Genomic DNA, 72,089 nt, shown 5'->3' on the forward strand with positions numbered 1-72,089 from the left:
GGTTTAAAAAAAAGCCAACCAAATAAAAAAGATATTAAAGATAGCAGAATGACCATGAGCCAGCACTGTGCCCTTGTGGCCAAGAAGGCCAATGGAATCCTGGGGTGTATTAGAAGGGGGGTGGTTAGTAGGTCCAGAGAGGTTCTCCTCCCCCTCTACTCTGCCCTGGTGAGTCCGCATCTGGAATATTGTGTCCAGTTCTGGGCCTCGCAGTTCAAGAAGGACAGGGAACTGCTGCAGAGAGTCCAGTGCAGGGCAACAAAGACGATGGAGTGGAGCATCTGCCTTAGGAGGTAAGACTGAGGGAGCTGGGTCTCTTTAGCTTGGAGGAGACTGAGGGGTGACCTCATTAGTGTTTATAAGTATGTAAAGGGTGAGTGTCACAAGAATGGAGCCAGGCTCTTCTCGGTGACAACCAGTGATAGGACAAGGGGCAATGGGTGCAAACAGGAACACAGGAGGTTCCACTTAAGTATGAGAAGAAATTTCTTCACAGTGAGGGTAACGGAGCACTGGAACAGGCTGCCCAGGGGGGTTGTGGAGTCTCCTTCTCTGGAGACATTCAAAACCTGCCTGGACACATTCCTGTGTAACCTCATCTAGGTGTTCCTGCTCTGGCAGGGGGATTGGACTAGATGATCTTCTGAGGTCCCTTCCAATCCCTGACATTCTGTGATTCTGTGTGAAATTCATAAGCCTTATTCAAACTTAGTCACTTAACCTCACAAGCAGAGTCCCACTGACAAATTGCAAACAAGTCTTGATTTCTGTTTTGAGTTTGGCATCAGTAGCTATAAACCTAGAATGAAAACATTGACCAAGATTAATCCAGTGAATTCTTTGCTTGTGGGACAGTAAATGCCACTTTGAATCTAGAGGTTGTCATAGGCTCAGTTGTGCAGTTTTCACTTAAAGTTAGAATGGATGGATTGCAAAGGTGAGCTTTGCCTGACAGTTGGAGCTGGCATTGGTAAAAATCAGAAAGTTTAGAAAAGTGCTGTCAAAATAAGCAATTAAATGGAAGTGCTTCACTTTTTCTTTGGACTGTAGAACAGGCTTGAGAAGGAGTAGACATGGGGCTTTCATGTAATGTAGGAGAGTATTTGGATTTACAGCCAAGATTTACAAGTCAAGAGCAGACAACCTACACATCAGAACAAAAAAGGGTTTGGCAGTAGCACTTGTAACACTTCCCAAGAGAAATTAATTGTACCATAAAAACTGCCTGACATAACCATGTCTATATTGAGACTTGGTCAAGATTTGCTAAACCAGCACAATATAGATATTCTGGAAAAAAGGATTTGGTTGCAGATGCAACACATGCAAGCTTGTGCCACCTTTTCTGTTGTCCAGGGATGTGAGAACAGTTCCTTTGATAGAGAAGTTAAAAATAAGCTGTGTTCTGCTAGTTCGTAACATGGTAGCTAATGCATGGTAACTCATTGCTGTTCAAAATCTTGTTAGTGCCTTCTGGACACAAGTGTCAACACCTCTAGCTGTTTTGTTTTGAATGCTCAGGACTGTGTACATGTGATGAAGAGGATCAGCAGAAATCTCATTCCTCTGCTGTGACTGTGGGATATGAGGGATTGCTTCTGCACGCTGTCTGAGAAGGGGAAGACTTGAGGTCTTCGTGGGCTTGCAGGAGGGAGGACATTCTTAGTGATAGGGATGACAGTGAACATGCAGGCTCAGAATTTTGTACTGGAAAAATAACCTGAATTGGGAAATTTAATGTTGAGAGGAATGTGGTACTCATACGCAAAGCACTGAATGCTTAAGACAAGTGTTAAATTTCTTCCAAACATTTACTAGTATAAATCTGCTACAGGTAGAACCATGTTCTCTGAGCAGTCTCGTATATCGCCTTGAAAATAACAAGCAGTGAAATCTGATTTTCATAGCCCATCTCAATTGACAGGGAGGAGAAGTGGGTTTGTAAAGATCTGTGCTGCTTGTGGTTGCACCGAGTGGTGGGTTTTGTGAGAGTGGCGCTCCACACAGTTGTAGCAACCTACTTCATGGCTAATAAAGTGTCCAGGTGGGTTGGGAGCTCGAGCAACTACAGAGAATGAACTAACATCAGAATTTGCTCTGTTCAACCTCCACGGTTAGAAACAGTGGCTGTAATTGCTTATGTAGTTCTTTGTTGCAGTTGACACAGGTTTGATTCCCTTTGTCCCCTCCAAGTCCGCTTTCAAACATAAAAGAAAGGCACATAATGTAAACAGGCTGTGGTTAAGCAAGGGGCTGTTGGGTTCAATTCTCCCTATGTGAGCAAGTGCTTTGGTGCAGTTGGGGGAGATGAGTAGATGAGAACAGCTGGTACAGAGGCCTGTGTATGGCCACTATGTGCTGCCTGGGTTCTGCTTGGGATTTCCTTCAGTCCAGGCCCCTGGATGGAGTATTCTCAGCTCATGTTGCTTAAGTGCACCTGAAAAACCAGTCACCAGTCAAAGCTCTTTTTATTCTGCCCCTTCCCCTGCCAAAAGTTGGATTGCATTTAATCCACACAGAACTGAGGTTTTGGGTTAGTTTCCTCCAAAATGTGGCTAGTTAGTCTGTATCAAAACTACTCTGTGAATTGAACTAATGTGCAGTAAGTGGTGACACTTGCAAAATTTACTTGAAAATTTTGCACTAGGACTTTGAGGAAGATGAAGCTTCTTTAACCCTTCAGTTACAAGTGTTTACAACTGCTAGAGGCTGAGACACAGATATCTGTCATGGCAGGTACCGTATCTAATTGTACCAAGGCTTTGCAAGGCAGGAAGACCTGTCAGGGAGGAGGTTATGTTCAGAGGTTTCTCAGCACTGCTCTGAATAATGTCAGTCTATGCTGCCAAAGCACACTCCAGTCCCTGAATGGGATCTGAGCTTTGGAGAGGTGCCTTGCCCCTAAGCTGTGGGGCACAGAACAGTAGCAGGTGGCTCTGAAGTTAAGCTGAACCCTGGGTTAGAGCCTGAGGCTGCCTGATCTCATCCTCTGCATGCGCTGACAGGGACTGCGTCTCTGCCATTCCTGTTGAAGGGCCCAGTGTGGCAGACTGCTGCTTACAGAGTCTGATCAGAGCAGAGCTTGGAGTGCACCGAGGAAAAAGTCTGTAGCTGTCACAAAGCATGAGGGCTGCTCCAGCACAAGCTTTGCTAAACTTTGGGCCTGCTTTGAGTTTACTTTTTTTGAAAAGACAATGCACATTAGCAGGCAGGAGGCAAGGAAGAATGAAGGTATTGACTCACCTCAGCCTGTCATTTTTAGTGGCTGTGTTGAAATCATAGGCTTTGGCTCCCCTGCGGTTTCATATGTCTAGCTGTCACTGTAAATGCCTCGAGAAAGTTACAGCTATGAGTGGAGATGCAGGTGATGGTTGCTGCTAGTGTGTGAAACCTTACTCCTGAAGAGCACAGGCAGTGTCATGTGTTAAGTAGAGTGTAAGTTTAGGGATGGCCAGATGCGTCCTCTTTTTTGCTTGTGGTGAACTTTGCACAGAGATTCCTCTGACATCCACTGTGCTTTGTTCTGCAAGTCATCTGCAGTTTGTCTTGTGTGGTACAGCCTACCTTTTTTATTTATTTATTTCTTTTCTTGCTGACTCTTTGACACCCACCACCTCCCTGCCAACCTGGTGTGGCTGATCAAGCTGTTCAAACAACTGGAAGACATCAGAAGTTAAACACTCATTATTTTAATTTGATGCTAATCATGTGTTAATGAGACTAATCCTTGCAATGATTCAGGTAATTTGCTTAATGGCTGCCCAGAGTACAGATTACAGCAATCAGTCATGTCTGATAAGATATCTGTTGTGGAGGAGGTTGTCAGGTGAATGAGGTGGGAAAAGACTAAGGAGTAAGGGCTGTAAGTCAGTAGCCTTACTATTTGGAAGGGGTGGGAAAAATAAATCCCGCTGCACAACCTTGCATTTCTCAACAAGATGATTTACTTCTGGCAACCGGGGAACAGCAGTTCAAATGATGGTGCATAAGGCCTGTTCTGTCAGGGGTTTCTGATCCTTTCTTGCCTTGAGGAGTAATGTGTGAGGGCTCGCACTGGGATCTGATTTGGATACTTTTTCTTGACGTCGTTTGGGTCATGACATCTGTTCATGTGAATGATCTGTATAGTCCCAGTAAATGAACAATAGAGCTGTGTTCTGCAAGTGGACCCAGCTGTGTGTTTTGCTTGACTTAATTCCTAATATGATATGGCAGTAGAAACCTGGTCTGGATGCATTATATATTTATCTCTGGATTGCCTCATAGTATTGCTCCTCTTATTGTCTTTCAATTGCAAACCATTTGGAGTATTTCAGTGCAAGTTTTTAGTGCTACTCTTGAGGGATTGTAGGAGGGAACACTTTGGAATTTAAAAACCCACGTTTACTTTTTTATTATTGTTCCTTATTTCAGGAAAAAACAACAATAATCCAAGAAGTTTCTCAAAAAGGCAGTTGTGGAGCATTAGCCAGAGCACTTGACCTAATACTAGGAGATCTGCATTGCATTCCTGGCTGGCCTGCTCTCTGTTGTAGGGTGAGTCGCTTGCCTGTGGCTTTGTTCGTAGTCCTTTCCAGCTCTTAGTAGATGTTTTTCTATATTTGAGAAGCTTTTTAGTACAGCTATCTGTGTTTACACAACAACCTGTGAAAAAATAAATAAGGGCTTCTCTCTGCTAAAGGTGTACAAAGAAACCTGACCCACAATACATACCTGTTTACCTGGACAAGATGGGCAAAACAGGCAATGAGGCAAATCTTATCCTTTTTGCTACAGGTGAGGAAATGAGATATAGGCAGATTTGATCCCAAAGGGCAGATTGGGAATTGAACTTTAGTCATGTGCCATAATTATAAGGCTGCATCTTGATTATTGTCTTCGTGGTGCGTCACTTACACTGGAAATCTGTATTGCTGCTGTTAGCAATGAAACTTGAGATACCTCTTTGAAGCTTTTCACATCCATGTTGTATTCCAGCAGGATGAAGTGAGGGTCCTTTTTAATGTTCAACAGAAGTACTAATCCAGAATGAAAAAATACTTCTTATTTACAGTGAACTAAGCCTAGATTTAAAATAAGAGGGTACAGATATTCAGAAATTACCATAGGAAAGATGACAACATTTGGGTGCTTGTTGACACATCTGCTGTACCTGTCACTGTAGGCATGCATAGTAAACCTCCACATGCTGTGTATTCCAGAGTTTTGTTGGATATCTGTGCATTGATTATCCCTAAACCCACGTGGAGAGGACTTTTTTAATGTGGAGATGTATATACAACACCTAACTGCCTGTAAACTAGGGGTTGTGTTTTACCCTGTCACCCACAGGAGTAGGGTGTTGTTTCAGAGTACTCATTTGGAGAGTGTTGAAGCAACTGACATACTGGATGTAGGTATGTTTAGGGGAGGCAGGCCGCATCTTATTTTCCTCAAGGTATATGCAAACAAAAATGTTCTCTTAAAAATAAAGAACAATAAGCCTTATCTACAGAAGGGGATTCAAAGACGGGCTGCCTGGAGTCAATATGTAAATCCCCGAGGGAAGCGAATCATAACCAGTACCGTTCTCCTTTTAGCTTCATGTGTGTTAGTTTAGGTAGGTTCTGTTATCCAACTCCAGTTATGTGTCAGGAATTGAACATCCTTGTAGACCTAGAGCTTGAGCATATAATGAAGGGAAAAACATTTCAAGGGAGGAAGAAGAGGTTAAACAGTTCATGCCAGAGCTAGCAATGTCAAGCAACTAAATCCCAATCTTAAAGGAAAGGGAAAGCGCTGTTTTAATAGCCACATTAAAGCACCTGGTGACTTGTCAGCCCCCAAGGGCATCCTAACAACTGTTAAAAGTACAGTGAGCAAAGCTGCAAGGCACAGAGAACTGGACTTCCTTAGCACTGTAGGAATGCAGACAAGGGATGTTCAGCTTCAGTTTCCCAGTCTGGGATGTAGACATATGAACTGGTGTTCAGGATTCCTAAAACAAAAAATACAAGTGGCCTTCTTTAAACTGGATTAGAAGAAAGCCACTGAGTCACGTTCCTGTCTGCAAATTCGGGAATTTGAAAACATCTTCTCATTTTCTTTATGATGGTAGCAGAAGTTAAAATTTGTTCAGTGATATTTTGATTCCACCATTTGTGGCAAAATATGCTTGGATTTAATCAATATGCATCTCCACTTAAGGCTCAAATTGTTATAGGCTTTAGGGGGGATGACATTGTCCTAAAGCACTCATTTAATGATTTAGACTAAACAGATGGTTTTATTTTTTCCCATTAGAACCTTTCGGCTTTTCTAGTTAGATGAAGATAATAATTATTTCTCTCACTTTGATTAAAATGCACAGTATTAATGTCTTACTCTGTCTGGTTTCAATTGCATTATTTCTCTGTGGGTTTTATTAAGTATAGTGGAGTTAACATCATGTACAATAAGCTGTGCTACCCAAGCCTGTCTGTATCAGTTGACGTTGAATGTGAGACCATTGTTATCTTAACAGTGCTAGCAGTCTAAGTGCAGATTTGGTGGCATTCAAGAAGGCTGCTATGCTGTGCTTGCTTGAATAAGTGAACATTTTTCTTGTACAGCACCTGTTAGATTATATATGTCCAAGTATTAGACAACATACAGCAATAGCTGTTAGTTATTGTTATGTTCTTGACTAATTTGCTTTGAAAATTGCATTGAAATTTGGGAAAAAACACCCCTGCCTCTCAAGAATGTGGAGAATTACTTTTTGCATCCTAATAAGGATGTAGGGAAATTCAAGGATCAATTAGAGGAAAGTCAGTTCAGAGTTACCACAACAATAAGCACAAAAGAAGGTAATGAGAATTGATGTCTTCTGGATTCAGGCTGTAATCTTCTTTTCTGAAGATGTCTGTTCTTAGATGCTTTCTGTTACTCATCTGAGGAAGGATGCATCCACATCACTGCATTAATTGTTGACTTAGCCTGAAATGGATGAGGAATTGCTCTTAGCAACAGAGCAATGGGGAGGCAGCTGTAATTTCTACAGGAAGGTCAGTACCAAACAGCTGGAAAATGCTGTTGTCCTCAGCCAGAGCAACTGAGCTGGCTATCAGCTGATTGTCAGCTCTTCCAAACGGGATAGCAGGACAGCCAAGTGTCACCTGAAATTAGTGCCATAGAGGTAAGAGCTACATGTCCACAGGGAATCAGATGATATACCAGAGAGCCACTAACTTTGTGGTAGCTTTGGAAGGTGGTAAAATCCTGAGGTGGGATCGCTGATTTGACATAGTTGTCTGTAGTCTAGTCTGGAAGTTACAGGAGGCTACATCATTTGAAGCTCTCACGATAGGTGGTCATACAGAGGCTCCATGACAAAATGTTGAGCACATAGGAGCTGGAATTGGAATGAAGCAGGATCTTGTTGCAGCCATGATTTTAAATTTCTTTATAAAGTGATTACTGAACAAAAATGTTGATCCTGTATTAGAGTCAGTGGCTCGAGCTGAGGGTTGGCAATGCTTTTTAACAGATCAAAGGATCTGTTTTAAAAATGCTCTCTGGGGACATCAACATTGAAACTTTTAACCACCATGTGGTTTATTTGCAGATGATGATAAAATGAGTGGTAGTCCCAGTTTGTGTTTTATGCATTGTACTGGTTAGTTTTTATATGTTGGTGATCATGTTATCTGTCATTTTTGCAATTATTTGTGAACATTTTAGGTTTATCAATTACTTTTCCAAGCTGCAAGTTACCTATCTTGAGAGCATAATTTGTTTATAATACATGTTTTAATAGCATGATTTGTTCTGTGTTTGTAATTAATTTTGAGCTTTAAGTCTAGAATTGGCTGACAAATTATTATGGAGGGAGCTATTACCTTGAATATTGCTGCTAAAGACTCGTACTGTAACTTTGTCTCTTTTGTTCCCGAGTTCATTTTGGCAGTCCTGGAACTAGGATTTAGGGACAGTATTGACGGAAGAAACATAGGGTGCTGTGACATTGCTGCACTATGTATCCCTCTAAACAATTTGCTACAAGGCAAAGTGAACCTGAAGTAAAGCAAGGTATGTGAGAAGGGCTTTGGTCCAAACTGCAAAAAATGCAGGAGAGCGTTGGATGACCAGTGTAGGGGCTGGAGATGGAGAGACTCAGAACTCGATCTGTTTATTTTAATCTTCTGAGGCTGGGAGGCAGGGACGTGGCAGAGGGGTGACATGGTTTGGTAAGTATCTTTGCAGTGGAGAAATAAGTTCTAAGGGCCTGTTGTGCACAACAGAAGAGAAATTACAGCACAAGGGAGAAGATGGGAAATACAAACTCTGTTCAGGCTGAAATGCTTTGTATTTTACAAGGAAATGAATTAGATAATGTCAAGCTTCCTTCTGGTACTAAAATAAATTTTAAAAATACAGTCTTGGTCTCTTATGTAAGAGTGCTGTTAATTTTGTTGCCTATTGCAGAGCCAGGTACCTGGCATTTAGGGCTTGGTTTCAGACTGGGTTTTCACTGGTGCGTCCTCTGCTGACCCTCAATTCCTGAACAGAAATGAGAGGGACAAAATTATTTGCTCTTGAAAATTCAATTGAAGGGTATTCCTGTGAGTGTTAATGGTTCTTCTTCCTGAGAAGCATTTGAAAGTTTCCCAGTAACGTTTTAGCCATTGAGCTGCCTTTGGTAAGATCCCACAAAACATGTATGTTTCTCTTGACGTTTTTATGTAACTGTAGGGCTTTTCTGGTCTTCTGAAAACGGTTTGTTATGATGCAAACCAAAATCAGCTTAAGCAGGGATGGGAAATTTTATTGTGTTCCTCTGACCAGATAGTATACCTTAAGGTGAGGAGAGGAACTGATTCTAGGCTAACTTCCAGTTGCATGCTGTAGTCTATCTCAATGGAAAGGTTTCTCTCTAGGACTTCTCGTTTCCCAATGAAACTGTGCCATTTCATTGAAAGCTGGTTTTCGATCCAGAATTTTCATGTCCTGTTAGATAGAGAAGGCAACAGTTGTTCTCTGCCTTGAAAAAGTTGAAGTAAATGGACAATGAAATTTTCCAGTCTCTGTACAAAGCTCTGGTGTGTGTTTTATGGAAATTTTAAGTAGTCTTTAAGTATGTGCTAGCAGTAAGTGTATGCTATCTAGATTATATGCAGCTATCGGAAAAATGAATGAACAAATGTGTGAATGAAGGAGTAGCAACAACCGGAAGGACTTAATAAATTATGCTGTGTAACTTTTTTGACCCACTGAATCAAACTTATTTCAGAATAGCAAATGAGCTGCTCTTTATGAAGACTTTTTCTTATACTTTGTTCCTAGACAGTTGAGCAAAGCATCTCAAAACAATACAGAAAATCCAGAAATGGGAAATGACCATTTCTTCTGTTAAAAGCAAATATTATCTTTGTAATTTTTTTTTTTATTTTCAAAGAGCTAAGTTTGGAAAGAAATAACCTTTCCTGAAACAAGTGAAGGTTTCTTCTTCCTATAAAGATAAGATTTTAGTTTTGAAAGAAAACACAATACAATCAAACAAGGCAAAGGAGACATCGAAAACTCCAGTTTCAAACTTTTGTTGGACGTGCCCAGAAATGTGTCATTCTCAATCAAACTATTCTATGATGAGGGTGGTTTGAGGGAGACTCAGTTACTAATGGCTTTTGAAGGAGTTCTTTGAATATGGTGTAAGGTAGCATTTAAAAATATGACTGTATTTTCTATTTAAAAACCCAAAACATTTTTAGGTAGAAGTTGGATGGAAAGCTTAGCTTCATGTGACATTTTTATAAAGGTTTGCACAATAAGTGCCATTTCAGAATCAGAACATATGTTGTTAAAAATGCATTTCTACAGATACAAATTAGTATCTGTAAAAGTTTAAGATGCAGCTTAATTAAAAGAATTCAAAGGTATATGTTTTGTTCTTAACGTTCTAAACAGTACTGTAAGTAGGCATATGTGGCTTAAAGAGCCAGAGAATCTGGTGTTTTCTGCTTCTGTGCAATAAGATGTGTTTCTGCCTCTACTAAATTTAGCTACTTTTAACAGTAGAACTTCTATTCAAAAACGCTTAATTATTAACTTATCTTTGTGCTTGTGCAGTGTGTGATATGACTCCACTTTCCTGGCCATCAACTAACAGGCATTTCAAGTATATACTATTCAAACTCTTCAGGAGGAACTTGAAAAACTCTTGAGGAGGGTAGAAGCAGGCAGTAGAATTTACAGTTCTGACAGTAGCTTGGAAAAGTATACGGTTTAGTCTTAGTTGTTGTGTATATGTTTGCTTAAGAAACATGCAGCGAACAGTCAATGGTAAGAAGCCTCTTGTGTCTTTATCGGGGAAGTAGTATTTTAAGCAGATACCTGTTGTCATCCCAAAACTTTAGGCAAAACAGAAGTCCAACTTTTAAAGTAGCTTAATTTGCTGGTATGGTTTCTAAAGGCTGGTGGAAGTGCATGCAAATAGAAATCGCTAAAATTTTAGTTTGTCCTCTACTTCTAGGCAATTTTCCACTAACTTGTGTTTGGAAAAGCGCACATTTGGAACATTTTTATAATGTAGACTATTATCCTTCTAATTCCCTGTCCATCTGTAGGATAAACGTTTGGACTGTGTGTAAACTATACCAAGTCTATATCATACATAATGTATGACTGTATATGATAACGTGCCGTAAATGTCAAATTTTATTTTATTAAATATAAGCTGCTCTTCCATCTGCGTGTTGGAGACCCCGTATATTGTTTGCCAAAAAAAAGCACAATTTCCAAGCGTTACATAATCTCTCATGGAGCGATGTGGAATACCTCAGCTTTTTCTCTCCCTTAAATCACTATGAGTCCATTAGTGTTAATTCCTCATTCATGGTTTTTCCCTGCTGTGTAAGAGCAGCGTCAGACTCTGACAATTTCACAGCAATGCAACCTCAGCCGAGTTTGTCTGCCAAAAATACTGACGGCCAGGTTATTGACTGCTCTGACTCCACTGGCTTCAGAGGTGTAGCCACAGTTTATACCAGTGAAGCTCTGTCCTGTCCTTCCAGCCTTTTCCTGGAGCAGCCCAGCACTCCAGTGATGATGAGGCCTTCAAATGAGCAAAGAGATAAATGTTTGTCATAGCTTCTTAAGCTTTGGGTGACAAGCTGCTAGGACCTTTAGTTGGCACTTACGTCTGGTTCCAAAAAAAACAACCTTGCATGGCTGCCTGGTTTTTTGTGTGTTGTTGTTGTTTGTTTGTTTGTTTGGGGGGTTTTTGTTTTTGATGGGGGGTTTTTGTTTGTTTGTTTAGCTTGGTTTTTTGTTTTTTGTTTGTTTGTTTGTTCATAGATTTCGCATTTTGTGGCTGTGTGAGTCTGTATATCTGTGTGTCTCATGATACCCTGCAACAGAGATTGACAGGAACCAGAAGGCAGGTTCATCAGAGCCACAGATTTCTGATCCAGAATTACAGTGACTGATTTGTGCCAACACAGACCTAGACTGTCCAGATAGACTGAACAGGAGGAAAACGTAATGCCAAAAAGAAAGAAGCCGAAACTTAATTAATCAGAAACAAATAAGTCATCTTAATGGCAGCACAGAAGTGCTACCAATTTAATTTGAGAGTACCCTATGTTCTCTAAGGATGACATTGTGCAGTAATTCTACTGCCAGTTACTGCCATCAGAATTGCTGAATAGTAAAAATCAAATGAGTGACTGCCTCAGATGGTCTGTATTTTGCACATTTAAAGTTCCCTGGTACACAAAGTCCAAATTCTTTTTACGACTTTCCACCTCTCCCCTGGTGTATGTTTGCATCCACATCATGGTTTTCTTTTGTTTCTTATGGTGGTAGAGTAATTAAGCCTTGCAAATAGTACAAATTATGTTTAAGTTGGTAGAAGCCATCAGAATGGGGAATAACTGCTGGAGTTGTGTTGCATTAGATATTATTAGATAATTAAGATTAGAGATGAGAGACTAAGACTTGCTGATCTGTCACTGGGCATGACTAAATGGGATTCTTCTTTGTCTTACAAAAAGATTCTGTCCTGGGAGCAATGATGGACAAGTATGAAGACTAGACAGAGCTATGATGCCATGGTCCGTGTTTGAGTAAATAGAAGCTGCTCGCCATAAAGATATGGGTATTTTGCATTTTCAATTAACAGAAAAGACCTTCACAAGGAGATGGCATTGACAGTTGCAGTGTCTTGGGGCTTGTACACAGTACACTCTGTTGAATTAACATATGTTGAAAATGCCATCCCATTTGCTTTGTGAATGAGAGGACGCCAGGCCTTTTTAGAAGGGTTGCTTCAGCTCCCAGATGTAGTCCCCAGGGATGGCTGGGAAAGGCATTCAGTTTTCTCCTGTCTTTTTTCTGGCTTCTGCAGTACAGCGTTCCCTCCACTTCTCTGTCTTGTTTCTCTGAGCTGGGGAATTCTGTCTCTGCATGTGTATGGCATCCTGCCCCTGGGGCTCTCGAGTCCACAGGCTCATTGAATGAAATACCAATAGTGGAGTTAAATATTGCAGTCTTTAGATTGCTTGCGTCTACAATGAAGGGAGGGAGATTCAGGAAAATGAGATGGATGTGATGATGTGATATTGTGATACTTTCTTAAAGAAGACAGTAAAGGAGGCAGTGTGCTGTCTGAGGTAGACCTAGGGAGTTTGTTACTTGACAGGAACTGCAAACAAATTATTTTTCACACATAGTGTATGAATAGTGATGTCAAGTTACCAACGGCCTCAGAGAATGGGAAGAGGGAGGGAATGAGAGGAAGAGTTATTGTCCAGGAGACTAGCCCCACCCAGGACCAGGAAAATGCTAAAAGAGAAAAGGGCATCGTGAAGAAGTGGAACAACTGGCGTTTAGGTCAGTAAAGTTAAATTTCTTGGCATAAGAAGAGCCAGGCTGAGACTATGTAGTAGGACTCCTTTGCTGTTTCTCCAGATTTGCTGTAAGCCCTTTGTTATTGCCTTATAGAAATACATTTAAACAGAGGGAGCCCTTCTGAAAGACTCAATACAGTCATCATTCCTAGGAGGGCTGTAACCTGGTTGATGACTGCCAGATAACCAGCAAATGGAATTGCATGAGCAATTTCATCATCTCATCACTCTCTTGTTCATGTTATCCCGAGTGACTCCAACAGTGTGTATTATCACTTCAGACAGATGCTCTGTTATGCTTGGGACCAACAGATCATGAGAAATGGTTCTTGCTGGAAAAGCTTATACTTTAAATAAGATGTGTAAGATAGGAGAGGGCAGTCAGAGGTGCTGGGAGTGCTAGGGATAGAGGTGATGAAGTAAATGAGATTTATGTCCTGATTCTGTGTCTATAATGCCGACCTTCTTTGGATGTAATTTGGTTTTCCCTTTTCAACAACTATTAGTCTCTATGGATTTAAAAAAGAAACCCAAACCCTTAATACCAAATGCTGGATGAGAGAGAAAAATCACTTCTGTTTCCTTGGTTACAGAAGAACATGAATAAATTATATGGGGGAAAAAAATCAACTCAGTAATATTCAGAGTGGTCATTTCTGACAACTGGTCCTTTAAGTGTTAACACTAGGAGGGATGAGCAAGAACTCATATTATCTGAAAATGGCCCATATCAGCTGTGTAAAAGGCATTACAGCCTACCACAATGGACAACAAGACTCATATTAAGTTCAGCGTTGGGTCTGGGGCTTTGATGGAGCTGTGTGGTGACTGATAGTGGACCACCTGCTGCTGGCACGGGGGTGAGGAAAGGAAAGAGGGGTTGTAAGGTCTCATACCACACCTCAGCTATATGTTAAGGTAAGCTCCTGCTTATGACAGTCTCCAAATTTAAATGAGTTAAGATCTGAAGCCTAATTTAGAAATCTGCAGAGCCTTATTTTATGCTAACTGGGCTTGCAAAACCTAAGTGTGACTTGGGATATTTCCATATGGAGCTGTTTTACCAGTATGAGGTGTGAATTTAACATTCCTCCTCTCTAGAAACATTATTTTGTGGGCTACTGTATTTTCACTCAAAAACATTTTCATTCCAATGTAGTTGATGTCATTTTGGTAATTGGTTAGAACTAAACAAGTAAGCTATTCTTAGTTTAGAATGAGTAGATCCTTCGGGATAGCTGTACCATTTTAATTGTGTGTGTTTATTATGTAAATGGACCGCTGACATTCATTCAGTCCAGCAAGATTATGGATGTCTAGGTAGCAAATTTGCTCTTGAAATGGGTCTTGGAATACGTTACCCTTGTCTTCTCATAACCCCACATCTTAACTCTATTCTAAAAGCTACTGCAGCTATTCCACTACAAACCCAGATCTGATTTCATGCTGGATCTTGCCTTCTGAGTCTTGCGGACAGAAGCTTTTGGCAATACTACGTCACTTGTACAAAATGCTGTTCATCCGACGTACAAGGAAGAGGTCTGTGGCAAAGCCAGGAATGGAAAAGAAGTCTTCAAAGTGCCAGTTTTTCACCTTGGTTACAGAACTATCAGAGAGACCTCTTAAAGTTTGTAGATGAGCCACCAGATAACATCCCAGTGGGCTAGTTTGTACAGGGGGAAAAAACAGAAGAAAAATGGCCTGGTCAGTGCTTGCAGACAAGAAAAGAGTGGTGACTCTATGTACATTAGTTGCTGTAGAGGGTGTAATACAGATTGTATTTTCAAGGACAGCAATTTCAGGTGTGGCATGTGTAAAGAATTACATTAACATTGCTCATGACTGTAGCCCAGAAACATCTTGGGCCTGTTTGATGTATTGTCTAAAACTCGTTTCCTTACAGCTGCCACGGTGAACTGTTTGGCAAGCCAAAAAACCGTCAGATGAACAGCAGAAGCAAAGGCTGTGAGATACAGTTCATTTCTAATTACATTCGGGATGGTAAATGAGTGGTCATGGCTGTTAATGAAAATGAAATCAGATAGGATTCTAGAAAAAGAGATAATTCTTTTGTGGGACCTCACAGCAAAACCAGGGATGCTCTTGTATAGCAGTGGCCTTGCCATTCTTTCATTTTTTGCTGAGCAAGAAGTTGCCACGGAGGGTAGGATGCACTCAAATGGCAAAAGACTGTTCAGGAGCTCCTGTTGTCAAATGGTCAGCTTTTTGGAGCTCTGAAGAGAAGCAGTGGAGCTGGTATACATATAGGCCTGACATACCAGATATACAGCATTCATGTAAAATTGTAAATGAAGACCTACTGTCATGTGCAAGTTCAACAACATTCCTTCCCAGCACTTGCGTATTTTTAACAGTTGTGAGGCTGCAACATGCAGGCAAATATTACTGCTAGGATTGTTCCTTAAAACAAGGGTCTTTGAGGATCATTTTGTTAATTTTTACCATTTACAATTCTCAGACATGAAAAGTTAACACAGTTTGGAAGACTTTTTTCTTTTTTTCTGGCACTTACAAGTTCAGAATGCTTTTGTGCATTCCAAGCAGTCCTGCCCAGATCTACCACCTGTTCCATAATTCTGGGTATAGTCAGGGTATAGTTCTTTTCCATATGGGCAGCGTAATTCCATTAAGTAGCAATCCAGCACTCTTTTTTTAACATTAAACCTCGAGAGTTAATCATCCATCTGTGTGTAATCATTGATTCCATTAAGCCTTATGGCCTTGTCAGATTATCAAACATTTTAAACAGCACTTTTTTTTCTTTTTTCCTTACTTGACAGCAAAAGCATTTGTTAGGGTGCATGATTAGATTTAAGTTTCTCAAGATGTACTCCAGTCTAATATAGACACTTTCCAAACCTTCTCTCTGTTTGGAAAGACAAAGCTTGCCTACACAGTGCATGACACAAATGATGCTAAGTCATCCAGGTATTCCTTGGCAGGCGGTGCTTTATTCATTGTTAACAATAACAACAAGCCCTCCCCACCCCCTTTCCCCAACAACCAAACAACCCAAACAACAACAACAGAAAAAACACAACAAAACCACTGCCAACAACAACAAAACAAAACCAAAACAAACAAAAAAACCCCAACCCACCCTCCAACCTTTTATTTTCTGATGATTCAACACTCAGATGCTTACTCAGATTGTCAGTCAAGTTTGAGGGAATTAGAGTAATTTGGTTGAAGAAGGGAAAGACTTGGACCTTCAAATTGATTGATGCAACTAACCATTATTCATGTTAAAGTAGGAGAAACCTGGTTGTGAGATGGGCATGTGAACTTTTTCATATGAAAAAAGAACCAAGAAAACCGTTTATCCCATCTAGGATTAGAAAACTAATGGAATGGTTTTCCTGAAATTAACCATGTTCTCAAGTGATTTCCTAAATATGACAGTAAAATTTGGCTAAACATATAATTAAAGCCTTATTCTTGTCCAGAAATCCCTGAAATCAGAGTTCAGTGGTGGTATCTGTTTGATGAAGAGGAAAGAAATCGCTTCAGAACCACTCAGCAAATTGCTGGTGGCCCTGACCCCGGTAGTTGGTTACTGTTGCGAGTAATAGGCTGTTTATGGCAAGAGTTGCCACTTTTCTTCTCCAGTCTTGTTCCTACTTCCGTGTATTAGTTTTACTTAGGTTTTTTTAAGCACTATTGTAAGGATAACAGTAAATGCTACATGGGGAAGAAACAGTGATCTTCAGGATGAACAAGGCAGCTCGTCACCATTTTGAAAACCTTTCAAAAGTGGTCAGCACCATGTCTGTTCTTTTCAGTGGTGAATGCCACAACAAAGCTATGAAATGCAAATGAAAAATGTTGCCTAGTATTGGATAAGAAGTCTGATAATCTTTATGCTTTTTGTTTGTTTGTTTTTTGTACTGCAGGGAAAGGTACAAAAGAAGATTGTTGCTTAAAAATAAGTTGAAAAATGCTGAGTTAAGCTTGTTCAAATGTCTCATCAAATCTCTAAATTTGATAAGGGAGGTATTGAAATAGAGTAAAAACTAACAGAAGTAGGAGCCATGATGGTACTTTTGGATTTTGGTAATTTTAGGTAATTGTATATGTAAAAAGGTGTGTTCTTTTTCCTCTGGTTGTGTGCTGGTTTTTGTGCAAAAGAACATATGGTACCCCCAGCTCAAGTCCTGCATAGCTGAAAATTTGTGCTGTGGAGATTGGTTGCAATATAATCTCAGTCCATGACAGTTTGCAGCTTTTACAGTAAACTTAAAACTCAGACAAAAGTGGGCTAGGAGACAATGAACAAAGCTGGAGCCAATTTTGAGCAGAGCTGACAAAGCCTGGTATTTCAGTGATTAATCTGCTTGCAAGGCATTATCTTGTGAGAAGCTCCTAATTTATTTCTTCTGCATTTGCGTTCCAACTTTAAGATCATTTGACCTGAAATTTCAGATATTTCATTATATGAAAAGTATATATTTTAGCTTGTTTTTTGATGACACTGTTCACTCAACTCCTTTTTTAGTGAAGAAACTGTAAAGATACTAAGATTATTTGGGCGGATGAGGAGAGAAAGTGACCAGGAAAGAAGTAAAGTTGTTACTTTGAAAGATTTAAAGAATTATAAAATCTATTAAGTGATGGCAAAGAATCAAAATATCACATTTTATTCCAACCACTGTGATTACTACTGAACCTGATGTAAGAAAAAAAGCAGGGCAGGGGGCTTGTTTCTTATTTTCTTGTTAATTACATTTTTTTTTTTTCCTGAAAAATATTAGAGTGATAATTAGGCCACACATCATGTGTGGTTGGATAAATACTATTTACATGTTGAGAGAGGGGGCAGAAGAATCGTATCTAATGAAAGGAACTGGTGCCAAATAGAAGAGAGATTTGTGCTTGTCTTACAGAAATCAGATTCTTTTACCTCAACTGAACTAGGCAATCTTAAAATGCACTCCCAGAAGCAGAGTTGTATTCTGCATCCAAGTACATCTGAAAAAAGATCAATGTGATCATTTAATTAGCTAATATATAATTAAATCTATTCTGTGAAGCACAAAGACTGTTTTGCAAACAGTGTCTTTACTAATCCTTAAATTGAGGTCTTAAATATCTGTATTTTATAGAGAGATGAAGTACGCTGTTCTTAGCGGTGAGTTCAAGTCAGTCAAATTTTTGTGCATTAAGGTTTTGGTTAATTAAAAAAAAAAAGGTAAGGAAGTTAGGGGAATGCAGTATGCTAATATGCAAGAGTGTTGACATCGCTTAGGCCGGGAGTATTTGCTCCTTTTCAAGCCTTTGAATTTTCCCTAAAACTTTCTGCTGATAACTTTACTAGGCTGTGTTAGTTCAGCAAGATGTATTTCACTTAATTGGCCATAGATAGTATTTTGAAGTCTACGGAGCACTTGAGGATAGAAAGTGCAAATCAGCTACACGTATCAGTTTTTGCAATGAGTAAATATGGCAAGTTTTCAGTTGGAAGTAAGAGGAATATATGGGACAAAACCTGGGTGTCCTCACTATGACCTGTCTGTTTTTTTAGTCTTCAGAAACTTATATCCAGCATGGCTTCCAGAAACACCAATAGCAAAATTCGATTTATCATGAGTGAAACCAAACTGATGCTGTATGTGGAGTTGTCTAGAAATTCAGCATATTCTGTGTTGTGAATTCTGCACGTAATTTCATCTGCTTGCTTGTTACCAAGGTAGAACAATACACGATAATGAATAGTGGAATGAAACTGGGGTGGTTTTGTGCCAGACAGTTGCACTGAGTTTAACATGATGACTTCTTTTGGTCTAGTGAGAAGATTTCCTTGGGCTATTTGGGCTTCATAGATACTTTAGATAGCAAGTTGATATCTGGTGTAGAAGGAGCAAAGTATTAATATTCTGTGTAAGATGGTGTGTGCAAAACCCTAGAAGATTGATCTCACTTATGTGTTCTACACCGTATATTTTGTTGACTGTTGGAAATAGCAAAACTTCAGCCTGAGGTAACTTTGCATGTTATGGACAGGCGGGGCCTTCTGTTAAATATTTATCCAAAGCTTATTACAGTGGGTTTCCCCTTTATGCTTTGAATAGCTACCACTCCCAATGTGATAATTTGTGTAATGTTAATTTTGTTAAATATACAACCAGAATTTTCAGCTTTTACTTGCTTTTCTTGTACTTCTGTGTTTGTCAGGAAGGGCATGAAAAAATGAGGTACTGGATCAAAAGGCAAATAACAGCTGTTTCTTTTTTTTCCATCTCCATAACTCTAGTTTGAAGGTTTATAGAAGTAATGGTATCTCTGACTTGAAGTTTTGTGGTGTAGGCAGTAGTACTTTTTCTGAGACATAAAAATGTCACTGGGCTTTTGTGGAAGTATGCGGAGCATTCCTACAGTAAAGGACAGCAGTCACCAAAAACGGGAATTGCTGTGCGAAGACTGGCTGAGAGGAAGAGCTGAAGAAGCCACTCGCTCACTGCACTTTCTGAGAGTTAAGGATCTGATGGGAAGGCTTGCATCACGGGGACAGCACTGATATCATTTGGCAACGGCCTTTGTGTAAAGAGAATGCAGAGTGTATTTTTTTCCTACTGGCATTTGTTACATTTGCCATTTTTACACAGGGCTTATAACAGAAGTGTTTGTGCATCTGCTCCGAGTTTTCTTGGTGGTACATGGGTGCGTCAATGTGGAGGCTGGGTTGGATCCCACTCAGATTTGGCCAACTAAGTGGGGGGAAAAATATATACTAGCCTTCTGGAAGGCTAGTGAATGTCAGAAGTCACAGTTATGAAAAATCAGAATTAAAGCAGTGAGGTTTCTGGTCAATAGGCAAAGAGGCTGAAGAACTGTTATTTAAAAAATTAATTTCAAAATTTCTCTTTTTTTTTTTTTTCAAATTTCAAAAGTAAAAAGGAGAGGAAACAAGTTTGAATTGCTATGTATCTCCTAGCATATCTCTTGCTCAGGTAGGAGGTACTTGAAAAGGATTCGTAGTGAATTTTCACTTGCTTGAACTCATGCTCTATCTGTTGGATGTTGCAGACTTAATGAAAATAATTCTGCTTATCTGCTGGGTTGTCAGTTTATGTCACACACAGAAACTCAAAGGTCTAGTAGTAAAAAGTTGTCCAGCAGGTATAACACACCCAAATCCATACTAATCTCTTAATTTTACTTAAGTCATAGAGCTGTTGTTTCCTTTTGCCAGCTAGCACTTGGAAAGACCCACTGAGTCCTGTTCTAAGCAATTAGAAGAGTTGCCTTTCTCCAATCAAAGAGAAGTATTAGTGAAATGAATGGGAGTAATTAAATCTAATTTAGTTATGTAAATGAGTTTAATTAAAAGAAATCTACCCTTTAATAACTTCAGGGGGAAATGCTGCTCCTTATGGAGTTTGAAATTTAGTTAAGCTAACAAGACACAATAGCTGAACTGATGAGACGGTGATGTTGTAATCTGCTATGTAAATAGTGACACATCCAGTGTTTAGAAGCTTCTTTTGGTTGTGATGCAATAGGATTCTCAAGCGTTGAGAGGTCAGGCACCCCACATGCAATTGCTGTACGAGATGAGTTCATGTCTTCACTTCGCTTTGAAGTCCCACCTACTTACGTTTGGGGTATGTAAAGACTTTGGAATAAAAACAGCAACTCAAGAGTGACTTGTGGTAAGAAATCTGTGAGGTATGTAGTTATTTCCAGTTAATAGTCATTGCCATAAAAATGACTGATGTTAGGATGGGTAGTCTGGCAGTTTGGGTGAATGGTACAGAATCTGACAGAAGGCAAGTGGATTGGGCAGGGGCTTTCCACCACTGCCTTATCCTCAGTCTGCACATGTAAAGGAGTTTCTCTTAATCTTATTTCTTTTTCCACTTTTTTTTTTTTTTTTAATTCAGAAATCTCCCTCTTTGTCCCTTTTTTAGACATGATGTGATCTAGAACATGATCTGTGATTTCTGTGTTGTCTAAAATGTCAAATGCCTCTTATGCTTTAAAATTTGGGCTTGGATGCATTGTAATTTTTTTACAATTTCTCTTGCACTTCAAAAATCTGGTATTAGTTAAAAACCTCTCAAGTAAAAAAATCTGGTTTATAGTTTATAAAGAAACTATAAGAAACATGTTATGAAATTCTACCACTTTTCAGTGGCTGACAAACACCTAGTGTCCTCTTCCAACTCTTCCCTACCAGGAGGAAAAAAAAAAGAACTTAACAGTTTAAAAATTTCATTTTTCTCTGAGTATTTTTAATATTTTCCTCTGCTCTGTTATTCTATTCAGTAAACTTTGAATTACTCTTTATTTTCATGTCATTGCTTTAATTTCTGGTTGACCATAGTTTCTCTCGGTTTTGTTTGTCTACTGAGAAATAGATTATGGTAAATTCAGGAAACAGAACTTACTCGAGGTTATCAAAGGAGCCCGTGTGGAAGTTCTTCAAGTTTTCTGAAGATTCTTTTCTCTGCAGCACATGCTGTTTGATAACTCAGTTTAAATCAAACTTGAATTAGGGGAACAAAACAATTTCTTCCCAATTTCTGAAAATATTTTCACAAATCCTATTAAAAGTAGCTGTAAGAGTATAACAGAAAATCTGAAACTCATAGGACAACCAAGTGGAAAGAATAGTCAGATACATTTTTTTCTTATAATGCGCCTCTCCTGAAGTGTTGGTAGTCTTGCAAGCATGAACTCACACATCAGACTTGCTGAAGGTCTTAGAGAATTGCATATTTGTCTTTTGGCACAGACATTGCAGTTCAGTAGTACTTTAAAAAAGAAAACTTGACCTGTTTAACTTCTCCACTGTGTGTGGTCCTACAAGGGAATATATGAAGCTATATTCATTCCTGAAATATCTGCTCATTGGCAAAGAGCTTTTATTGTTTATTGATGAATCCATAATAAATCAACGAGGGAACCAGAGGGAGGAAGGACACCAGGACATCTCCCTTTTGTGTGAAAGTGGATGGCTCGAAGCCAGGTAATTCCATCCTGACATCTTGACCTTATCCTTCCATCTCTTTGAGGGTGCTTGTATTGAGATGTCATTCATAGCCCTTGATGTTACGGGAGGTGGATATGCTCCTCCCAGTTTCCTGTGGCAGAACCTATGGCACTGAGAAGAAAGGGTGGCCATGTGCAAAGCAGTTATGCTTCCAGCAGGGTTTCATTTTCCTCTTTTGAAGGCAGTTGTCCATCCTCTGAAAGCTGTTGTTTCTGACTGTATAAATTAAAACGTAGACCTTTGTTATACATGGCAAATGGTGAATTATAAATAAAATTATTTTCTGTATTATCTGTGAGGTGTAGAAGTGGACTCATCCAAGTATTGGGATGGAGTTGTTAACAGTATTTCTTCATCTCTCAATATAACAAGGTAAGCTGGCAAAGAGAGGCATTGTACTTTCCACATAGAAAGTTGCAAAGGTGTGTTACAGCATTGAGGAGGCTGTTGCTAATAAATCCAGGACACTAAATGCCATTAGGATTACTCAGAGGGCTGGTTGCTCTTTCTCCCATTAGGAATTTTTAAAGTGTTATAAAATGCACTTAGTGGTGAAGAAATTTCACACCACTGTGCCTGACGGAGAAGTGAGTTGCTGAAGAGCCCCTGAAGGGGTAGAGGGAGGGTGGAAAAGGGAACAGTTTTCCCAGACTAAAAACATCCTCAATATAAGCAGCTGAGGCAGCCTTTGGGTCCACAGAGTTTGGGGTTCGTTACTGGCATTAGCCATCACAGCTGAATTAAATTCAGTGTTTCTGCAGCTGCTGGGAAAATCCATGTGTCTCTGTGTTGGTGGCAGGAAGAGAACAAACACCAAAGGCAGCAGAACTGAGCTCTGCAGGATTAACAGCCTGGTAAATCATATCTGTACAGGGCATGGACATTGCCTTCAAAGAAGACTGAATTCTTCAGGCCTAGGATGGCAATGTGGCAACTGGAGGAAAGCACCCATGCAGTACTATAGGGAAACTACTGCTTAATGTTTTTTAAGTCTTAAATAGCTGTAATGCATTTGTGGACTTGATGTGGTATCACAGTCATGGACTGAGAAGTTCATCTTTGTGGCTTCTGATAACCTCAAGTGACACTTCAAGCAGGGCAAGGTTCTTTGGCTGGTAGTCCCGTGACAGACGTTTTTGGAGCTGTGCCTCTTTCTTGGCTGGCTGTGAGAAGACAGCGTGTGATACACCTACACTGTAAACAAATAATTCTTAGTGAATCATTACTTCAGGCCCATAAACATTGACAGTGTTGTGTTTGCAGTAATCATAATTAAAAGCCCAGAGGCAAGTTAGAAAACAAGTGAATTTAAACAGCTCAATTGAGCTGAGCAAGGGCAGGAGAGAGAGGAACACTGTCTGATTCCAGAGAGCTCCCTGCCTGTAGTTTTTCAGCAGGCTCTGAAGGCATGGGGATTTCTACACTGTGATGGCATTTCTTGGAGACCTACGTGACCAAAGACTTCAAGTTGGAAGGTTTTAAAGGGTTTTACTAATGCTACTAATAAATAGAGAAAATATACAAAACCAATCTCAAATGCCCAATGTGGAGCTGGCATCACTCCAGCAGCAGAGCTGGGTGTGTGGAGCTGGCGGCTCCAGCAGGTGCAGGCCAGACCCCCGGAAGTCATGAGCAGGACTTCACAGCAAACCGGAACCTGGTTGCAGGGGTGCAGGGCCCGAGGCCTGTAGATCACAGGCAGACAGGCAGGGTTCTTTCTAAATGACGGCCATGGTCGAAGAGCAGGGATGCAGGGCCTGAGGCTTTCCAGATCTCAGGCAGACAGACAAGGTCCTCTCTAGATGCTGGTCATGGTCAAAGAGCAGTTTGACCCTTGTGATCACCCTCTTACATAGAGGGTATGATGATCGTGGGGTAGAATACTCAATTGGTCAATTTAAGTCAGCTGTTCCATCCACCCCTCTCTAAACACACCCCTCTCACACTAAAAGAGAACTGTTCTTGTTTTTAACAAAACCAGGACATTCCACCCCATATTCCATACCATTTGAGTCATACCCAAATCACTACTGCTTTCTGCCTGTCTTCAAATGTATATACATACACAAAAATATGTATATCACTAGTTCATGAGTGCAGGTCTCTCTATCACAGTAGTCTCTCTCTCTAGGCAAGAGAGATGATGTGTAATCTGGTGCAGTTCGTGTCCAGGAATTTTAAGTCAGAGATGTCAGTCTCAGACAAGTTACTGGACAATACTCAATGAGGTTAGCTCAGGGTTCATCATCACCACTGCATCAACCTGAAAGACACTTATGGAACACTGTTAGTGTCATGCGGCAATTTCCCTCATACAGTTTGAAATGGAGTATTCTCACCCAGAGTCAAGTCTCCTTGAGGTACACATCGGACTTCATCATCCTTCAGCATCACCCACCAAGTATGTCCAGGCCCTTGAGCGAAAACAATCCCACAAATGGGTTTGCCTTTGCCCAAAGCAGGAATAACCCAGACAGCTTTTCCTAACATGTTCCTTCCATGCACCACAGGGACTTTATCCCCTTCTACTGTATGTAAAAGCTCTGACTGAGCAGGGCCAGCTCAACTGATTGATCGATACCCTGGTGGCAACTAACCACATGGCTTGTGCCAAATTCTTCTCCCAATTTTTAAAAGTTCCACCTCCCATTGCCTTCAGAGTAGTTTTTAACAAACCATTATATCGCTCAGTCTTCCCAGAGGCAGGTGCATGATAGGGGATATGATATACCCATTCAATACCATGTTCTTTGGCCCAGTTGGTTATGAGACTATTTTTAAAATGAGTCCCATTGTCTGACTCAATTCTTTCTGGAGTACACTGTCACCACAGGACTTGCTTTTCAAGGCCCAGAATAGTGTTCCAGGCAGTGGCATGAGACACAGGATATGTTTCCAGCCATCCGGTGGTTGCTTCCACTGTTGTTAGCACATAGTGCTTGCCTTGGCATGTTCTAGGGAGTATAGTCCATCTGCCAAGCCTCCCCATATTTATATTTCAACTACTGTCCCCCATACCATACGGGCTTTAACCTTCTGGCCTGCTTGATTGCAGCACATGTTTCACAATCATGGATAACCTGTGAAATACTGTCCATGGTTAAGTCCACCCCTTGGTCCCAAGGCCATTTATATGTTTCATGCTGTCCTTGATTCCCTGAAGCATCATGGGCCCACTGAGATAGGAAAAGTTCACCTTTATGCTCCTAGTCCAAATCCACCTCAGCTACTTTAATCTTAGCAGCCTCATCTGCTTGCTGGTTGTTTAGATGTTCCTCAGTGGCTCAACTTTTAGGCACATGGGCACATGCCGTACTTTTACAGTCAGGTTCTCTAGTCAAGCAGCAATGTCCTGCCACAATGGGGCAGCCCAAACAGGTTTGCCTCTGCACTGCCAGTTATTTTGCTTCCAGTGCTTTAACCACCCCCACAAGGCATTTGCCACCATCCATGAGTCAGTGTAGAGATAAAGTACTGGCCACTTCTCTCATTCAGCAATGTCCAATGCCAGCTGTATGGCTTTTACCTCTGCAAACTGGCTTGATTCACCTTGTCCTTCATCAGTCTCTGTGGTTTGTCATGTAGGACTCCACACAGCAGATTTCCACTTTCTATGTTTTCCTATAAGGTGACAAGTTCCTATAAGATGACAAGTTCCATCAGTGAATAGGGCATAGTGCTTTTCAGTCTTTGGTAATTCATTATACGGTGGGGCTTCCTCAGCATGCATCACCTCCTCTTCTTCAGGTGATACTCCAAAGTCTTTGCCTTCCAGCCAATCCATGATCATTTCTAAGATCCCCAGGCAATTAGGTTTCCCTGTTTGAGCCCGCTGTGTGATTAATGCAATCCACTTACTCCATGTCCTTCAGTTGCATGATGCGTGGAAGAAACCTTACCCTTGGACATCCAGCCTAGTACTGGTAATCAGAGCACCAGGAGGAGCTGTGCTTCAGTACCAATCACTTCTGAAGCAGCTCAAACTCCTTCTCAGTTGGAGTATAATTGGCCTCCGAGCCTTTACATCCTCTACTCCAAAATCCTAGAGGTCAACCTTGCGTCTCACCTGGTACCTTTTGCCAGAGGCTCCAGGTAGGACCATTGTCCCCAGCTGCAGTATGGAGCACATTCTTAATACCTTGTCCTGTCTGGGCTGGTCCAAGAGCTACTGCATGTACAATCTCTTGTTTAATTTGTTCAAAAGCTTGTCGTTGCTCAAGGCCCCATTGAAAATCACATTTTTTTCGAGTCACTTGATAAAGGGGGCGCACAATCTGGATGTAATCTGAAATATGCATTTTCCAGAAGCCCACAACACCTAAAGAGGCTTGTGGTTCCTTTTTGCTAGTTGGTGGGGACATAGCTGTTATTTTGTTAATCATCTCCATGGGGATGTGGCGACACCATATTGCCATTTAATTCCCAGAAACTGGATCTCTCGGACAGGCCCCTTGACCTTACCTCTCTTTATGGCAAAACCAGCTTTCAAAATAATTTGAATTATTCTCTCACCTTTCTTGAAGACTTCTGCTGCTGTATCACCCCATACGATGATGTCGTCAATGTATTGCAGGTGTTCTGGAGCTTTACCTTGTTCCAGTGCAGTCTGCATCAGTCCATGGCAGATGATCCTGAGGGTCTCTTCCAACTGAAATGATTCTATAATTATTCCAAAAAGCCATGTTTTTTCTGGATTAGGAACAGTGTGTTACTTATTGCTCAACACAAATTTTCATTTAAAGACTGTTTAAACCTCCCATTTAACAACACTTATAAATACCTAGAGGTTTTGCCTTTGCAGGGCTAGGATTGTCTGAATAATCTGCTTTTATATTCTTGCAAACATCAGAAAAGCACCATCTGCAGTGAACAGAACTATCTCTGCCAGAGAATGCCACTGCTCAGGTTTTGTGTCCTTTAAAGATTTTGGCAGGTGTTCTGTAATGTCTTCAACAAATAAGCTTACCAGTTTAATAAGATCATCAGGAAAATCATGTGCAGTGCTGCTCCTGTTTGCTTATGTGGAAACTTCTTAGATTCTAGAGGGGTTTAGATTTCTGTTTATTTTTCTGACTTAATTTAAACCAGTCAGGACATAATTAGCCCATTTGTTTCAGTTACTATCTGCCGATTCAGAACCTGGGCTAGATGATGTTCTTGTCAATTTATGCAAAAGAACAGTAATCTTCTGCTTAACACTAACAATTTAGCTTGATGCTGTGTGCTACGTTGAGGAGTTTTGTATGTGGATCAGGTTGCGTAGCTGAAAGTAATTAATTTCAGTAAGTTCAAATGTGTGGAAGAGACCCAACCATAAATATAAAGTGATTTGAACTCTTCACCCTTTAGATTATTTCTCTTTTACAGTGGTTGTGAACTGGTAAGTTCTTTCATATGTTTTCTCTTTCGTGGTCTCTTGATATTTTGAAAGTAATCTCATAAAACACTTCATTTCTTCTTCAGTAATACTCAGCATTCTGCATCTTGAATTTAAAGTGATGTTTTCAGCTAAGCACGTATATTTTAAGGGAACTAAGCACATTTCTAAAGAGTTTGAATATTTGGTTCTAATAACCAGCACTCAGGTTCAGCTCCACTCCCAAGATTGTCTCCTCAATTTCCACTCCCTTACTGGCAAATCCTTTTTCAGGTGGACACTTCCCACGTACATGCCCTTTAATGCTGGTCACACAGCCTTTATTTAAATGAAAGAAATTAACTGTCTTGCATTCATTCTCATAGCACTGAGCTACTGGTTTTGCTGCTCCCAAAAGTCTTCCCATTTCATCTTATTTGCTTCATGATGTGTTTATTAGGCTGTCTCTGGGTAGGCTTGCCTGTTGCGTGAGACCTTCAATCGATACTTTTATGTAGAAGTGGTTAACCGAAGGTATCCCATGGCAGCTGATGGTCAAGTTCCCACTGTGAAGCATGACTGAAAGCAGAGTTGCGGGCTGCGCAGAACCTGGCTGGAGAATCCAGCCCAGTGCCCAGCAGAGAAAGAGTGGTATCGTGTTGGGCTAACTGAGGATCATTTAAGGCTGAGAGAGGTATAAAATCGGGTCGTGGAGAAGGTGGCAGATGTTTGGCCAACAGGTTGCTGTTCTCTGTTTATGGCTGAGTTGATGCATTGTCACTTGCCTTGTAGAGAAAGGAGCCTGTCTTGACGACAGACAGGCCTGGTAGAAGTGTCTGTAGTGAGAAAGCTCTGAAGGAAAAGATGGCTTTAAGGTTTCGTAGACTGGGAAGTGGTAGGTCTTCAGTGGTTGGAAGAAACACAGAGAGGAGTTGAGAGCTAAACGGTTTAGCTTTGTTGTAAATTAATGTTTTGTGTGAGTCATTCTGAGTTTAATACAAATTTCAGAAAATAAAATGCACAAAACCTTAAAGTCTGGTTTGGATTGAGCAAGAGGGACAGTGATTACTAATGGAGGTGCTCACAAAAAACGATGACCAATTTTGGGTTCACCCCTACCCCTTCCTGCCCTTCTCTGTGCCTTGATACAATACACTTTTTTTTAGAAGTTACTGTTGCAAAAAGAAAAGTAAATTAAGTTCAGACAGCTTTGATAATGATGACCTGCATTGGTTATTGGCTTGAGTTGACTTAACTGAAATTAAAACAATATATTTTCTCTGCAAATTATTTGCTTGTTTGGGGTTTTTTTTCAGCATGGTTCATCACCACAGTAAAAGCAGTTCAAGCTGTCACTGTTCCATTTGAATGTGCTCTGTTTTACCAGCCTTAAAGAAAAATGCAGCCAGGATGTAAAATTTCTTGTTAATTGTCTCTACTGACAGAAAGTAAAATTAAAAGGAAAACTCTGGAAAAGTTATTTGAATTAGTCAGTTACTAGAAACTTTGAAGCCAGCTTAGCTTCTATCAAATTTCTGGTCATTCAGCACACATGGAAGTGAAATAACTGAGTGGTTTAGTTGCTTGCAAGTGTTGCTCTGTGTGCTATGAGTGATGTGCATAATGATAAAATCACCCTTTAGTTCCCCACATGGTCCCCTTGCTATCTGGGCATCTATGTAGCACTGTGGTACCAGTGCAGGGCTTCCCTTCCATCTGTGATACAAGGAGGACTTGAGGAGCAGACTGAGCTCCAGGTCGGAGAAACTCTCTGCTCCATACTTCTTTCCTGGAGCACAGACTGTTCACTTTATTAGGAGCGGAGCACCTTAAAACCTCCAGGGAACTAGACTAAGATGATTGTCTGTGGTCATACATAGATCTCTACTGGAATACAGACTTAAACAAAAATTTCCAGGAGTCCTTTGCTGTTAATTAGATAATGTTTCTTCTCAAGCATGCAAGTACGTGTAAGAAAAAACAAATTTGTATTTGTGGCTGTGTATACTGAGAATTTGGAGAGTCCTGGATGGTTGAATGGCTACTTGTTGTAGGTTTCTATTGTGGGGTGACAATAAAACCGTTATGACCTTTGAAAGTCTCTTCCAACCCAAACTATTCTATGATTCTATGATCTTGAACTAGATCAGGTTGCTCAGAGCTCTGTTGAGCCTGGCCTTGAATGTTTCCAGGCATGAGGCATTGTCAAGGGTTTTGATTGCAGGGTGACAATAAAACCCTGGCAGATGTATTGTTAACCTCCTCTCACCCTCTTCCTCCTTCAACCCCTCCCTGTTCCACCTTCCCACTCAGGACAGGAGATCAGGAGGGAAAGAAGGACAGAGAGAAGAGAGTTGGAAAAATTAAAAATGTTTTACTAATGCTACTAATAAGAATAGAGAAAATAATACAAAATATACAAAACCAATCTTGAAAGTCCCAGCAACTGCAGAGCCAGCACCCAAAGTCCTGGATTGGACTCTGCAGCCAACCGGAGCTGGACTCAGTCTGTCACTAGGCCTCAGTTCGCAGGGACTACTAGCAAGGACCTCTCCTAATGTCAGCCATAAGCAAAAGGGGCGAGATCCTCGTGATCTCCCACTTTTATATGAAGTAGTCATGTGAATGGGGATGTCATACTCAGTCGGTCAGCTTCTTGGTCACCTGTTTCTTGTTGCCCATCTCAAGAGATGTGCATCAATTCATTATCAATAACTTCGCATTCCATTGCTATGTTTACCAGAACATGTATCTGGTTTTCCAGGAAAATGCAGCTAATATAAAAGCTTTAGCTGACAGGCAAATTCACTAAAAGAGAAACTTGTTTTTAACAAAACCAGGACACTACTGTAGGAAGATCTTGCAATAAATTGACACAGGTGGCTTACTGGTAAACAGAGTTCAGTACCTCTGAAGAAAGCAGAGCCATCCTGGATACAGAAGTTTTTGTGAGAGACAGTGAGACTGTCCCAGCTCACAGGGAATGTCTGACAGATCCTAGGTTGTCCTATGTTAGTGTCACCGGGGAGCCAAACTGCTTAGTGAGCAAGGCAAGAGCACAAATAGTAAGAGTTCCAGCCTGTCCCTTGCACTTTGGAACAGGTCTTTGTCTCCTGTCAGTTTTTACTTCGCTCCAGATCAGAAACTTGGCCATTTCTAAGTAATCCTTTGGACACTTACACTCCCCAAAGAGAAAACTTTTATGTTATTTCTGGTGATGGTTTAATTATTAGAAGGTGTGAAAGAGACACTAGCCCAGCTGTGAAGACTGTGCTGTTATATCTGACTTATTTTCTTCCTTGGTGCTCAATAAGTAATTTTAATTACAGCTACATTTGTGTGCTTGACTTTAATATAAATTGTTCATTGAGTCATGTGGCTTATCTCAAAGACAACAGAGGCTCAAGAGAAAAGGATGGCAGCAGTGTTCTGCAGGCATGTTGTTGCATGCTGAGTGTATTTTTAAACTCAGCCTATCTCTTGATGGCTGGATTGACACTAGAAGATATGCTGAGACTATCATAGCATCTGAAGAAAGTAAAGAAAATGGTTAAATTGGGACTTTTCCAGAAGTACACAGAAATTGCATTGAAGTGGTACTACAAATTGTTATCAGTTTTTCCTTTTGCTACAAATAGCCATGTGAACTTTTACACTCATTTATCAAGGGGTGTGGGGGTACAATGGGAGATTAACTGAAGCAGCAAATTTTTGGCATTGGCACAGAAATTTCTCATGCTTATGTACATCTTCAGCTTTCGAGTTCTTTGACAGCAGGCTAAATCCTCAAGAAGTGCAGCCCAGGGCGCAGGGTATGCATGAAATCTCATTGTAATTTTCTGCAGTAGAGCTGGTAGTGTGGTTTAGCGTTATCATTAAGGTTCTTTTCACTCACATAATGTAATACTGGCAATAGAACCTGCTGCAGGGGCACCTCCATCTCCCCTGGCCTTCATGGACTGAGGTCACTCGTCGGAGGTATGTGAGCTGCACTTGGATGCTCCTGGGAACTGCTGCTGCTACAGATTCAAGGCTTGGTAGGCACTGGTCTCGTCTCTGTTGGTTCTGAGAGGTACCTCCTTTGTCTTAACTGGCAGGTCCTTGTCTTACATACCAGGTATATATAAAGGTAGAATTTGACAGCAATTGCAGGAGCTGTACTAGTCTGCCAAAATAGACTAAACCAGACTATTGTTTCTGTAATTGCTGAAAAAAACATGTCAAATTCTACTCTCACATATGCCTACTGTAAATAGGGATTAAATCCTCCACTTTCAATTGCACTACTCTAGATTGGCACTGGAGAGCAAAATTTATCCTAATAACCAGGTATGCCCCAAGTTCTGTTAGATTGTAGCGGATTGTATAAATTATACAAGGCTGTGATCTTCTCTGTTGTTATTTAGACTGTTTGTTATTTGCATGACATACTGAAACTCCTGTAGAGCTGATACACAGTGCTGCTCTTGGGCTCAGAGGAAAGTGGAAAGGCACACTGCTTTATGCACAAGTATACTGGGGTGACAGCTGTTCAAGCCAGCTAGGGGATGCTTGCCTGGATGCTTTCAGAATGTGTGGGCAAATGAACATCTTTAGGGACATTCAGGTTTGTAAGTCAGCCTCGATCTCTCTTTTTCTGTCACCCCCCAAAGGCATTTGACGTAGTTATGTGCTAAAGTGGGTGATGCATAATTGAGCACTGCTATATTTGAATGTGTTCGGAGTACAAAATATTCATCTGTATGAAAAGAGTGTTTATGTATTCATGTGCGTTTCCTTCATGCATTCCTGATTCCATTAGTAATGGAGGCATTGTGTAATACAGTATAAACGATTAACTTCAATTGCACTTCTTTGTTTGGAAAATAGACATGTAATTAAAAATCTGACATGCGTTGTACTTTTTTTCTTCACCAATTAACTTGTTGACATGTCTTAAAGAGGATACTCCACAGGGCCATTGCCACTTGCTCCTTTAAATATCTCCAAGTCCAACTACTGTCTTTCAGAAGTCAACTGATTCCTGATGCTTAGACTTAAGTGGCTAGCTAGCAAATCCTGGTGGTTGGACCCTCATTTCCACGAGAAAAATAGCAGTGGTTCTTAAAAATGTTGCTCATATTGTAAAATACTCTTGGGTATTGATTTACTAGAAAATGCTTTTGAAAAGTTTCTACAAAGGAAGCACACTAAAAATGATAATATCCAAAGTTATTAGTGGCTCATGACGAGATACTTTATAATTGCTACCATAACGAGTACTAATTTCACTTCAGCTCCGAGCCCTTTCTGACTTTGTACTGTGTTTGTCAGTACAGTACTGTAATTGCTCTTTACCAGTGTACCAAAATGTGAAAAAACATAGAATACTTTGTGAAGAGTAACAATATTAATTAAAACATGAAATAACAGCACCTTAGAGATGCTGGTTGTATTGAGTGACAAAGCCACACCTGAACTTCTAAGCACATACATCCTGTGCACAAAACGCAGATATTGATCTGAATCTGAGCTGGATATTAGCAGAGTTAAATGATTGCTTTTCGGAAACTGCTTCATTGCGATATCTGTTTAGGGATCTGAGCTGAAACCGTTTGGACAGAATCAATGCAAGCACGCCTGCAAGGCAAGAGGGTAAACCCACGCCTTCCTGTTGCCTTACAGGATTAATTGAATTTTATGTATATCTGGGTCATGTCCTGAAGCACGTCAGTGATCTGCACTCCTGTGAGGCAGGTGAGCTACCCTGCCCTCCATGAAACAAAGTCAAGGAGTTCCCTTCCGAGTTCCCTCCTCTCCTTCTCTGGTTCTGTAGCAGCTTCTACATGTCAGAGATGGAGGGAAAGTTCAAGTACACCTGTAAACAGATTAAGATATCTATCTCCATAAATAACCAACCACAAGAACCTTCAAATAGGTATTGTTTTCTTTATAGAAATGATGATCAGTTTTAGGGTTTGTTTACTTCCTTGAGTGTCTGATGGATAATGGAGAGCTGGAGTGAGTCAGGAGAAGCCACAAATGCATTTCTTAGCACTGTGCTTGAATGGGAGACTAACAGTTGGGAGATAGAGGGATTTGTGCTCAGGAGACAAGCACAAGTTTCTTGACAGCATGTCTGTTCACTGTTAAGGAACACGCCTAGTTCTCAGTATCTCCTGCACAAGGTGGGACATTTCTCAGGCCAGACATCAGTGGTACCAATGTAATCAGAAATTTTTGTTTGGGTGGTGTCCAAAATCCCTACTCAAGAGTTGCATCTGTATACACTGAGAAAATCCTTGAGCATTTCTTAGTAACATTCTCCTTTCTAAGAAAAAATGTAAAGTTGAGATACTACCAACCAGCATTACCCATCACTAGTGTTGGCCCTCTGGCAGAGGCTTTTACTGGTGATTCAGAGCCTAACCACATAAGCCAACCCCTTTGGATGTCACTGTGATTCAGTAGGTTTGGAATTTCAGCTTGCTGGTTGTGTACCTAAAAACTGCATGCAAGGTCTCTGCAGTGCTGCGGCAGTAATGGCATGCCAGACCATGTGGATGGACTGACAGCAGTCTGGAAGTCCTGCATTGAGATTTGGAGAAATGTTTGAGGCTAAGAGTCCTGGAAATGCTGACTTCTCCGTAGTTTTCTGCCCCCTCCTCTGTTTTGTTTTTACATCTGTGTTTTCCATGGATCTTCTTCCTACTTCATAATGCATTTCGATGTTTCTTTCTTCCCAATTTCCTGTTCTCATCCACCTCTGGGAATTCCTGTCCCTTTTTCCTTTGTTCAGTTGTACAGGATAGTGTTAAGATACTGAACTGAAATGTTTTACCCTGGCTTCATGCTGTGAGTGAAATTGAGGATGATTGTGCGATCTGGGTCAATTTGCTTGGCAGCAGGCATGGCAGGTACAACGCTACTGTGTAGAATCATGACATTGCTCTGACTCTCTGGCTGCTGGTGCCAGGCCAGCTGATTAAGAAGACGAAGCATGTGAGCTGTCAAGGTGCATCCCCCTTGAACTGAGGACATTCTTAGCATGTTCCAGTGAAAGCTTATAGCATTCAGTGACCCACTTACACCAGCTGGGTCGCAGTCTCGGGTTTGCAAAAAGGCACTGCAGTGCCACCCGCTCCTTAGATTATATAGATGTCAGAGGCAGAAGCAGACAGTATTTGAGAATGTACCAGGGCTCACAGCTATTCTCTGCAGTGCAGCTTTAGGGCTGGTTGTTGAGCTGTGTGCCAGCTTGACTCTGCCTATTCTGACTCTGGAAGGGGTTTTCTGATTTCACTGCGTGTAACTGAATTCCGTTTAGCCTGTAAAATCAGCATGTGATGACCCTACAGCTTCTGTGGAGATTAGAACAACAGTGAGAGGGTAGTGTGATACCTTCTCTCTCCTCATTTGACTTCTTTGAGAATGAGGATGAGATCTCAAAATAAATGTCCCCAAACAGATCAGTGGAGATTATTGGTGTTATCTGCACGAAGGTCTGGACTTCTGATGCTTTTGGAGAAAATGCTTAAGCTCCTAGCAAGAAAATAGGGTAGATTTTGCCAGTTCCTTATGTGTACCTAGATCTCTCTCTACCTACGAGACATCAAGCAGTAGGTGCCATGGGCATCAACAGACCAAAATCGGGAAGAATCACAGTACCTGTGTGGGAACTTACTGACATGTGATGCCTTTTATACTTCACGTTTCTGTAGCCTTGGCGCAGGTTCTTAGTTTCTGACAAATATTGGCGAAAAATATCTTGCTTAAGCAGACATCAAATTTGTATGGGCTTTGACCACACTTGATACTGAGAAATACTTTATTGTCAGGACATGAAAAATAAGTTGTAATCTAATTATCTCAACCAAACTTTCTCTTCAAAACTGAGCAGAGAAAACCGTTTTTTCTCTAAAAGGTAACTCTTCAGTTTCAGTTGTGGAGGCTCCGTGATGCCATGGATCTTAACCTGAAAGAGCACGTAGGATATTGTACCAAATGAAATATTTAGAGCAAAACGCCAGGTAAGCAAAAGGACATAGCTGGAAAAATTAGATTGTCTCATCTACCCAACACTTTCTAGGGAATAACAATTCTTTCAACATGGGACAAAAGCTTGCACAGAGTCAGTTCCACTTGAAGTCAGCTGAACATAAGTGGTGCATTGCAACCTGTATTGTCAACTCCTATATTTGGTTGGACTCGATTATCTTCAGAGTCTCTTCCAACCTAAATGATTCTGTGATTCTAAATGATTCTATTACTTTCGCTTGCTAAAGAATCTTTGAGAACAAAACACTGTTGCCCAGAAACATGATGAAAATGCATAACCTAGTTAAGGGGCCATATTACCAGTATGATGTAGGACCTAACTGAGACAAGTTATTCTTCATGGGAGCAAAGCTGTTTCTGTACCACAATAGGAAGAGACTCAGATGATTCACTCCTGCAGAACAGTTCCACATGGCAGACTCAGTGTAGCAATATTTTGTATTATTTTTAGGGAATGGAAGTGTCAAACTAATAAAAATAGGTATCAAAAGACATACTGAGATAGATTGTTTATAGCTATCTTTTAATCACTTTCCAGGTGCCAGATTTTTCATGCTCAAAATAGGTGTTTATTTGAACCGTTATCTTTACTGAATAAGTAAGAAAAAGATTGTATTTGATACCATGTCAGATATGGAAGAAACAAAGGGAAATATACATGTACTTTTGTGGGGAGGAAACTCATATAATAAATGACACTGGAAGGAATGAAGACTACATTATAAACGTTGTAATGTGCGTACCAAAAAAGAGGAAAAGTTCTAGATGCTGTATACATGTAGATGTATCCAAGTCTGTAGAACGTGGTAAAGGTTTCCTGAATATTGAACTGAATTAATCTGAGAAATATTATCTTGCGGTTTATTTAATTCAAAGAGAAAGGGAAGTCTTAAGCCTAGGAAATATGCTTGTGATAGCAACTTCTTGTAAACATGCAGCCCCTTAGCCCTGTTTTGCTGTCTTGTTAATAGGCGTCTTCAGTGGCATCTGCAAGAAGTCTCTAATGGGCCTAGCTCTACTCAGTATTTTCTGTTTTCATTTCATAGTATGTATGTGATCAGTTTAGAGAAAGAAAAGAATATGAGGGTTTGACACCAAAGCTTCAGGTGGAAAATTGAAAAGCACTTCAACTCCAAAGATAGTTAAGCCCTGGACGAAGCTATGCAGTGGCTCGTAAGTGGTCATTAGAGTTTTTAGAAAAGGAAAATGCTCTCAGAAAGATGTCTTGCATGATCTTTAAGCACCTTGAAGTGCATGTCTGGGCATGGTGACTCATTTTCTCTTTTCCCTAAAAATGCTAAGATGTGTTTAATGTATATGATGATCTTTCGAGGTCCCTTCCAATCCCTAACGTTCTGTGATTCTGTGATATGCCAAGATAGTCGGGTTTTGGTCCCCTTTCTCTCCCTGCCCCCCATTGTTTCATTTTGACACATTACTTGCACGGCAGATATTGGTAATTATGGAAATGAGGTAGCAATGTCCTTCCCTGGCAGTATGAACCAACAAGTAGGTCCAGTCATGGATCACCGTAGTTTTAGTAACTGGATTTTCAGGACAAAGTTTTGAACGAGCAGCCACCCAGATCTACAGGTGCCAGTTTTGCTGGATACAGAGCAATATTCAGTCTTTAGAAAAGCAGTAGCTGAACAGACACCTAGAACCTCTCTTCTAAGACATGATTAAAAGTTATGGTCCAAGACAGAAATATCTGCAGTGGACACTATTTAATAATAGTAATAAAGAAAAAATCTACCACCAAACACACAAAAGAATATTAAAAAAAAAAAAAACCACGCACATACAAAAAATACTTTAAGAAGCATACTCCAAATAGAACAATAGGTATGCAGCCTGGGAAAAAGTGTCTTGTATTTCCTTGTATTTTTGTTTCTTTAGCTATGTTGCAGTGGGGCTCTCTATGAATATTAATCCTGTGGTGGCAATCACTGTTGCTATGTTGATTGTTTGTTCTCAGATGTTTCCCTGTCTGTTAGAAGGTGAGGCTTTATGAACCACTCATTTTGTTTGTACTGCTTGTCTCTGACATACTTTATTTTGTTCATCCTGTGTTGTTTTCTGTTTCTTTTATTGTCATTATTCATAACATGAATAGAAGTGAATATTCTCTGAGTTATGAATGTAATCAATTTTGAGTCTTTAATTGTAATTTTTTTTCCATAAAATTCTTTTAATTTAGTCTAATATAATGGCACATCAAGCAGTAATGGGTACATTAAATTGAATCATGATGTTCATATACACATTTTATGACACAATCAAATATCCCAATGCATTAATTCATGTCAATCAGTTAATAAAATCAAATAGGAAACATCTCTCTAGTGCTGTTAACTGTGCTTCACCCGTTTAGTGGGTAACAAGATCACGAGGACCTTTGTATCTTGCCTAGTTCGTGTTTTCATGTTTGTGTTGGAGTCAATACATTTACTTACATGATTAGGACAAAGTATGTTGGTTCCTCCAGCCCCTGACCAAACTATGGTAATTGGGAGTAGAAATCCACAGCTTTACCTCATCCTACCCAGATTACTTTGGTACACTCCTGTCCCCAAAGACTCCCCCAAATAAGAAAGAAATATTAAGTATGAATTTGGGGAATAATTTATCTTTGAAGATATCTTCACTTCTGATGTTCACCTTCAAGGGCAAAGAGATGTAGTGAATTTACTGATGCTGTTTTGTGAGGAAAGAGAACATTAAATTTTAAACAATTGTCAAGCTGTTATAGTTTGAGCAGGTTCTTCGTGCTTCTCATCTGCTTCACATTACCGTTTATAGGTTTTTTCACCTCCTCTTCTACAGCACCAGAATATTTGACACTGCTTTACTTTAGCATGCAAGTGTTCTTCCTCAGTCCTGCAGCCCTCACTGGTCTGACTGGAGCTTCATGGGAGAAATGATGGGATTTTGGGGGAATTTCATGAAATAAATAAATGATATGGATACCTCTATTGAGTGCTCAACAGTGGAAAGGCAAATAAAAACTAGAATGTAGAAAAGATAATGGAGCCAGAACCTCAGCTGGTATGAACTGGTGTGCTTCACCTGGGATCAGAAGAGCTACTAGCTGTTTATGTTATATGAAAAACCTGGCCCAAAATAGTGGCGAGAAAATACTGAGTGCAGTTCTGGCTTTTATTTCAGGACTGTGAAAGACTGCAGCCCACATGGAAAGGAATTCACTCCCATATGAGTGGGAGAGCAAAATGTAAAGGCAGATGTTCCCCTGATCTTCTCTGCTGGGCTCAGCGATCCAGCTCTCTCTAATGTGTCACTGTCTTAGGTTTCAGCCTGTGGATGGAAAGAGAGAAATACTTAAAGTGATCACTGTACAATTCAGTATTACTTTCACTTAAAAAAAAAAAAAAAGAAAAAAAAAGAAAAAAGATAGCTAATTATTTTCTGATGTTTCATACGGAATAATCTTCCTAAAACTTCAGGGTATACAGAGTTGTATATAATGCAGCTTGTGTGCTGTTCAAATTGTTTTACCTGGCAGGTAAAATGGAGAACCAGTCTCATAGGAGATAGCATGCTATCTTTGTTTCTTTTGAACCCTTTGCTATGTGAATTCCCAAAGACAAAAAATTAGGAAAATTAGCTTTCTTTTCCTGTTTTGTAATGAGGTAGTTTTCTCAAAATAACACCGTATTTGGGTTTCCCCTAGACAATAGCTGTATGAATCTCTGAAGTTTCAGGTTGGAGCAGTTGAATGTAGGTAGTAGTAGCTCTTACTTCCCATCTAAGAGGATACAGTGTCGATAAGCAGCTGAGTAGCTGAATGAATTGTGTCCGGAGAACTTCAGGAAGTGTCCCAGGGCTGACATTCTCAGCCTACACAGAGATCATGTTTGCTATGAGGCTGTCACATCCTTTTACAGCGGAATGAAGAGTGACTTCACAAGACTGAATAATGTTGCCTATCTTACTCTGCAGCCGTGGGCAAGTAATGGAAATGCTACTCCAGTGCTGTGGGAGTTGTAATGCATAAGGCATTGCTGAATGACGAGGTGTAAGAAAGACCTTGGGTCATCAGCCACAGGGATGAGGGGAAAGCTGTAGACGTGGTCTATCTAGACTTCAGCAAAGCCTTTGACACTGTCTCCCATAATATACTCCTTCAAAAGCTGATAGCCCGTGGCTTGGACAAGTGCACTCTCTGCTGGGTTAAGAACTGGCTGGAGGGCCGGGCCCAGAGAGTACTGGTGAATGGGGCTGCATCCAGCTGGCGGCCAGTCACTAGTGGTGTCCCCCAGGGGTCAGTGTTGGGTCCAGTCCTGTTTAACATCTTTATTGATGATTTAGATGAGGGGATTGAGACCATCATCAGCAAATTTGCTGATGACACCAAGTTGGGGGGCAGCGTCGACCTGCTGGAAGGCAGGAGGGCTCTGCAAAGAGATCTGGATAGACTGGAAAAATGGGCTGATTCCAATGGGATGAAGTTCAACAAGGCCAAGTGCCGGGTGCTGCACTTAGGCCACAACAACCCCCTGCAGTGCTACAGGTTGGGCACAGAGTGGCTGGAGAGCAGCCAGGCAGAAAGGGACCTGGGGGTACTGATTGACAGGAAGCTCAACATGAGCCAACAGTGTGCCCAGGTGGCCAAGAAGGCCAATGGTATCCTGGCCTGTATCAAAAATAGTGTGGTCAGCAGGACAAGGGAAGTGATCCTTCCCCTGTGCTCTGCATTGGTGAGGCCACACCTGGAGTATTGTGTTCAGTTCTGGGCCCCTCAGTTCAGGAAAGATATTGAGGTGCTGGAGCGGGTCCAGAGAAGAGCAACAAGACTGGTGAAGGGACTTGAGCACATGACCTATGGGGAGAGGCTGAGGGAGCTGGGGTTGTTCAGTCTGGAGAAGAGGAGGCTTAGAGGTGACCTCATCGCTCTCTATAACTACCTGAAGGGAAGTTATAGCCAGGTGGGAACTGGTCTCTTCTCCCAGGCAGTTAGCAATAGGACAAGGGGACATGGGCTTAAACTCTGCCAGGGGAAGTTTAGGCTGGATATTAGGAAGAAGTTCTTTACGGAGAGAGTGATCAGGCATTGGAATGGCCTGCCCAGGGAGATGGTGGACTCACCGTCCCTGGAGGTTTTTAAACTGAGATTGGACATGGCTCTTAGTGCCGTGATCTAGTAAATGGGCTGAAGTTGGACCAAGGGTTGGACTTGATGATCTCTGAGGTCTTTTCCAACCTAGCCAATTCAATTCTGTGATTCTGTGAAAGAAAATGCCTTTGTCGTGACTGACCTTGGGGTAATGAAGAATCTCTGCCAGGTTAAATGTGGTAGAAGTCAGTCCAGGCTGAAATACCTGAGATAAAAGAGCAGTTTCTCATATGATGCTTGAAAAGGTTGTTTGTTTGGTTGGTTGGGTTTGTTTGTTTGTTTGTTTGTTTGTTTTTAATTACCCCTTACAGACTTCATAAGTATCAGATCTCATCTCAGTAAAAGAGAGTGCAAGACATGGCAACAGAAAAAGCAGGTATCACAAAGTACTCTTCCTTTCCAGGATCCTAAGGCTCAGTGAGCAAATTCTTTCTTGCAAGCATGATAAAGTAACATTTTAGCAAGCAGACACCTAAATATTGCTCTGTGAAGGAGCAGGTCAGCAGTCCAGAGAAGTTGCAGTGGGTCTGTCTGTCAACAGCAAGACTCTCGGAGTCTCAGTGGCATCACGTTCATTGTATGCTGGGAAGTGCTGTGCTCCTCTGTTGCATGTGGACATCTGCCAGGGGACAGGACATGCTGTCCCCTTGGGATCATAGGAGAAGCAGCTGCAGGGGCTGACTTGCCTTGGCTGCATTTGGCTTCCCATTCCTGCTGTCACTTGCACATTAAGAAAAACTCTTTGGTGTTTCTTTTTGCGAGGTTACCTTTTCACACTCTTTATTTATGCCACAGTTAAGGACCTCAAGGGGAAAAACAAACAAACAAAGCCAACAACAACAAAACACCCGCAGCGCGCACACACACACAAACCTTTTCGACTGTTAATTGCATTCTTTATGGTAGATTCTTCTTTGTTTCAATTATCTTTTGAAAAACAGTTTTGTAACTGGTCATGATAAAGCTTTGGAGAGTGATGCAGTTTTCAGAAGCCAAAATTGATAAATTGTTAATAGGATTCTGAACAGCTCCCTGTTCATATTTCAGTGAGATCATAATTAAGTTGTTTTCAGCATTCTCAAGGGATTGATTACATCCTGGAGTTCTATAGTACTTCGAGTACTATGATGAATATATTTTGTGCCTTTGCATTATCTGAAGATATGTTGATATCTTTAGTCCCCTTTCATTGTCTTTATTTTAAAAGCGGCGGGGGGGGGGGAAGGATCTCTGGCTGGTGGAAGGTAAGTCTATCTGCGATTTTATGAACTTACAAAAATCCAGTTTCTTTCTTCTTTGGGAGCTTCTGGCAAGGAAAGGCATGAGATACACGAGCAACTAACCTGAACACTCATAACTAAACATCAGTTAAGCTTAGTCTCAAAAGTTAGTTAGGAGTTTGTAAGAAAGACGTTTAACTTAATGGCATTGGTTTTGAGATTTCTTTTTGTTGATTGACTGTTTGTTGCTCTCCTACTCTAATTTGTTGAGTTCCCTGACGTAATCCTGATAAGTCAGGGACATCATTTGTCTTTGGAAAGTAATGAGGGAAAGAAAACAATAGTTTGAGTGCTTGGGGAACTTAGTTTACTAATTCCTTCTGATTTACCAGTCACTAGTGTAAGGTTTAGCCTTTGAAGTTCAGTCTCACCCCTGCTGAAGTTATAATATCGGGCAGGGTGTTGTGTTCAGTTATTTTGCATGGTAGATGGTTTCAATCTTCTTGTGAGCAGTTCAGCAAATTCATACCCAGGTTCCTGGGCAACTCATGGTTGCTTAACCCTCCAACCTTGGGAATGCTCCACTGTATTTGTCTTAAAGTCTCTGTGTCTCATTTGCAATGCCTGTAAATACTACTCCAGAATAACCCCTCAGAGGACTTAAGGAACTAGTCTTAAGAAGAAATGATTTTGGTTTTGGAAAAGCGATGAGGTGAAAAGTTTGCTCAGCAGATAAGGGACCTGTTTGGAGGTTTCACAAAACTCATGTATGTCCCGAGACTTCACACTATGCTGTAGATCAGGATTTTGGTTCTTTCCTCTCTTCCTACAGTAAATCATAGTCAGAAATGAGAATGGACTTAGCTGGTCATGCTGAAGAGCAGCTTACAGGTTTTTCTGATGGATATGTTAAAATATTGCGTGCTTTCAGAACAAAACTTCTAACTTACGTTTCTCCCCTTCTGTAAGTTTTTCAGTCTGTGTAAAACTGAGTGGGACCTGTGGCAAGTTTTATTGCTGTTCCTTTTCAGTGGGTAAAGCATAAATTTTTCTCCAGGGTGACTCTTTGTGAGTTGTCAAAGTCAGATAATATGAAAAGCTGAGAGAGGTGTGCTGCACATAACAGCTAGTGGATTCTGATGTTTGCTACCATCCAATTGTATTGGAAAGGTGAACACTGTAGAGGTTGGTTAAATAAACCATTGTGCAAAACCAGAAAGTTGCTGCTTAAAACATGTTTTTATTCACTTGGGAACTCAAGACATTTGTTTTCATGAGGACTGAGTTGGGGTTTTGATTTTTCTTCTTTTTTTTTTTCTTCCAGTTCTTCTGTTTCTGAGTTCTTTACACTAATGCAGAGAGAAAAGTGATGTGGGAGTTAGAATAACTTTGGAGACCTGTTTTTAAACAGCGCAGAGGTTTCACCATTGCTAGAGCAATCAGTCAGAACAAGTGACACTGACTTTACACAAGCTCTGCCTGCTCCCCCTTCATCTTGCATGGGTGAAAAATAGTTTTTTTTCAAAATCTACCACTTAATGGTATTCATTAAAAGTAGTTCTCCATTTATTTCTTTTTACTTTGGTGTGGGAGTAGAAGGAGAAGAAGAAAGACCTAAAGAGAGTAAGAATAGGAAAATCCAGAAGTATTATCTCAGGTGGATTTTCAAAACCAAGAGACAGCTCTTTCTGCAAAACAAGTTCCTTTGTTATGATGAAGCAGGTGTAGTTCTATTGGTATTTATATATTTGGGGGTTATATTTATTGGTATTTATATAACATTCTGTGGAAACTTTCAGGAAATACACCAAGAGTAAGTGTTTCTATAGCTTTCTTTACAGGAGCTGGGGCACCCTGGACAAGTATTGGCAAAGGAAACATTGCTAGATAGACAAGCAAGGTCAGATGTGGGAAATAACCTGTGCTAAAATTAGGTAGAGTCCGGTAGTGGATTAGAAGGAGTGGTTACACTTGCTTCCCCTTGGCCAAAGCATCTGCTGTAGCTGTGTTTGTAGAGCAGATTTTTAGGGGGGGTGGATCTTTGGACTAAAGCAGTATTGTTCTTATGTCACACTCTTGTGCCCCTCTTCGGTTTCCTCTTGAAAATAATTCTTTCCTAGGATTGCATGAGGGGTCTTGCTGGTCCCAGCCAGACTGTTGCATATATATGGACAGATGCTATAGCTGTAGGTTGCCTCAGCCAGTGCTGGCTGAGGATTGTGCTTTATTTGTTTTTTGTGGTTAGGTAAGTAACTTGGTCTGAACTGATAAAACTTGTACATGGTTTTGCTGCTGTCAGTCAATGAAAACAGCTGTCTTTTTAAGATTCCAGTATCAATCTTACAGCAGGCTGGTGAAGGAGAAAGAAATAATGGCTGGTGGCAAGGTCTGAATCTTCTCTTATGTCTTATTTGTTCATAGAGAGGATAATAGATGGTTACCTAGGATAGAAAGATGCACTTGTGGGATTGGACTTGGTAAAGGACAGCACTGTTTATTTTGCCCTTTTTTAGTTTGAATTATATGGGCTTCCTTATACCATCTGCTGCCATCTTATTTTAGGGAGTAGGTGTCCTGATTTGAGATGTCTAAATGGTCTTTTTTGAAACTGGATTTGCTTTCTCTCTCAGCTGTTCTGTTTCTTTCACAGTGATGGATATTCTATTGAGCAGATAATGCCATGGCTGGTCAGAAGCTGAAGCTATGGATACCAATAGGGAAGGAAGGCAAACCAGCAGAATGCTTTTGGGTTGAAGGGGAACAAGCCACCAAAGCAATGGTGGAAAAAATGTCAGGGTTTGTCATGACGGAAAAAGGAAATAATGACCTTAGTTTGATAGTTAATATAGGTATGTGCTGAGGCTGGTCTCAAGTCCAAAAGCAGGAGCAACTGGCAAACTTCATTTCTTAGTTGTTACAGGTGCTGTTTTCCAATAAGGGCACTTTGATAGCAAGAGCCAAGGAACTGCACTGGATTTTGTTCCAGTGACAGCAATAAGTGTGTTATTGTTCTGTTGATCTGGGTGGGCCTTGCAGGAGGCTGATACAGATAGGAACGCAGGTCTTTAGTTTCTGACTCCATTGTATTAGCTCTCAAAGCTTCCTTGCTCTGTGCAACTAAGAAAAGAGCTACTGTGACTTTCATTCGCCTTATGGGAGTGCATTAATCAAGGTACAAACTTAAGTACATTGCCAGCAATTGAGTGAAAAGTAGTTTTTGACTTCAGATGAGCAGAGTGGAAGGGAACTCTTGCAACAGAGATGCTTTGAATGAGTGTCAAAGGGGGGGGTAGTGTTCCTCAGGGCAGGCTCTGTGCTCACCACACTCATCTCCTGGTGGAAATGCGTTTGGCCAACTGCACCGATGCTGGGAGTGTTGGCTCTCGGGCATGCTTGTAGTAACCCAGCTTCTGTGCTTAAAAGTACAGTTAAACCAAGTCCTGATCCTCACTGTGGTCTTGGACTTGCAGATTTGTCAGTTGAAGCTCTTAAATGGACCAATTAAGAGCTGTGTGAAGGATACTATTACCCTTCAAGCTATGTGATGGAATAGCTACTTTGGGGTGTATCAATTAAAATCAAAACGATTGTGCTATATTCCCTTACCCTCTTTCTTTCATTAGAAGCTTACCAGACTCACTGGCAAGAATTTGTGGAGAGAAAATTTATTACTTATTGCTTATTTTTATCTGAATCATCACTGATTCTAGAACCTGATTCAAGAGTGTGCTGAACTTTGATACTTGCTTTCCATTACATCTTGTATTAGCTAGAAGCAGCCACTATGTAAATGTGAATGAAGAGTGGAGCTGGGTGAAAATAAACAATGTCCAAGATGTGCAAAATAGTTGTACATGGAGGAGAAATCTTGAAGGCAGCTGTGATAGTCCTAGGTGTAAAATATCTCTAAATGTGCTGCATTTGGATGCCAGTTTTCTACTGAGTGGGTTTAAATCCTCCAAGCCCTCGTGGGTTTATACCATCTGATATTAGGGTTTATTTGAGAAGGATGAGAAATGACAGCTTCATGCATCTGGATCTTTTGTGAGTGCAAGTGTGTGTGAGAAGGAAAAGTAGAGGGAACCTGACATATATGGCTGGCACAGACGAGGGAGCCCTCTACTGATGAGATAATGTACTATATCCAAGTTGTTGACGAAAGTCATGTGCGAGTGTTTTCCAGCTGTTGGCATCTCCAAAGAGGCTGAACAGTACTCAGAGTGTTTTCTTCCTCCCTGCTTCAAGAGAGATTTTTAGTGATACTTAGCTACAACATTTACAAATGCATGCAGTAAGTTGAGTTTAAGCTAAAAGAACGATCAAGGGTAAAAGTCAACCCAGCCTTGTTCTATGTCCGTTTCAGATGAAGGTGCTTTTAGAGCATAATATATCAAATGACCGTGATGAGAATATCAGGGGGAAGGATAGACAGGAAAAAGTTACAGTGCTGCTTTCAGCAAGGGAAGGGTGGATTTAGCTGTGTTTGCTTTCTGGAAGGGCATTTCCTGAAGAAGATGGAAAAATTTATTTTGTTTCTGGAGGGGAAATAGAATTTTGAGATTATTTCCCTCCATATCTAGTGCCTATGAAGAAAGGTAGCTGTGGTATCTTAGTAAGAGCAACTCTGTAAGCTGATTTCATGGTTGTGTAGTGTCCCTTGAGTTGTGTTTACTGTGGGAGGCTGATATCTCAACACATTTCCTATGTCTGGTCTATCTGATGCTGGAGAAGATGTTTAGTCAGCAGAAACAGAACACAGTTCTTGGTTGCGTGGTGTTTCGGTTTTCTTTTTTGTTGTTGTTGGTTTTGTTTGTTTGTTTGGTTTTGTTTTGTTTTCCCATGCATAACAATATTTATTTGCAGGCTCATGACAAAACCAGCAATTGCTATCAAATCTGTCTGACATGATCGCTGTTGAAGAATATTTCTGAACTGTGTATGTTTCTGCATAGCTAGAATTGTGTTTAGTGGTTTGTAGGGACTTTTTCAGGACTGTTTTGGTATAGTGTGGGGGGAAGGAACCTTTGAGAAATCTTGGGCCCCTTACGACAAGAAAGACCTTGAGGTGCTGAAGCAAGTTCAGAGAAGGGCAACGAAGCTGTTGAAGGGGCTGAAGCACAAGTGTAACCAGGAGCGACTGAGGGAGCTGGTGGGGTTCAGCCTGGAGAAAAGGAGGCTGAGGGGAGACCTTATCACTATCTACAACTACCTGAATGGAGGTTGTAGCGTGGAGAGTGTTGGTCTCTTCTCCCAAGTAACAAGTGATAGGATGAGAGCAAATGGCCTGAAGTTGCACCAGGGGAGGTTCAGACTGGATATTAGGAAAAAATTCTTCACGGAAAGGGTTGTTGGGCATTGAAACAGGCTGCCCAGGAATGTGGTAGAGTTACCATCCCTGGAGGTGTTTAAAAGACATGTAGATGAGGTTCTTAGCGACATGGCTTAGTGGTAGACTTAACAGCGCTAAGGTTAATGCTTGGACTCAACAATCTTAAAGGTTTTTTCCAACCCAAATGATTTTATGGTTCTATAAAACCAAGTCACAAATGGTGAAAGCCAAGCATTTAGATGGACTGCCCATTGACAAAAGGATTGGGTTAAAGCTGGTTCCCCTAGTAGGAACGCTTTTCCTGTGCTGGTTTAGAACATCTCTGGCTTTCCAAAACCACCTATTCCCACTCCCACTGTGGTCAGGAAACAGTATTTTATCTTTATAAGTACCCTGCTTCACCTTTCTCCTCACACAGTGGCTGATTTCATTCTATGTACGCAGTTACCCGTCAATGCGTGTCTTTGGCAGTAGGGCAGGTATGGAAAGGGAAGCTCTTACTGTGCTTATACTTAGGCTTCATTGAGAAAGGGTAATTATGCAAGTCTAGCTGAATAATTTGTGGTGCTTATGCACAATAGTATTTCCCAGAAATTGATTTATTTTATAGCAGGAGGTGTGTGACTTGCTCCAATATTGTCAATTCATGGCAGTAGTCCTCAAGGAGGAGTATCTGATGCCTTTAAAACCTAGCGCTTCTTGCCGCTTGTGTACTGGGCAATGAGACAAAGGACAAATGGCTGCTCTTCCACAACTGAAGTATGAAAACTCTATTTCTGGGCTCAACATATAGAACTATTGGTGTGCTAGTAATTGCTTTATGGGGTGGGAGGGTTCTCTCTGAGTCAGAATTGAAAAACAAGAACAAAAACAACCAACCAACCGAACAAAAGCACACACAACCAAAAAGCAACAACAAAAAACCACACACGCACGAAAGAACAAGCCCCCCCCCCCCGCAACAACCCCCAAACACAAAACAACACACCACACAGATGTGGGTTTAGCAAGTACAGAAAAGCATGCAAGAATGTCATAGTCTTCCCTGAGCCGTGAACTGCAGGAATATAACTTGAACTTGTATGCAAGGTGAAAACTTAGCATTTCAGCAGTTGTTACATGGGAACAGAAAAGAAAATAACAGGTGTAACAAACTTCTTGTGTGCTGTCTTGATACCTGGGCAAGAGTACACATAGTCATTCCCAAGGCATTTGCATAGCTTTTATCCCACCTATGAGACTTGTGTGTTTTTTCCTCTGATCTATAAGAAGCCACTTTACAGTTTTTACTTGCAAAAAAAAAAGCAGTTATCTTCAGAAAACTCAACTTCTTCCTATATTTAATGACACCTGAGGGCAAATAATTAGACTGGAACTTCCGCTCAGCCACAAGGCCTGTGCAGCTACAAAACTAATCTTCTGAAGAAACCACTACCTCTTTGAGTGCAGCCAAGGTAGCAGTATTGACAGCAACTTTGCAGCTTTAGGAAATGATGTTGTCTCAGGTGGTGTTCCTTTTCAGCAAGCTACCAGCTTAGTCTGTGTTATCTGCTGCAAAGCACTCCACTTGACTGAAGGAAGGTAGGGGAAGCTACTCCTGTGCCAAATAACCAGCAATTCAAGTGAAATCTGCAATCTCCATTTATTCCCACTCCTCCCTGCCTATCCCCCATCTCACAGAACCCATCTCTCGCAAACAGCACATTTTTTTTTCATCAATAATGTATGAGGTCCCATGAAGGTCACTTGTATGCACCAGAAAAAGTAGCTTTTATTATATCCAGTAAGTCAGACTGGTGGTATTTGTCCCCATTTTATTTTTGTGTGCTTTGAAAGGTGAATATTTTTAACAAGTGGGGATTTGCCAGCTGTTTCTGAGCACAAACATGCTGTCAATCTCTGCACAGAGTTCACCCAGCACCACAGGATGAAGTATGTGTTTGCCTCTCAGTGCTGCTGTTTTGTGATACTCCAGCTATGAGGTCCTGTTTCAGGAACAGTTATCTCTAAGGATGAAGCTTAAATACTTGTGAGTGCTCTGCATTTCCCAAGATGGTCAGCAAGAATTCAGGTAAAAGGAGATTCATTTGAAGACCTGGCAGCTCCTCTATCAGGCCAACTGATTTATGGTACAGTTCATCGAAATCTTCTGTCCAGAGATACCAAAAAAGAAAACACGTACTTTGGATGTGTGCTGAAGAGAGGTGGTGATACTAGTTCTTGGGGAACTGAGGTGTATTTTTCAAGAAATCTGATTCTGTGACTGGCCTTAGTCCCTGCATCTGCTTGTTCTTGTTCTGCTTTTCCCTCTGAGACCATAACCCTGTTTCTTGATATGTGTTTGGGACTCCCATGGCAGGAGCCATATGTAATTGCGCCTTAGAGAGCTATCTGTGACACTATATGCACATTCATTTAATGCAATAATGTTTATGTATGTGTCAATCTGTACACACACAGTGACAGTAAGATGGCCTTCTGAGGTAGTTTGATACCTCAGTGTTAGCCTCCAAAATTTTGAGATGGGTCCACCCCTCCTACTGTGATGTTCTTTCAGGCAGGACTCCTCTGCTCACACTGATGCATGCCAGTTAATCAGTGTGATACATCCAGCATAATTTTTACATGGAAAGATTCAGAGCTTCCAAATCTAAATGGAGGAAAACGTTGTTTGTGTGAGACTCTGAAAGTGAAGAGGGAAAGTGGTGGCTGTCAGTCCTGAAAAAGCACTGACCTCCAAAGGAGTGACACTGTATGTGGAAAACTGCAGGTGCAGGAAGCTATAATGAGTCTGTTTTTCCTGTGTTCTTAACTGGTTTTAATAACACAAAAGGGGCTTGAACCCTGGGAGGCAATGTAGTATATGGAAAGGGCTGAAGGGCAAGCGTGACCTGCACGTTGCTGGGGTGTGGCTGGGGATTTTAGATAAGAACAGTCCATGACAAGGAGTGAATGCCGATCAATCTGAAGGTGCAAGGAGAAATTTGGCTGTGGGAGGGAAGGAGGTTTGTTTTTGTTTGGTGGTGGTGTTTTCTTTTTTTTTGTTCATGTAATATTCTGAATGTAGTGAGGGGTATAGAAGAGATGATTAAAGATGTTGGGTAAACTCTTAGACTCTGAGCAAAGACAGTCTGTTTTGAAATCAGATGCTTCATCTGCCTCAGTTGAGAACTCATGAAGAGGGGTCAGGGGCTGGAGAGAAGCAAGCAGAATTTGCTTTAGTAAGTCATCTCTGTTTTTTAATCACCTTGTTGCAACATCTCTGTGCATTGTGGAGGGACAGTGGAGTCTCATGAGTGCTTCTCGTGGAGGGAGGGGATGCAGAAAGGGGCCATAGCATCTGAATTGGACAGGAGGGTCGGGAGGTCCCTGCTGTCTTAAATATCTCTATTTCCAGAGCACAAACAGATGCTGTCAGGTTTCTGGTGAATGTGGTTTTGAGTTCAATTCCCAGTAAAGGCTCCCTTTGGCGATGGAACTAAGGATTCTTTAGGAAGGAGTAGAAATCCTCCAACGTCTGTGAAGCAGATAAACAGCTGCTGTGAGCACTGGGCATTGTTTTTTTGCCTCAGGCTTGTACCTGTCCCATGTTTTGTGGGAGAGTGTGCCAGTATCCACATTTGCTGAGGCTGCAGGTCTCAGGCACTTTTCCTTCTTTGCTTTGCTTCTCCCCTGCCCCTAGACTTAAAATATTTACAGACCAGTGTTCCCCTTGGTGAACACAAAGACATGTGGCTCTCCAGGCTCCTGGCCTCACGTACCAGTTGCTCAGCTAGGAGGCTCTGGGTCTAACCACAGCCACAGATCTCCTTGAGTGGCTGACACCAGACCATGACTCTCTGGCTTTGTCAGATCTGTCATTCGTTCTCCAGGTGTGGAAGACAAGCCTTCCTAAATGAGAAGCCTGCAAGAGATAAACCTTTCAAAATGAGCATCCAGTTCTGTCTCTAACATGAATTTTACAACCCACAGGATGGCTTCAGCAGGAGAAATGAGCCCAGATTCTCTCCCTTGTGGTGGCTTCCAAGAGAAGCATTTCCTTCGTCCAAGTAACAGTTTGGGCTGAAGGACTGAGCCATGCCAAGTGAAATCTCGTGGATAGGGCGGTGTACTCACTGAGCAGAGGAACAACTGGTCACAGCCACTTCTGAGAAGAGGATCTTAAACAGTCTAAGGCTTGTACAATGGAAACAGATGCAGTAGAGGTTGTGAGTGGGTACCATACAAAACTAGCTCCTCTGGAAAGCAGAGTGACTTTGGGAGCCAAGGACTAGGGATCTCTCTTGGTATCTGCCTTAGAAAGTTGCATAGGCTTTCAACAGACCCAACAAGACTGGACTCTCAGGTGTATAGTGTGTGCCAGTTTTTCTTCCTTCCAGTTAAAAGACCAAACTGAAAAGGTTTTAGAGGCAATCCCCCCCTTTTTTTTTTTTTGGCATTGCTTTACACCTGTATTTTATGCACTGGTAAATATGCTTAAACATCTCTTTTGTTGCCTGGATATTGACAGTGACAAAGGGTTTCCTATGTGTCTTCCAGACTAAGACCTGCTGGCATGGTAGTGAGTATACTGAATTCCTTAGCACTTAGAAGTCAAATCTGCTGTAATATCAATGAGACACAAGCTACTGGGCTATTATTCCTCTGTAGACCGAAGATGAGATTAATCTTGTCTCAGATCAAACCTAAACTGCTTGGAATAATTAGCCTATGTTCTTTATTGTTTTTTGGAAGATTGAATTGTTAAAATATGTGGGTTACTTGAAGAGTAGCTTAGTGAAGGAACTCAGGATCCATATCTCCTGTGTTTTCATTAAAATGTGTTTAGTACAAAACTGACTATTTTCTAAGAAGTAGCTCTGAAAATGTTTGTGGAAAAAAATAAAAATTATCTGCCTACAAACTGAAGAGATGAGGTGAAGAATTCCAGTCTAGCTGCACTGTTTTTTCTAGGGTCTTCTCACTTCATCTGTGGATTCCAGTGAGAATGGGACACCTAGAAACCAAAGTTACAGTGCATTTTCTTTATAGCATCTATTCTGCTAGGTGTGTGGAGTGCCGGAGGAAGGAGGGGCATCTCTGAAGAAATTACTAATGAAAATGTTAATTTTAAGTGAGACAAAGGGCTCTAATCAGTATGCCTCATTTTAGGTTATTAATGTAATTGAAAATACAATTTACCTAAATCATGCAAATTATATATGGGGTGAGGACTTTTTTTCTGCTATCGTAATGATAATATAAATAAAATGTAGATTTTAAGTTGAGTTCTGAAAGAGTGGATCTGAGATTAATACAAAATTCAATTTTTTTTAAAAAAAGACGCATAGTTCAGAGCTGCAACTTTGCTTCTATGACATTTGAAACCTTGATTTATGAACATTGTTACAAGGTTTTTAGCTGTACTGAGAATGAAATGAGGCTAAACTTCTTCCTATTAGCATTAGAGTTACAATCACAACACATTACAATAGACTAATAAATGTTACTTTTTGAATAATGAAATTGCCATCAAGGCACCGTTAATCGGAATGAGATTATAATTGTTGCTGTGCTGTGCAGGAATGGATTCTGCATGGCACGGGTTGACAAAGCCCTGATAGCATCCTGGGGATGACTGCCAGTCTTGGCCTTGCCCTTCAGTCTAAACCTAGAGAGTTTTTCTATAATGTCTGAGAATAACCAGATCTTCCATGGAGTCAGAGAGTAATGCTCATGTGACCCTCTCAGTTGGTGAGGAGAAGAGGATACAGTGGCTTGAGCCTCGCTATGCAAACTGCATGCGTGCTGAGAAGTACACTTGCAGAGGGCTGACCTGATGGAATTTAGACAATTCTGTACTATTCAAGCAGTGTGGCTGGGTTTCTCTCTGATTCTACACTGGGTTGCAGGTGCATTCACATAGCTATAAACTAAATACTACTGGAAATAAGAAGGAAGTCAGTGCCCCAAACTGTCAATTATTTTTTTCAAATTGGGTATGAATTGTAAGTCAGGAGGCTGATTACAGATCTTAAAAAAGGATTTCTATGATAGGCAGAAATTCTGGTTTGTAAACAGCTTGGGTTGGATTTTATATTTTATTCCTGTAGGGAAAGATGTTGAATTGACAGAGCTAGAGTGGGGATCAGGTGTCCTTCTGTGACTGGAAGTTGCAGAAATTACCCACAGCCTAACCAAAAATAGTGCCCCAGCTACAGCACAAGCAGCATCACTATGAGCTTTCCTGTGTTTCCCCACCTGTGTCCTTTGGCTGGAGCTGGGTAAATGATGCAGAAAGTATCCAAAACCCCCAGAGAGGGAGCATTGTGAGTATTCACAGCACCTTTAATTACAGCAGACCTTGTGAAGTGAAAGGCTTGCAAATACACATGCAAGCAGATCCACTTTGTGGGTATTCAGGGGCACGAGTATCAGTTCCCAAGAATATTCGTGAATGGAAAGTGTTCTAAAATGCTGGAAAGTTTAAAGGGGTGTTTGTCCTTGTAGCAGTTGCAGTAGCTGGAATAGAATGCAAACATATTCACATGTGGTGGACATGTGGATTTCTCAAGTAGCGCCCATTCCTCTTACTTGTATGAGATCTGGCCTGCTCTGCTTTGTAGTGCCAGGGTGGAGCTGGGGTAGTGTCAAACTAGAGAACACAGCGAAAGGCTGGATGGATTCTTTCATAAACTGGATCTGGATTTTTTTTTTCCTGATTTCCTATGACTGGATCTTATGAAATAAGACCATTAAATGATGGCCCCTGTTATGTTTGGCCAGCACTGACATAGTTTAAAAATAAATCACATGTTAATTATCATAGATCACAGAGGTAGCTAAACAAATTCTTTTAAAAAATTTCCAGTATTTGTTTCAGGATGTCCACAAACTCAGTGAACAGTTCGCTTGGAAAACTTGTGCTGAAGAGCTCTTGGGCTTGGCAGAGCTGGTGGCCATGCTCTATGGCTGTAGTGAGCCTGGTTTCCAGTGGGCACAGACACAGAAAGAAAGGCAGCTGGCTATTTGAGAGGTAGAGGGTTAAGTATTGTGATCATAAACCATACAGTAATTGCTTTCAGACCTATTAGCAGAATGTCTTGCATAGGCTGTCATCCTACCCTTTCCCATGGGCCCTGTTCACTAACCCTTTGCATTTTGACAGTAATTACCATCCAAGCAAGCACAAACCATCACCAGCTACAACACAAACCTACTGTCATGCTAACATAGCAACCTCCAGCTCATTTTAAAGTTGTTTAGTTTTATCTCATATGCTTAAAATTGGACTCAACTCAAAGCTGTAATGAAAAGAGCACTGACAAACTTCATGGGGAAAAAAAGGGAAATTTGATACTTCAGATTACAACAGAATCTGATATTCCATAGTCTGAGATAGGTACTTAATAGGAGCAACAGACTTAACTGGGGAAAAGGAAAGCTTTCAGGTAAATAAGGACACATGGGTCTGAAAACCTGTATACTCCTCTCCTAGCAGTTGCACTATTTTACTGAAAGATGTTGTCTTTCTTTACCAAGGTTCACCTTATTTGTGGTCTAGAAGTGTGTTAGGACATCACTGAGGGTATTCCTAATCCATTTATTCAAAAATATTTATTTATTTACAGTGGACATTACTCTTTGGGCTGAAGTCCAATGTCACTGCTCTTGTTAGGAAAGAAAGCATCGTGGATTTTGGTTGTTTCCACATCAGTTCTTTCCTTTTAAAAATATTTACACTAGGAATTGTGCTGAGATCCTGCAGAAAATACAGCCCAGATTACCCTTCCATATAAATCAGTTGAGTCGGATTGATCTCAGTGCTAATTATCTAGCCATTGTATTCTCAGAGTGGCATTGCAAGTTAACTCCCAGAAAAGGTTTAGTTCCCCAGGACTTCATCTTAGATTCCTAAATCTAAGAGACCTGTGACAGTCTCCACACAGCGTAGCAAACAATAGGAGTATGAACTATACTTGATGATCAGCCAGGCAGGCCACAGAGAGAGTGGCATGTAGTCCCCCCAACTTCTGAGAGGTCTTTCCAGGAAAAATAAAAAATGTTATTTTGGAGGAAGCATCTAACCCTGAGTTACGGTGAATACATACCTGTCTCTATGTAACATCTTTCATTGGTTTCTCTCTCACACATTTGAAAACAAATGCTCTAAATGTAATCTCAAGTTGTCTACCCTTTGGTTCCAAACACTTGCTCACCTTACGACTTGATAGATGAAGGAACCATCTATCACAAGAAATTACTTCCTTACATGGGGACAAAGTTACTCCTCACTGCGTGATCTCCTCTCCTTTTCTCATCTTTGGATGTATGGCTGTGCAGCCTGTGGTTATGGATGCTTATCCACGCAGGGAATGCCATCTTTGAGGGTAACAAACCTGGGACTGTAAACACAGAAGGTGAGATCCTGACTCCCTCAAAATCAGAGGGAGTTGTGTTGTCATCTCTCCTGGCATTTTTTCTTCAGATGTTTGGGACCCTGAGGGTTATGTGAGACTCATCAGGACTAACCTTCCAACATCTGAGTTTTGCAAGCAAGCCTGTCTCTTAGAGCATCTACTAATGTGGGCCTGATGTTAGATGGGGTTTTCATTCATTTGTGGTATAATAGCTGATAAACAATTTCTCTCTGCTGCTTCCTTTTTTCCTATATTGTTAGCCATTTTGTTATTTCCATCAGAGTACTGGTACCCCATTCCCATTCTTATGGACAATCCCTAAAAGATGATAGAGGTTGGGTGTTGTGGTGTCTTTTGTGTGGTTGGTTGGTGTTTTTTTTTTTTAATGTGTGTGTGTGTGGTTTTTGTTTGGCAAATGCTGTTAATTTGCTTTACAGTTGCCCTTCTAGATCAGCAGTCAGGATGCTAAATTAGATCTGACCATACAGAGGTCTCTGTTAACCCTTTTCCTATCTTTTGCCTCCACAAATACAAACTGGTGCTGTTTATGCCCCATGTTTACCTGTTTTTTTCACTGTTTTGCAAGTCACAAGGCAGCAATCTTATGTAAGCAAGTGCCACTGTCACTCGACCTCTTTCTGCTGCCTTTGTGTTAAAGAAAAAATAATCCATACGCTTCCTGATATTTTGCTCCTATTTAGTTCCAAATAAGAGTTCCTATCCAGAATGTAATGTTTCTAAAGGACAAAGACAACTGTTCCCTCTTCTTTGTTGTCTAAGCACATGTAAAAGTGAGCCTGTAAAACACGATGGCATTCTCTTCCCCGTTTTCTCTGTACACCAGGTTCTGCCACTGCAATCTGAACTGGCTAAGCCGCCTTTGCATTAGCTGCATAACAAGCAGGAGGTGCAGTCTTCATGTCCCCGCAGCACAAAGCTCCTTGTTTGTTTTGTTTTGTTTTGTTTTTTTTTTCCCTTGGGAAGAGGGATGTGCCTGGTGGGGTTTGCCATGCTGGCCTGATGAGCGAGAGCTGAGCTGGGCTGGACCTCAGGTGGGCTGTGAGTTGGCTCCCTCCTGCCATTTTGGGTAGAAATAATTGATGGCCAACAGAGACTGGCTCTTTGTCAGGTCAAGTCTCTCTGGCAGAGCCTGATGTGCTGCTTGTGCGGAGCAACCTCTCCTGACAGCGAGGCTCAGTGTGCTGTTCCCTTCGGACAAGTGATTGATTCCTCCATAATAGTCTTAAATGGGAACTGTATTGGAATCCAGTGTCATCTCAGAATCAGAGAGACAAGGTCTTTAGCATTAATTGGGCCACCCTGTGTCAGGTGAACTCCTGTGTTTATGGGCCAAATGCAAATGTCACTTGAAGTGATTGTTACAAGGGGACAAATGCGGCTTTGAAAGCATTGCTTTTTTTTAGTGCAGGTTTTTATCCACACGCCTTTGAAAACATATACTGGTTGAACTCATTGCTTTTAACAGAAATGGTCAAGTATCAGCAAGACTCAGAGAAAGAAATATGGGGTTTTTTTGTCATATGTAAAAATCCAACTGCGCTCTTGAAGGTTGAAGGATGCTCAGCACGGGTGGTTCTCTGCATATCTCTGTTTGTAACAGCATTGCAAGTTTCTTGTTAGCTGTGCAGGGTTGGTGGCAGCCCTAGCCTGGCTCTTGTATTACCATGTTTTGCTTATGTAGAACAGATTTTTAATTGTATTTATTATTTTAATAAATATTCCACTAAGTAATGAATAAGAAAAAGAGGAAACTGACTGTTCTGGGTTGCCCTACCAGTACTTAAGGGTTTTCCCATTGCCTGAAGTAAAGCCTCACAAAAAAACAATTTTGTATTTGGGTGAGTGGCCATCTGAGTTTCTCCAAACCAGGTGCACATAAGGAAGGAAGCTGGAGAGAGGTGAGGCTGCCACAGCTGCAGAGAGCTGCCTGACCAAGCCCGACATACACGTGAGCTGTTAAAAAAACTGAAATCGTTACATGAGAAAACAGTGATGTATGTGAACAGTCCAGAGCAATTTCCCATTGCCCAGGCCAGAGACAGCCATGCGACCTGTGCAAGATGTCTTTGTGGGGTAACACTGCTCAGTGACCACATCTTAATCCCAGTGATGTTTTAGGATGCCTCCAGTTTTGTCACTTTTGTCGCTTAAGATGCCTCCACTTTTGGAAGTGATCCCATGGACCAATTCATGCCAGCTTATTCTTAATCTGAGAAAATGATATATCATGTGCTTGCAAAACTACTTGCTGCTCATACAGCTAGTAGGAAGTTGAAATAAAACTTAAAATCTGATGAAGATAGCCGTGTATGTGGGTACAATATATAATAAATGAGAGCGTATTCTATGACTAGCTGTATTCCTTAGCAGTAGATGGCTGTCTGGGCCAGCAGATGCACAAGTAACTGTGTCTGCCTGGTGTGAAGAGCAGGAGGTTTTGAAGCCCTGCAGTGGCCGACTCTTCTCTTTCTGTGTTTGATGTTTTAAAATCTATTATTTATTGTATGTTTTCAATTTTTGGAGGTTGTTGATTAAGCCACTAAAGGTGCATTATATCAAGACTATACTTCTAGATGAGGGAGCAGATAAATTTCAAGTGACACAAGCAGGAAAACACCAGTGAAGCCAATGAAATTGCTTTTCTTAGCTGGCAAAGTAATATGGTTTTCCATTGGTAAAACAGTGAATAGGTGTAGAGTTAGAGTTTTGCTTATCTCCAGATTTTTCAGTCTTGTCTCACCTTGAGCAGGTCAGTAGATAGGTGCTCCTACTAGGATGAGTGAATGCCTTTCAGGACTGAGAGACTAAGCCTCTGAACAGAACCAGCTTCAAATTTGTGGTGTAGAGGCTTGTGCCCCTTAATATAGCTTTTGGTGCTCAGGAGAAGCAGCGGTATCAGTTGTGAGCAGCCTGTGTTTGTTTGTCTTTTAGTTGTCTGAAGATTGTTTGACTTTCTTTAATTCACTAGTCAGAGCAAAACAAAAACCCCAAATAATGAAGAGCCCCTTCTCTTCCAAAAATGTGACAATGTTGACTTGAAACAGAGTTTTGAGTTTTCCTCTCAAATGGAGTGAAAAATACAGACCCAAGCACACAAGCAAATGCTGTAACTTTGCTTCAAGCCTGTAAGCAGGAATGATAGAAAACAGTGAACATGGACATCAAGGGATTTGGGGAGAAAGAACGAAATTGCTTGAGTATGAACCTGTGAAGTTGTCACTGGCAGTAGGCTATCTAGCTGAGACTGCCTGATGTGTCTGTGTTCTGCTTGTAAATCCCACACAGGGGCAACAACCAGACAGTGGAAAAGGCGGGCTGGGAGGCAAACACAATTGAGCATAAGACGGAGCTTGAAAAAGTGCTTTGCTGATACCTGGAATGGTGTCATGTGAGCTCAGAGGAAGGGTTGGGGAGGGCCTTCCAACACTTGCATGAAAACAGATGAGGCAAGCTCAGAAGAGGAAAAGGGAAGAAGGAGAGGTAAACAACAAGAAGCAACTTGTCAAGATGCTCAAGAGAGAAGGAACTTGACTGTGCAGGTAGGTGGACCCTGCAGCAAAAAATGCAATAAATCAGACCCATGATTTTATTTTAAGTGTGTGGAATTTCCCAGAGTATTGGATTTAGATTTATTAAGTGTAGCATAAATAGGAACTTCAAAAGTTTGTTTTAAAAAAATGACCATTTATATATATCTCCCTATACTCTCCTGAGTATTTGTAAGCCCACAGAGGTATGGATTCTCCCATTTCTAGTTGCTCTTACAGCATTTCCTTTAGCAGCTTTTGCTAAAGGATCTTCTCTGTCAGCAGCTTTACTTCAGATTCAGGCTGACCCAGGGACCTGAACTGAGCTGTGAGCTTTGTCTCTGTTTCAGCCAGCGTTATGACATTCAGCTGAGTCAGGTGTGGCAGGTCTGGCTTAAGGCCTCACATGCCTTCCAGTAAAAACAGCCTTAATGCTTTTAAAGTGTAAGTCAATGCACATCTACTGCAGGGAGTGGAATTATGCCAGCTTCAGCTTACTCATTGCTGAGTATTATTTGTAGAGGAAGAAAAACTATGGCAGCAGTTGCGTCATGGTGTGTTGCCTTGCTGCTCCTGCACCTCTAAAACTGTGAGACGGAGGCAATGCTGATACTTGGAGAGATGCTAATTTTCAGGAGCAGTGGCTTTGCAGGGGTTTGGAGCTTGTAAACACTGGGCAGGTTTGCACAAGGAAATGTCACTGCAATGCTGTTTTGCAACACGAATAGATGTGCTGTTGCAAAAACCTTTCTAGATGTTGTCTGTGTCCAAAACATCTGAGGTTGCTATAGCCCCCATTTGTTTGAATTTTGTGTGTATCTGTGTGTGTATGAGTGTGGGTACCTCTGTGCATATACAAAAGTGTGATATAAATGTATAATAATGATCTGCATAGTTAAGTCTGGGAGAATACTCTTCTCTAGCTTTTGTGGATGCTGCTGGTCAGTTGTAAAATATTAACACAGTCAGTGAAGGCTTCTACGCTGAGTTCTTTTTACTGTCAAATTTGGTTCCCCATGTAGCCCCGAGTACTGCCTGGGAACAATGGTTTGTCTCTCTCTGGGTTACCGCAAAATTTTCAGTTTCAGTACTAAAACAAGCATCTGATTCATAAAAGTAGAAAGCTAGACGCACACTCTAAACCTTTGTATTGACTTCAGTTTGATCATGTAACAAAAGCAGACGTGTACAACTTTAACGGGTTGTTCAGTACTAAAGATAATTCTTCTTACAGATATTTTAAAAATAATTTGTAGATGGGTCACAGGACCCATCCTTCTCTGGTTCACCTAGTCAAAAAATTAATTCTCTTGGTTTCAACTGAAGAAGAGAAGGCAAATGGAGCTCAGTGTTTTCACACACCTTTTTGGCCTAATAATTTGTGATAGAGTTACTACAGCTTAATTGGGAAGCATGTGTCACATGGACCATCATAACCAAAGCCCAAGTACAGAACTGCTAGTACAAGTCTCTGTAACCCAGCACAGCTGAGGTTTTGTAGCCCAGCTGCCTGAGTGAGGAGCTTTTTCTTCTCTGGCTTATGGAATGGTACCTGAAATTCATATTATCTGTTTCTTTGTTTCTGAGGTGCTGCTAGTTGAAAACTCACCCTAATTGTGCTGGGAACTTTAGTGTGGTGTGGTGTGTTTTGTTTGTTTGTTTTTCTGTATATATATGTGTGTGTGTATATGTACTTGTGTGTGTATATATATATATATATATAGATTTTTTTTTTTTTTTTTTAAGAGGCTGTGCTGTGTATCTAAAATACGCCCTTCACGTAGATTTCCAAGTCATATTAATTATGGGTATTCAGCAAGTTGGGATGGAATCCTCTTTGTTTAAGAAAATAGTTTTGGAGGTAGTAAACATTTTTGGAAGAGATAGGAAGGAGTGAACCTTTGTCTCTATTCTGTGGGCAAAAATTTCTTGTAAATAATAGACATTGCTTGGTACTATGTACTTGGGGGGTGATTTACCTCCATGCCCTGTAAATTATGCCATTGGACAGGTTGTGAGTAACAGGTTGTGTGAAAGAAGGAGACTTGGCTGAACTGTCTGTGCCTGTACAGATGTACACAGGCTGGTTTGGGGCCACAGCAGATTGGCCAATACTGTCTTACGTCATAAGCTTCTTTTTTTTTCCTTGTAAAAGAACATATTTGTGTTTGGTTGATGTCTTTCTGCTTTAAGTTAATTTATTGGAGTCTGTGAGGTTGAGTGTTTTTTTTTTCTTTAACACCAGAATTACATTTACCTTCTGTTATGCCTTTCAAAGTTTCTGCATTAGCTACAAAACCTTTGGAAATATGTAACTTGAGAGTGTGTTAGGGTTATTTTATTTTAGAAGTGTCTCTCTTTTTTGATTAATGCAGGAGTCAGCGTGTGTGATAAATAAAAAATTGTTCTTTGCTTTTTAATTGCTTACATTTTGGACTTAGTACTAGGGGCTCCTCATCATGGCAGTGCACAGAGATCTGTGCAAAAGATCGTGATCAGCCCTTGCTTCCTGTTGTGTTGCTGCTTTCTCACAGCTATGAAAGAGTTGTGTTGTTCCATCTCCCTGCAATGCTCCTCATCCTTTGCTTGCTGTGTTGTTCCCCTGTCCTTTTTTTTCACACTGCCCTCTCCTTTTTGGGTCCCTTCTCAGTGCTGCCCTTCCATCTTGCACTCTTCCATGAGTATACCATGTTTTTTTTTTTACCTGCATGGCTTCTCACAGTGCATGTATTCACATCTTGTAGGACAACCAACAAGAAAATGAAGGAACTTGCTCAGTCTTTGTCCATGGTGTGCAATTCGGCAAAGCTGAAGGACTCAAACTTGGGAATACAAACCGTGAATGCTGTTAAGGAAGGTGTTCTGATTCTTTGCCTCAGCAGGAATTTGATCAGACACCGCGAATCTGGATGGAAGGCTGAAGCCTTCCTTAGCAGGCCTCAGGCAGGATAGCTATATGTTGCATGGTTTATGATAGCACTGAGAATATAGCTGTAAGGATGAAGTCCCTCACTGTGTGTGGATAACTTAAGTTTCATGAAGGTTGCCTGCTTCGTACGCTGTATACACTTAGATGAGTATCGTAGCTGCAAGTACTTTTGTTATTCTGTTTACTTTATGATGAACTGATGGATAATATAGAGAGAATGCAAAGTGATATTTGAAAATAATCCTGGTAAATTTTTTTCCTAACATGGGTAGCTGAGAAAACAATTCACAGCCCTTATGGAAATTCCTGTCATTCTTCAATACTAAAATGCCAATTTTCATGATTTATTAAGTTCCTCTAATGGTGAGGGTTCCTAACCTCAGCTGGTTCATGAATGCAATGTATATAACACAATAGCACTAGGAATGGAAAGTTCTTGTCAGTTGGAGTTTAAATGGTGTGTCTGATCCATTTTACTTTTTACTTGAAGTGCATGGCAAGGCCCCATAAATGAAAATACAACTCTGAGCTTGTTCCTTTGAATATAAAGCCAGGTTCTGGTCTACCACTGCTGTCATTCAAAGACAGCTTCCCTCTGAGACCACTGGTTGTGCTTCCCATTGGCACTGCTGGGATGAAAAGCGGAATTGCAGCAAATGTGTGTAGTTCTCTTAGCATTTCTGCCCCTTTGGGCCTGGAGATACCCTCTGTCTTAAATGCAACCACCCACACTTGTTAATAAACCAGCACAAGATGACGCATGCTTCCAAAGCCGGCAGTGGGCTCAGCCTAAAAAACAGCAAGAATGAGCTATGATATGTAGCCCTCCTGCCAGACCAGCATCTCCTGGGACCGGTCTCCCCTGTGCTGCTGCCAGGAGCAGCTTCGGCTTCTCTCCTGAGACTGGGACTGCTCTTCCCTGGCTGCTGACAGCCTCCGGAGCACAGGAGTAATCCACTCGAACTGATAGATACCTAATAAGTGAGTCTGCAAGGTTTTTATGCAGGCTTATATCAGATGAAATCTCCCAGTTTTACTTTAATTGCTGTTGGCAACATGTGGTCTCTGATGAAAAACATATTTTCTGTCGAGATTGCATTCATCAGTTGGGCTAATTTTTCCTGGCCCTCCACCCATCAGAGCTTCTTTGGAAAGGGAAACAGCAGCTTGTGGGTTAGCAAATGCCAGGCAACTGAACAAAAAGAGAGAGAGAGGGAGAGGAAAAAACAACTCACAAGTCTGTTGCAAAGCATTTGTACAAAAAGTCTTGGAAGGATTTCTTTTTAGCCCGTAGCCCTGTCTATCTGGTGAATGCTTAGGTGGTGGTATATAGAATGCGTTGCCCTTGGGGCCTTACGGCCTCTGCAGAATTCATACTCAAATCTTGTAATGGATCATTTGCAAAATCATTGCAAAGACAGCTTGCTTATACTGTCACTGTGCCAGCACCAGAAGCTCGCTGGGTATTTTTGTCTTGGCAGATGCACATTCTGTTGTAAAGGTCTGTTCATCTTGTGCCTTCCTTGTTCTCAGGTAATGCTTAGCACAATCATGCAGAAGGAGGTTTTTGATAGCTTGTATTACAGTTTGTTTGTTTGTTCGTTTGTTTGTAGTTTTTTGTTTTGTTGGGGGTTTTTCTGTTTGTTTTTGTTTTAATTGACAAAGACATGGGGGGGAGGGGGGAAGAAGGAGGATAACTGAAAGCTAATGCAACTACCTCTGTATAGTTGTCAGTCTGTGGTCTCCCACATGTGCTGGTATGAGCTTTCCAAGCCAGCAACTTCAAGGCTTTCATGTGAGTATTATGGGTGACCCAGTGTGTGTGTGATGCAAAATAAAAGATGATGATGATTTGGTGGAGAGGCACCCTGTCACTAACTGAGGATTGTTATGCTGACTGTCTGAGTTCTTGGGAGCTTGCTCTTGAGTTAACAGAAGGGGGGTGGGGAAAAAAAAGAAGTTCCAAAAAATTGATTAGCATTAGTTTTGAAGCTATGCTGAAATGTTTGCAGGATTTGCATGCTGGTCTCCATATGTCTCTTTTCAATTACATGTGCCGAAAGAAAAAAATGGCAATGTGTAAAGTGATTTCTTAAAATTGAGAAACGAAAATGCTGTGTGCTCTTAGGCTGCAATAAAGAGCAGTGAGTGACCTTCAAGGCCTTCCCTCAAAAGAAGTACTGAAATATTTTTAAGACCTGTGTTGTCTGAAAGACTCTAATGTAAGAATAATGAAAAATGGTTTGATGTGAAAGAGTTTCCTTGTTTTCTTCTTGATTGAGGAAGCAAAAGACGAAGTATTATAGCTGTCTGCTTCACAGCTACTCGCGTCACTAAAACCATTTCAACACAAAGGAGGTACCAGACAAACAGCAGCACGCTCCCTTCAGGGAAAAATCTCCCAACAGTCCTGCCCATTTTACTTTCCAGTATGAGTGTTTTTTCCTTCTAGATGCAGACAGAATAAGCATTGTGCTAATAAAAGTCTCTTTCTGCCCAAATTCAATCTTCCATCTTCTGAAGTGGATGGCAAAGCTCCCATTGACTTCAGTGAGGGCAGGACTGGGCCATCTGTCTCCGCTTCTCTCTCATGGATACACACACAGACACACACACACACACACATACGTGCATATTCACCCATACACATGGGTTTTCATCAACCAGAAACACTCGGTACAACATTGCTTGTATTTCCTGAATGGATTTATAATCCATCCAATACGGTACATTTTGAATGTGTTACAAAAAGGACAGATTTACAGGAGACAATCTGCCTTCATGATGATTGCATATTGTGGCATTTCTAGTCCATATGGATCAGTAAGACTTGGATAGCAGGCATTTGACCTTCAAAATCATGCAAATGCAAAACCAGACTTCCATTTTTTACAGCTGGGAAAGTCACAGTGTGGCTTCTTCATCTTATTTGGGAGGCATTGATTAAAATACTATTTGACTTCAGAAATTATTGAGATTTTCATACTGCCCTTTTGCAAAGCAGTGGCTTGAGATCTTTCTCCCTTCTTCCTCACTCCTTCTGGCTAAACTTCACTCATTAACGCCTATGACTCAATTGATCATTTAAGAGATAAGTTGCTAATTTAGAGCCATGGGCTAACTATAACTGAGACTTTAAACCTTTTTGCTCACGCCATAGTTAATCTGTGATAATAACTCCTGAAAGCCTTTGAAAAGGTCTGAGTGCGGCTTTCTGTCAGTTGCATTAGGAAACGGTACGTTTTCTCACCAAGAAACCTTGATTGTGCCAGATCCAATCAGACTGTTTGTACCGCAGCATTAATATTCTTGGTTTACAGAATAATAATTTACCAAGATTATAGAGATAACATCATTAAAAGAGAGGCTGAGTTTTGCTTTGGTAAATGTGCACCCGTGCATAAGGGCTGTTTTGTCTTTGGTTGTAGCAAATGTGTTGCCTTCATTGTTTGATAAACTGAAATGGAAAGGAAGGTGTGTCATGCTCTGTGATTTCTTGCTCTAAGGACTTCCAGATTATGCTTTGTCCTCGGGGATCCCTGCAGGGGGAGACAGACGGGAGCAGCTGCCGGCATCCCCATGACTACTGCCTGCCAAGATGTGGTGCCACAGACATGCAAAACACAAATATGCTAAGTGGTCAATGCACAGCTTGAGCCACAGCAAAGAAAGCTGGAGTTTGTGCTGCCCATGCTATCGTGTTGCTCGAGTGGCTAAATGGGACTGGTCACACAGGCCCTTAAGGGAACAGGGAGTGAGCCACAGGCCTGCAATACCTTGGTGCCTTGCTCAGAAGTAGCAGCAGCAGACCTGGACGTGGTAAATGCCTGCTTTGACGCTGGCTTCTCAGTGCTGGAGTGAAGCTGATAACGTAAAATGTTTAGCAGTGGGGCAGTGTTGTCTTCTGGGGTCCCTTGTGGGTCATAGCACTTGCAGTTTGAACCAGTGTAGATGCAGTGTTTGTGGAAAATATTTTTAGTTTTCTGGTTTGCTGACCCATCAAGTATCAGGCAGTGACATTCTCTCAAATGACTGACGTGTCGCTGCCTTTGGTGGGAGCTGCTTGCTTTCATGAATGCTGTGTGGGAAAGCAACTGGGGTATCATCCTACCTCCCTATTCAAAATCAAGGTAATTTTACTTCCAGGTGCATTTTTCAGAGCTATGGATGTATTTTCATTTAACTGTATACCCTGTGTCTGCTTGGTGTTAGCTCTTCCTCTGCTAAGTTGCACTTGTTAGGGAGTAAGTACTCTAGTCCATTTTTGCTGTTCCAGGTTCACACCTAGAGCAATGCTGCTTGTGTGCAGGTATGTTTACAAAGATGTTTTTCTGCTTTCACCAATCCCTTGCATGGTGGAGCCTTTGCACTGGTAACTGTGTGTTGTCACAAGAAATGATATATCAACTCCTTCATTTTAATCATTAGGGATGCCTAATGCCTCCCTTGTAAAGTTTAAAAAAAAATACAGTTAATCTTTGCAAAGTATTTTGCCTAGAGCCATGAGACAAATTTTCCTGTACCACATGCTTTGACAGAGTTATTTCATGTACTCCAGAAAGGAACACATTCGGTCTTAGGTGAGGAGAATCTGTCCGCACATGAGGCAAAGGGAGAATTTAAGATATGCAAAATAGACTCGTGGTTTTAGTTTGTCTGTTTTTCCACAAGATTCCGATGGGGTTGGATTGTAAATTCTTCGAGTTTCTGTTTCTGATGTGGTTTTTTTTGGTTTGTGGCTTTTGTTGCTGTTGGGTTTGTTTGTTTGTGTTTTTTTCCCAGTTACTTTCTAGTCTTGATGCATGTACAGAATTCTATGCCATCTAGAAACACTTAACACTCTTCTACAGAGCAGTGCGTCACCTGTGGTGGACAACCTCCCATGAAAGTTTCATCCTACCTTTTGCCTTTTGAAAACAGATCACTGCTTTGTGTGCATTGTCCTTTTAGCCAGTTCTGCCTTTGTGACGGTGTTTTACCTCTGAACTTGTAACTGCTCAGGCCCAAGTCAAGACTAGATTTTTTCCCCATGTGTGCTCTAGGATCAACCGTGCTACAGAGTAGTCATTGAAGAAGTTGAGGAAGAGTTTCTGCACACATTAATCTGCTGCAGTGGCTCCCCAGCCTGCTAATGGCTAATGCCATGCGTTAGTGCTGCTAGGTGCTCTTTAATGTCCCTCATGTGAAGTCATAACTGTGCTTCTGAGCTGAAAAGGTGTGGTCGGACAGCCATGATGGTGTTTCTGCAAACAGGGATGGAGATAATCTGTTTAAGGACAGGTAAAGAGGAAAAGGATTTTGTGCTGTCTAGTTTAGGCTTTTTAAAACAATTTTCTGTTTCTTTAGTTTTAAAATTAACTCATGGACAGAAGTTTCTGAAGTTTCTGTAATTTAGTGGCCATATGCCACAGAACTGTTTCCTGCTGTGAAATCTGTCATGGACAAAGAATTGAAAACAGAAGGAAAACCTACACTAATAGCACTAGCTCCATGGAAAATAAAGAAGGAACCTTAGATTCTGGACACTTGCAATCAAAAGCAGTAATTAAGGCCAGAATCTGATTTTATCATTAAAAGGAGCACTTGAAAGAAATGTTTTTTCACAGTATGAGCAGAGAAGTGGGTCCAAATAATGCTGTCAGCTTGTGTCCCATAAACAAAACAGCTATAGTTCATATTACACCCTGCAATATAAGCAGTAAATATCCAACAAGCATGTCTGTCCTTCCACTAGCTTGACTAGGTTTTGGGGTCTTGTCTGCTTTGCAAGATCCCACAAAACAGTCTTGGTGAACTAAGAGGAAAAGACTGACCTCATGAATATGGAGACTTGTCCCCAGCACCAGGTATTCACAGATGGTGCCATTGTCTGCTTCCCTCTATGCCAGCACTACATGTTTTATATTCTCAGAGTACGTGATCTATGTGAAAATACATATTAACCATTATAAATAGAGAAAATTAGGCTCGACCATTAGAAGCAGTAGCAGCAGCAATAACAGTAATAACAGTAATAACAATTTATTTTGTCTACCCAGTTTGGAAACAGCCATGGTCTACTAGAGACTGAGATGCTTGGCAGACCTGGACATGCTTTGTTACCTTAATGATGCGTCTGCTCTTTCTTTGGTTTCAAGTAAGTTTGACAAAAGTAGCTAGAGAGGCTTGGGATTTGGTGGGTTTTCTTATTTTGTGAAGTCACATTTTTTAGAAGAATCTACAGCAGTATAACTGGACAAAAATTGGGAAAAACAACTAGAGGAGATTTTTTTTCCACATTTGCTTAGTTCTGACATATTTTGGATTGCACAATCCATCTTTGCTGTGGATTGAAGCAAAGTATTTTTTTTCTTAGTTCTGTCCATGACCTGAATCCATGACCTGAAGAGTGTCACAGTGCCATGCTCGCTCTGTTCCCTGTTATGCTTCTGACCTTTGTCTGGGCTGGTGAAGCTCTGATGGACCAGTCTGCACAGGACTGGAGCCCAGAAGGCAATTGCCCAGCTCATCAGCACTGGACAGAATTGGGAGCAGGCAGCAGTTGGTCCTCTGACCTTGGTTGCAAACAGATTTGTAAAGATATGTAGTGAGAAGCCAGTATTCTACCCCCTCATACCGATAAGGGACAAAGCTAATGTTAAACTGTAAGGAACTGGTCGTCCTCCGATTCATGCAACACCAAACGCATGGCAGCACTTGACGAGTTATGCATTAAAGTGGTAATTGGAGAGAACAAGTAAATAAGAGTTTTTACAGTGAATATTCAGTCTTCAAACACCCAGTATTACATGCAGTGTGGTCCATTATTATTAGTTACTACTGATAAGGCAGCAGACCTTAAGATAATCATATTTGCCTGAACGTGTTTGTCAGGAAGCCAGCTTTTCTTTTAGAATGGCTTTTATTCTCCCTAGAACGCTTTGTGTGGCAGCTACTTCTGTTTAACTCCTGCTGTTCCTGCCTCTCCTGTATTTCTGCCTGTTCCCCAAGTTCCCCTGAAGTGAACTGAGCCTCCAGCGCATTACCCCAGGACGAGATGGAGGCAGCAGATAAAACTGAACACTGCCTGTATCAGGCCCTTTGAGTCCCCTTGTGAACAACAAGCTCAGTTTAAGATTTAGGACACCCTTTTCCCATTTGGACTGGGGTCTTGGGAGCTGCTGGGACCTGAGCGCTGGTGTGTACAAAACACTGAGGCTGTTCAGGAGCTCAGGCCATGTGCTTTGGGGTCAAGACCAAGAGCAGCCAGGGTGGAGAGACCCCTGAAGTGCCCCGTTTTGCCATTGTCAAGTCAGTTCAGTGAAACAAAAGTGGTACAAATTTGGTACTTCCTCAGATTTTGGGGGGTCCAAATCTGGTTTTGTGTGTATGACAGTGATTCTGGTATCAGAAGCAGAGGGACAGGGTAGGCTGAAGAGTTAGGCTTTGGTTTCAAAGAGAGAGAGAATTTGAAAATGGCACCTGCCCTTCTAAAAAACATTTTCACTGGCGGCGTGGGGTTTCCAGAGTCAATTACATTGGCATTAACACCTAGAATCAAGTATAGATTTTATTCTAAACATGATAGAGAAAATTGTGACCTTATAATCCTGAAACGGAACCTAGCAAAACAATTAGTGCAACCTCTATTGTTCCCTTTTCTACAAAAGAAAAAAATCCAAGTCAATCAAAATGCTTTGTTCTCATTGTGCTATGTTTTCATATGGAAATATAAAACATTCAAATGGAACCTCATTTCAATGTCAAAAATCAAAATGAAAGCTGCAATGAAGTGAATTCACATGATCAGAAGTTCCTTTGTCATTTTGAAAAGTGATATATTGTCAAAACATGCTAAACGTTTCAATTTTGACAAGTTGTCACTGTGTGATAGGAGACTATTCCATCAGAATATTCCTGACCAGCTAGGCTAACATCCTGAAATAGCACTGGGCAAATCTGAATTATTTCTGCAAACCACACTTCTCCAGAATCTGAGGACATATTTTCATGTGGTCAGCACCAAGTACCATGTCTTAGTCTATAAGAGAAGTTCGTTCCTGTGTTTGTTCAATATATAGAGTTGTCAGCATCCTGGGGAGAAAAACCCAAAACAAAACAACCACTTTAACATACCAGATGAAGTTTATTTGAACCTTCCAAGCATTTCTTCTCTTCCCCACTGCTTCTTTTTTGTGTATACACCCCCCCCCCACGCCATACACATGTATGTAATATATATATATATATATCTCTAAAAAGTGTATATAAGTGTATATGTAATTTTTTTTTTTTAACACTCTGTACCTCTCTTATTTCTGGCCTTTTCTCAAGAGTAAAACTATACTACTGGCATTTGCATTTCTTCTTGTAACAACCTTTCTTATTCCCTAAAAGGGTTTTAGGAAAAATAACAGACTACACCACTTTCTCACCAAGGATCTTAGACTTGGAGGTTGCCCGAGTTCATCTAGTTCACCCACCATGGCACAGCAGGATCAGTTATAGCTGAGTCATCTGTCACATATGTTTATTTTCCTTTAACTTGAATGATGTTTCTTTTAGCCCAACTTGGCCTGGATTCAGGTTGGCTCCCAGTATGGCTGCATCCCTGTGGTATCCCCTGACAGAGGTTGACAGTGACCTCTGTATCTGCTGACACTGATCAAAGGGACAGTGTGGCATTCCCTTCCCAGGGCTGTGAATCAAGGGCTGATAGGAGCAGGGATATCCAAAGGTGTTTCTGAATTTCACACTGTGACATTATGTTTGGAACAGGTGCTGCAACACAGAAGGTGAAGTAAACTGTAAAGTGTGCCATGCATTGTGGTACATGAACTCCTTCACAGAGGTGATTTAAACAACGTGAATGGCAAGTGACTCTGATAGCTCTGTCTCATGGTGTCCAATTACTTCAGTAAAGAATCTATATAAACCACATTTGCATAGCTGCAAAATAGATTGAAGTTTGTCATAAGAGTTGGAACATCCTGGAGATGTTTCTCTGGCTTCATTTGGCACAAGAGAAACTATGTTTTTGTTTCCAAAGTCATCTAAAACATTATTTGTGTTGTAATATGATCCTTTTCACTCTTTGGATTTGAAACCTGATGATGTTAACAGCATAGAATGTGATTTATAAACTCCTACCAAACTGAATATAAATGTGTGGACACTGTGGACTTTTACACTCAATGCTGTGAGCTCTTTATAATCTGTAAGATCAGAGGTTTTTTGGGGAAGGGAGAGATGAGAAGTGGGTGTGAATATGAAAACTGTACAGTTTGCATTATCAGTAGTGGAGCAAGATGAGGTATGACATAGATCTTGAGCTATAAACAGTGAAAGATATTACAAATCAATCATTTCCAAAATATTGAGCAGAATCACATAGATTTCGTGTTTTTTACCATTTTAGGCTAGATGCCTGTCCCCTTTTCCAAGGCACACATAATCCTACTTAAGCAGTCCTATGTATTTGATGTCAGAAGAGCTATTCTATGTCAAGGCAACAGATGTATCTTGCGTATAGCTCTTCTACTCAAATTCTGGTTTTTGTTATCTTCTAAAACCTGCCCTGTCTCTCACCCCCCAGCTCTCTGCAGGGATCTAAGCATTCTATTAAATATAGTTTAAAAGCAATTATTCGAAAACAGGGCACTGAGTGTTTATATCCTCTAAAGGAATGTTGTTAGTGCTCTATTTTCAACACTGATACCACTGTAGTTTTCATATTACTGGTGAACATTTAGAAACGCAATTGGTCTCAGGGAGATAGACTGAGCTGCTTCTGTGTATAAAAAAGATTAACCCAACCCTATGGGTTAATGTGCTACCTGAAGCATAAAGGAAAAAAAGAAGTCAGATTTTTCAGTTCTGAACTCTTCCTTCTGGTGGGCAAAATCTACCTTGACAGATTGTGACTTCTGAACAAGTGTGTGTTACATTTTGAGTGGCTAAGTTTCCATGGAAATTCTGTGCTTCTATCAGGTTCTGAAATGGCTACCCATGCTGTCTAGATTTCAGAATAATTGTTAGCTTGTAATTTATTTATCTTATACTCCCTTTTGAGAGAATTAGCCTGTCCTTCCTTTTAAGTCATGGAAGAGTAGTTTCTTAAGTAAGCAGACTCCTTGATGAAGTTGTCTAATCCATCTTAAATATTAGATAATGCATACCTAGGAATGCTTCTGCTGATGTATTCAGTAAGCCAAAACTTCAGTTGGTTTAATGTGTGATATAACTCTATTGATTTGATAGGCTTGTGTTCTTCACAGAA

Source organism: Patagioenas fasciata, chromosome 4 (genome assembly GCF_037038585.1).
Source record: "Patagioenas fasciata isolate bPatFas1 chromosome 4, bPatFas1.hap1, whole genome shotgun sequence".
Taxonomy (NCBI): domain Eukaryota; kingdom Metazoa; phylum Chordata; class Aves; order Columbiformes; family Columbidae; genus Patagioenas; species Patagioenas fasciata.